The sequence below is a fragment of the Carya illinoinensis genome, chromosome 10 (assembly GCF_018687715.1).
Source record: "Carya illinoinensis cultivar Pawnee chromosome 10, C.illinoinensisPawnee_v1, whole genome shotgun sequence".
In the NCBI taxonomy this organism is placed as follows: Eukaryota; Viridiplantae; Streptophyta; class Magnoliopsida; order Fagales; family Juglandaceae; genus Carya; species Carya illinoinensis.
The window spans coordinates 23186899-23258987 of NC_056761.1; the positions used below are offsets into that span (position 1 = coordinate 23186899).

The window sequence follows — 72089 nt, forward strand, 5'->3', positions numbered from 1 at the left end:
GCCTTATATGTGGAGAAATGCCACACGTGTCGTCAGGTAAAGGCCGAGCATCAGAGACCTGCAGGTGTGCTCCAACCCCTCCCAATTCCTGAGTGGAAATGGGATGATATCACGATGGACTTCGTAGTGGGTTCGCCGAGAACGCCTAGTGGGAAGAATTCTGTTTGGGTGATTGTGGACCGGTTAACGAAGAGTGCTCATTTTCTGCCTGTTAACAACACTGACTCTTTGGGTAAGTTGACTCGTTTGTATGTCAAGGAGATAGTGCGACTACACGGTGTACCGAAGAGTATAGTGTCGGATCGAGACCCGAGGTTTACGTCGCAGTTCTGGAAGAGTTTGCAGGCAGCTTTGGGTACTAAGTTGAAGTTCAGTACTGCTTATCACCCGCAGACAGATGGCCAGTCAGAGCGCACCATCCAGACTCTGGAAGACATGTTGCGAGCTTGTGCCCTGGAATTCCAAGGGAGTTGGGAAAATCATTTGCCGCTCATTGAGTTTGCCTACAATAACAGCTACCATGCGACCATTCAGATGGCTCCCTATGAAGCTCTTTATGGAAGAAAGTGTAGGTCGCCCTTGTGTTGGGATGAAGTTGGGGAGAGTAGGGTAATTGGACCCGAAATAATTCAGGAAATGCAAAGCCAAGTCCGGATCATCAGAGAAAAAATGGCGGCAGCTCAGAGTCGCCAGAAAAGCTACGCTGATACCAGGAGGAGAGAATTGTCATTTGAAATTGGTGATTGGGTTTATCTTAAAGTCTCTCCCATGAGAGGTGTTAAGCGTTTTGGTAAGAAAAGGAAACTAGATCCGAGGTACGTCGGCCCTTTTCAGATTCTGGAGAGGGTAGGGTCCGTCGCCTATAGAGTTGCTTTGCCGGATTATTTTGGGGATGTTCATGATGTCTTCCACGTATCATCCCTGAAGAAGAGCTTTGGGCAGCAAGAGCCACGTTTCGTTGACCCAGCAGGTATTCAGTTGCAACCGGATCTCACTTACGAGGTTGTTCCATCGCAGATTTTGGATTGGAAGGAGCAACAATTGAGGTCCAAGACGATACCGTTGGTTAAAGTGGCTTGGGGAGATCCGTTAGCTCAAGACTTCTCTTGGGAGCGAGCAGCGGACATGAGGGAGCTATATCCATATTTGTTTGAATGATGAAGGTATGTAATTTTAATCTTGGTCTCAGTTGGTTCATGTGCGTTTGTGTGGCTTGGTTTAAGTTGGTGGTGATCTTGCAATTTCGAGGACGAAATTGTTTTTAAGGAGGGGAGGATGTGATGACCCGCTTTTAAGTGTATTTTCGCTGAAATAATTGTTTTTATTTTAATTAATATATCAGATATTTTATTTTATTTTAATTGCGTTTTTAAAGTCGGTTTTTAATTTATTTTAATTTATTTGAGGTTGTGTTTTATTTCTTTTAGTTGTTTTTGTGGTTTTAATCTTTTTGGCGGTTTGTTTCTTTTTCCCGGAGTGAGGACTGGACCTCATTTCTTTTCACATCTTTTTTTCTTTTTCCCTTCTTTTCTTTTTTCTTCTTTTTCTTTTTTCTCTTTCTTTTCTCTCTCCTCTCTCCCGCTCGACCCGGTCACCCCCCCCCCGTGCTCTCTCTCTTCTCTCTCTCTCCCTACGCCGGCGTCACCTTCCCTAAGCCCTACCGCCGCCGTCCGGCCACCGTTCGGCCTCCCACCGGTCCCATTCTCTTCCTCTCCTTCCGGTCTACCTTCCCTCCAAAACCCACCCCCAACCGGCCGGCCATTTGGCCGGAAAAAGCTTCCAAAGGGCGCACGGATTTTGCTCCGATCCGCCGCCGTCGCTCCACCTCCGGCCACCATTTCTTCACCACCTCATCATCGACTCCTTGCCGTCCTAACCCACCTATTTCCGGCCTCCAACGACCACCGGAACAGCTCCTACGAGCTTAGTTTCCGTTTTGGGTAATCCGGCCATTTCCGGCCATTCCGCCGCCACCCACGGCCGTCCGTCACTTCCAATAGCTTCACAACCATCCCTAGACCATTCCCTATCAATTTCGTGACCTAGTTTGTCCCCGTTCAAAAGTGGGTTTTTCGGACCCACGGCCACAGTGAATTTTCACTGTGACGTTGCTGTTTTTCCGCCGTTTGCAACGCCTCGTGTTTTCTAAAATTGCCGTATAGCGCTGTAAGTATTTTCCAAACCCTATTTTCAGATTTTAATATATATTGCTCATTCAATTATTTACTGTTGTTGGTTGTTGATTCCGGACTGAGTCCGAGGAGTTTCGGGGGTCGGATGGATGGAGGACGGAGTTGCTTGTTTATTTGATTTATGATTGTTGGATTATTTTATTGTGCATTGTTATGGCATTACATGGTGCATGCACGTGTGTTGTGGGTTTATGAGAAAAGCCTGTGTTTTGGCGTGAGTGTGTTGCGGGTGCGTGTGTATCACGAGCCCAAGCCGGGATGGGTTATTATCTCGGTGGAGCTCCTCTGGTCACTCGGGAGCGGAATAAACTGAGTGATGTCCCCTGAGTTATCGAAAGCGATAATGGGAGCGGGACTAGGGGGTGCTTGGCTACGAACGCGCCGGGCGCGGAACCGGGCATCGGCCTACTCACCGACTCCGTGGCCCTTCGCTGGCGAGGGCTAGAGGATGCTTGGCTACGCACGCGCGGGGCGCGGAACTGGGCATCGCTCGTTGGGTGTCACATGCGTGGCGGTACTCTGCGGTGTGACACTGGAGCCAGGGTGTGCGGATGACCCCTAGGGGAGGTCATGGTGCATACGGTTAAAAATTGGATAATGGTTTGAGATGTCATATGTGTCTTTTGGCGTGCGTGGAAAACTTGTGTTTTACGGGTTTGTGCATTGGGCATGTTTCATGCATCTTGTTTGAGTTATATGTGTTTTTATCTGGTAGTGTTTGGGTTTTACTTACCTGCGGTACCATTCGTGGTTCCGTAGCTTTTGGTGCAGGAGATGAGGTTGAGGAGGAAGAGGCTGAGCCCGAGGATGCGGCTCCGCCGGGTTGCTGATGTTATCTTTTTATTTGTTTAAAACTGTATTTGTGGTATATTTTAATATTTTGTCTATGTACGTTTTAAACAGCTTGTTTTATGTTAAGAAAAATTCTGGTACTTAGTTATGACTATCTTATCCGCTGCGTGTTTCTCTGTACACTTTTGCTGCCTTGCACACACTCGGCACCCGTCGTTGGGGTGGTGACCCGGGTTGTCACCATCCGGACGTCTCAATTTCCCCCTGTTCGGGCGTGGGGATTTTGGGGGCGTCACAACACCAAATGTGCGTTTGATTACATTATGATAATTAAAATAGTCTTTATATCCCCTAAATGAACGCTAACTATGATGATCACTCATGCGATACATTTCTCTAGGATATTGGGACATAAATCCCAGAGTGCATGGAAATGCCGAATGTACTAGATGATAATAACATGAATACATTTAATCCAAAACATAGGTAATTATCAACCCATTAAATATTTTGTTGGAATTAGGAGAATTCACAATCAAAACGGAAGAATTAGTAGGTTTTATTATATCTATTATTTATCTTAATAGAATTATATCCTATTTATGAAAACCTCATTCAGTGATGATATGGTGCATTGGAGCCACCATGATGGACGCGGTTGTACCAGCTGATGTACGTGAGGCATATCAAAACGGCATGGGTAAATCGACCAAAATGTGTTGTGTATATGTGACTTCGATATAACATTATACAATGTACAATATTGCTATAACGATGAGTCATTGCCTAACTGTAGTATATACATGCATTAAGCTTAAAATTTTAAATTGTTCTTTCAACACATCAAATGTGTGTTTGATTACATTACGAATTGATGAATGACGATGATCAAAATAGTCTTTATATTTCCTACCTATGATGATTACTCATGTGATACGTTTATCTAGGATATGGGGACATAAATTTCAGAGTGCACGGAAATGCCGAATCGACTAGATAATAGTAACATGAACACATTTCATCCAAAATATTAATGGGTTTATGCCCCCATATTCTAGATAAAGGTATCACACGAATGATTGTCATAGTCAGCGTTCATTTAGGAGACATAAGGACTATTTTAATCATCCTCACTCGTCAATTCGTAATGTAATCAAACGCACATTTGGTGTGTTGAAAGAACAATTTAAAATTTTAAGTTGAATGCCTATATATAGTATAGTTAGGCAATGACTCATCATTATAGCAATGTTGTACATTGTAAAACTTCATATCGAAATAACATATACACAACAAATTTTGGATGATTCACCCATGCCGTTTTGATATGCCTCATGTACATCAGTTGGTACAATTGCATCCATCATGGTGCCTCTATCGCACCAAGACATCATTAAATGAGGTTTTCATAAATAGGATATAATTATGCAAATATAAATAATAGATATAGTAAAACTCACTAATTTTTGAAAAATAAATAAATAAATAAATAATAGTCCTGGCACAATTCTTCTCAAAATCTTTAATAAACATGTCAACTTAACTTTTACTATCACACACTACTTCTCTTTGTCAGGCAAAAAGAAAATTGAAATGCAACAAATACAACTCATTGCTTCTATCACACACTGCTTCTCTTTGTAATATATAACAAATACAACAAATCAAGAAATCAAGAGTGTCACACTAACAAATAGTCAAATACAAATACAACAAATACTACAAATCTAGCAGTGCATGAACAAATAACGCTAAAATAGTATACAAATTTATAACAAATCAAGAAATGGGGATGATTTGGATGAACAAATAACTAACAATTTATATACAAATATATCACAAATCAAGAAATGGGGATGAAAGAAAATGCAAGACCGTAACTGAGGGGTAGCGGCTGCTATGATTTCGGAAAGGAGAGGGGATGCAACGGAGGGGCTTGAGAGGGGAGGGAGGACGAGCGATAGAGGGGCTAGGGTCTTGAGTGAGAGGGAGTGAGAAAATGGAAGGGATCAATTCGAGGGGGTTTCAGAAGTATAACTTGTATGTTGAAACGGCACTATTTGAATTGAAAATAACTTTAAACGACGTCGTTTCAACATACTGGTTATTTTTAAAAAAATCTGAATTGAGTGAAAACGGCATCATCTCACGCAACTCAGTTTATATCTTATTTCCCACTGGACCTAAACATCTAATTTTACATTAAATGGCGCCTTTTTTTAATGAGTAAAAATCATATTTTTAATTCTTTTATCTTTTTGGTACATAAATTAATAAAAAATTATTTAAACTAATAAAATTAGAATTAAGTACACTATTTAATGTTGATTATTTAATTAACTCATTAAAAATAATTAATTATAATTATTTTTATGATGTTAATTACTAATTTGTTACTAACTTAGAGAATGTAAATGTATTATGATGGTTAATGCATAATGGGATATATTAAACTTTTTACATTTTGTATTTGATTAATAAATAATTGTCATTGACCATACATGCTTTAATACTTACTTGCAACTTAAGTATTTTACAAAAAAAAATTTCTAATAACTTTAATTAGATCATAAATGTAGATGTTAGTAATTAGTTAATAGTGAATTGGTGATATGTTACCTAATTGATAGTATACATTAGTGCTTTATACTTACTTGCAACTTGGGTATTTTACAAAAAAATTTACCTAATAACTTTAATTAGATCATAGATGTAGATGCTAGTAATTAGTTAATAATGAATTGGTGATAGATTAGTTAATTGATATCATAGATTACATATTTAACAATTTATATTATTAATGGTGATAAGTTAGATGAAAATTATATAATTAATTATACAATTATTAAATGAAATAATATATATAAAATATTTAAAAATATGTATATTTCTATTCAGTCGATCCAATTCGAGGTGGACAAAAACCAACCCCGAGATTAGACTTAAAACCAGAAATATTAGAATGGATGGACCAAGATCGACTAGTCTCAACTTCGGTCTAGATTAGACTGAACTCCTTATACCCTTACTAGCTACATACATACATACATATATATATACACACTAGGAAGTGCACATTGCGCCTAGTTGGAAAAATATATATAGTACTAAATGATAAATGAGAAGGTAAATAAAAAAATTTAAGTAGATTTAAAATATGTCATAAATTTACAAAAGTTATATCAAACATAATAAAAAGTAAACAAAAGATATCGAGTTTATATAGAAGTCACTGTTGTATTTAAGCATATAATTTAATTTTTGAATATTTTATTTCTATCATTATTTATTTATTTATCAAACCTAAGGACCAAAGGAAAATAATTTGTTTTTATCACAAATGATAATTATTTTTCATAAAGTGCGATGATCTATACAGCAAAAAGAAATACAAGAAACTAAAATTTTTCATATAATATAATATAAACTTTAAACTTTACAATTAAAAATAAAAATTTTAAACTAACTATACTACTACATTAAAAATTATAAATCTAACTCATATAGTGTTATTAATTTCAAGATAGTTATCAAACTACTAAAGTTATCGCTTTCCATTAGCCTTTAAACACTGTTACGCCCTGTGTGCGAGGGTTAGCGGTCTTCTTTTGGATCCAGACTCAGCCCATGACTACGGGTTGGGAAACCTTTTTCAATCAAGGAGTAGCACTAGGTGCACTACTTGTACAACTTACCCAGCATTGCAATCTGTCCAGTTCTTTGGTACCATTTTCATTCAATCGTGGCTGTTACGTATTTTCATACATTAAAGCATTCATTCAGTCATTTCTTTCATTCTTTCATTCATCAGTCCATTTATTTATAAACATCATTTAAAAGCACAAGTTTAAACATCGTCTTTCAAGGCACCATTTAAAACATTAATTCATATGGACATTTTAAAACATCAGTTTATAAGAGACATTTTAACACATTTTCTTTGTGTCATTTAAAGCATCGCTTAAAGCCAGAGGCACAAGCCTTGCATTTCATTTTATGAAAATATATACAATACTTACTACGTATAACATCCATTCATATGCATATACTTAATACATTGGGTGCATAAAAAGGGGCTGCCAAGAAAGGTCATAACATACATATACTTGAAAACTTATACTTAGCATTCTTTCATAATACATTGTCTGTGTCATTTCGTAAAGTATCGTAAAGGAAAAATATTTCATTTTCATTTTCATATCTTTAGAAGACTCTAGAAGAGTATGAACATAATACTTACTTGGACTCCACGCCCTACTCATTTCATGTAATCCAGTAATGTATGTGTCAAATGACAATCTACATGTATACAAATAACCTTAACATCATTCTCTATCTATTATATAAGCAGCTAAACTAGAAATAGAACTACACTTCACTTAGAAACATTCTCATTCTATCTCATGCTCTTATTTGCCACTTACTATGCTAAAACCTTCAGGATCCACTTACAGTCACTATGCTAGAAGTACAGACTACATTTCACTTAGACACACTCTCCTTCTATCACATCTTCTATGTCTTCATTATCACATTTCCTTTTTTTGGGACCCACTTGAGTCACATTTTTCAAATTTAGCATTCTACTTTGAGGTCTTATCCTTTAAAGTGAATTTCCATGATTTACCTTAAGGTTAATATACTAAAACGTTCGTCTTACTCTCCTATTAATCACATTTCCATGCATGACTCAGACCGACTAAGTCACGCATCCCAATCATAGACGGTACACCCTTCACTTCCTTCATGCATCCTAGCCCACACTAAATCCGCATTCTCATCCATCTATGCCGCATGACTTTAAGCCAACTCTAAGGCTTAAATATTATGTAACCATACTTAAGACAGATTACTCATTATATATGGTAAATCCGTCAGGTACACGTGTCCCACTAGATGCACATGTACCTTACCCCATTATCACCTAAGATCAACTTATAATTCTTGAATGCCCTCTTGTATAAATAAGCTCCATACTTCAATACCAACTTCTACTCAAATCTGGTCAATAGCAAGACCCATTCACACTACACCTTCGTCTCGTCACGTAACTCAAGACTAACCTCAAGCTACACTGGACACCTATCACTATGATAGGGTCACCTCACAACTACTCCAGCAAACTGCTCAATAGTTCCCGACACTACCCACACGTTCTACACTCCTTAGCTACGCCATCCAAATGTTTGTGACACACCATCCAGTGCATCACGATACCACACGAAGTACACTCCACGTGAACTCCCTTCCATCCACACTATGCCACACATACTATGATGCACACCACACGGTGTATCGCTACATAGCATGGAGTTCATGCCACACGTACTCCCTTCACAACACTATGCCGCACACTATTTCAGCACATACTTCACAGTATAATCCACAACACTTCACTACACAGCCAACTCCACAATCAACTAACTAACATCTAACATAAATAACGAGGAAGAGAGAGGGTTATACCGTTGTCGGGATTAACCCATGTATTTCTTGCTACCCGTCACGATTGAGGTGTCGGAAGCGTCGTACGTGGCTGCTAAACCGTGTATAGTGGCGGTCCACCTTGTATGGTGGTTCTCCACCATGTAAGGTGGCAATTTGGGCTTAGGGTTGGGCTAGGGGTGGTCTTGGAAGGCTCATGGTGGCCTCATGGTGGTTGGGGTGGCGGAGCACGATGGAGCCGTGTGTTTCAAGGGGCTCGCCGTGGCTTGTGGTTGAGGGAAATGGAGAGGGAGAGCTATGAGGTTGCTAGCTGGTCATGGAGGGTTGAGAGAGGTCTAGCAGAGCTGTGGTGGCGTCGAGGTGGTGGTAGGGTGGCTGGAGGGCAATGAATCTAGCCAAATGGGTGGAGAAACCCATGGGAGAGTGAGAGGGTGTGACAGAGGTGGAGGGCACAAGGAGGCTATGGGGAGGTCATGGTGGTCAGGGGGGGCCGTTGGTGGTGGTGTGGTGGCATGGGTGGTCGTGTATGAGGTGATCCGAGGGAGAGGGAGAGAGTTACGGGGAAGAGGAGCCATGGGGGTAGAGCCGATGAGGTGGTGGAGCCGATGGTGGTACTTGGTGAGTTGGTTGGCTGCATACGGGTGAAACCCATTTCGGAATGAGGGAGGGGGAGAGAGAGGGCTACCTTGTGGAGGAGGGTGCTCACAGGCATGAGGGGAAGACGCCGGTGGTGGTAGTGAGGCTGGGCGGCTGGTGATGGCTGAGCTAGAGATGAGAAAAGGTTCGATGGAGGGGATAAATGGAGGTTGTGCTGTGTGTGTGTGTGTGAGAGAGAGAGAGAGAGAGAGAGAGAGAGAGAGAGAGAGAGAGAGAGAAAAGGAAAAGTGAGAGAAAAATGGATAGGGCTTGGGTATTTAATCTAAACTCTTCATCCTAAGGTTCCCAATCTAATTTAACGGTGGGGAATTAAACATAAAGTTAACTAACTTAAAAATAGATATTTAACGATATAAACACATTAATATTAATTTAAACTCAACTTTAGTTTATAAAATAATATTCTTTCACCATTAAATAAATGATGAAGTTTTGCTAATTACTTTAAGAGAATAAAACCATTTAAATAAATTTAGAGTTTTCAACATAATTTAAATCTCATAATATTTTTAAATAACTAAAATCATTTAATTAAAATAATTTTCCATAATTATAATATTTTTTGAGTTCTTCAAATATATTCAAAAATATTATAATTATTTTATTTAAAATCGAGCTTAGTTCAATAATATTGAAAATATCTCATATAAATATTTTCAAGACATTTAAAATATTCAAAGGTTTTAAAACACTAGGCTCGTTTTAGAAATCACTTAATATCTTTAAAAGCATGCCATCAAGGCTTGACATGCATAATGAGACTAGTGACCATAAGAGAGAGAAGCAGCGAGATATTACACGTTTGATGGATTATTTTTTTTTTTTTAAGATCTAGACATGTATTATAGATTTTGTTTGGTTGGACATATATGGGTATGACTTTTTTTTACTAAAGTTGTAGAAATTCAAAATTCTTAATCATTCTGTATGCAGTTTTATTTTATGTGATGCTATGCATATGATCTATTTGATCATATTGTAGAAATTAAGACATCTTATATGCATAAGATGCCAAGATTCAGAGCAGGAAGGAAAATATTCGGATGGAGAAGGCTGTGAGAAGGTTTATTAATAAAAGTAGGGTAAAATAGGAAAACAATAATGGAAAAGAAAAAGATGAGATCTGTAAAGAGATAAGTGAAAAGTGTAAAAATACACTTTAGACTATTGGTGAGAGGTAGATAAAACAAAAACAATGGGAATTTCATGACAAAATAGAGGGCGAAATTGGAAAAAAATTGGATGAAAATTCACTGTTTACCCTTGCATTGGCACTTATTTAATAGATATATATATATATATATATATGAAAGAACTAAAGATTTTATAAAATGAATATACGTTGAAAACATAAAAATAGTAGAGATAATGGTATTAAAAGATAATATTAAAAAATCACAAACTTGAATTGAGAAAAAAATAACAATACAAAGAAAAATAAATAAAAGAATTGAGAAATTATTAAAAATAATGTTGTTCAAAAAATAGATTGATGAGACATTTAAAATTACAAAAAAAAATTAAAAATTATATAAATGAATTTTAAATAAATTATATGAATGTCATATATATTTAAAATTTACAAAAATGCTATCCAAATTTAAGAAAATTATAAATTTACCATTAAAATAATCTAGAATAAAATGAAGTTCAAAATGCAAATTCTGGTTGGAATGGGTTAGAAATGACCGAAATGGACTAGAATGAGCGAGAATTTGGAATAATATAGAATAAGAATGTATAGTGCACTGGATACTACATTGAAATGGAAAATTTAGACCGTTCTGACCAAAACAAAATGAAATTCAAAACTATGGTTCAAACCCCAAATGCCATCATCCAAACCCAAATCCAACAAAAAATGCACCATCCTAAATAAAAAAAAATAAAAATTGATAGATCTATATAAAAAGTCACAAATCCAACAAAGTATCAAACATTGGTTGCAAACAAGAAAGAAAGATGTTTGCACAACTCCCTGGTTCTCTAGCTCATGATCAAAGATCGTAATGGCCATAAACAATGATTTCTAGTTGCAACCAAAGACTCTTGTTGGTCTCTAGTTCATAATCACAAACTCTTTATGACCAAATCTTTAGACCAAATGTCATGGGAGAAGAAGAAGAAGACTACGAAAAAAAGAAGAGATGAAAACGAAGAGGAGAAGATGCTGGAAGAAGGAGAAAAAATGGAAAGGAATGCGATTGAAAAGCTGTGGTGAGGAGAAGATTCAGAAGAGGAAATAAAAAACCAAAAATAGGATTTTACAACTTTATATAGATAGGCAGGTAGTCGGACAAGTGGATATCCAACCCATCCCCCGCCTCACTTTAATGAAAAAAATTTAATCCTTCTTGCCTGACCGAAAAATCAGGCAGGATGCTCGAATGGGCATGCCCAGCCCTAGAACCATATATAAGAAACACATTCCTCCATTTGAGTCAACAATCTATCTATCGGTATATTAGAGTCGTGCTACCCAGAAGCCCCTTTATTTTGCACACCCCGTACACCCCACGTGGACTTGCACTGTTTTATTTATAAAAATAAAATAATAAAAAAATAAAAAAAAAAAAAAGAAAAAGAAAAAAGACCGCACTCTCAAACTTCCTCTTCTCCTATTCACTGTAATTGGCATTTTCCTCACATAACATTTCTTCTTCAAATTTCCTTTGCTCATCTTCACCCACACTGAATATTGGGCATAAAATATCTGGTCGACGACACAGGAAGGTAATTGTAGCCTCTCTCTCCCTCTCTCTCTCTCTTTGTAATCTCTGATGGAGGAAGGAACCCTAGGTTTCTTTGTGCGCAACAAACATAATTTGGATCTAGCCCTTTTCTAAGATTTGGTTCTTCTTCTCAGTGAACACCCATTTCCATAGCAATTTTCCTTGTAGTTTTAGACAAATTTTCGTGTAGCTTTTGGAAGCAAATATTCATCAAATGCACACCAAAGTTTAATTCTATTTTACTAATTGCAAATATCAAGCCTCAAATTGTTAAAAGTACTTGTACACATTTATAGTTGTTGCTTATAGCCTTTGGAAACTATTTCAAATATTGTTGATGCGTAATGAAATTAATGCACTTGCTTTTTATTTAGGCTTATCGTGGGGCTACGTCAACACCATACCAAACTCCATTTGTTGGGACATCATCTTCATTGGCTCCTCCAATCCCCAATGCCCATCAAAGTCCATTTACTCCCCCTCAAAATCCTAAGCCTTCAAGTACCACTGCTCCTTCAACTTGTTACGTACCCATATATATGGGGTTGTCGAGTAAATATAATACGATTTCATTATATTTATTACAAGTTATTTGTCAAAAAAAATATTTAGTACAAGTAAGATTTTTAAGTTCGTTAATAATTTATCATATTAACTTATCAAAATCTAACATTTTGTAGCCCCTAATTATCCAATCATTTGGCTCATGTAGCATGGGTACATAAAGAATTGTAGAAGAATTTGCAGAAAGTGGGCATTGTGAGACTTCGAAATCAATAAATGAGAATGTGACTGGGGAGTTCCCAACAAATAAAGAGGGTAAAAGTTTGCATTCAAGCGAGCATCATATTGAGGAAATTGTGAATTGCACTATCCAAAATGGTTTGTCAAAATGCTTGATTGTTAACTTCTCTAAATGATAGAAGAAGATTTTGAATTGGATGCTGAGAGGGATATTGGATTGCTGGACGCTAGTGCAACCAATGCTTCTATAGTGAAGCTTGTTGACGAACCCAAGTTCGGAATGATTTTCAAGGATGATAGTGCACGAATTGCATATTATAAGCAATATGCAAAGCAAGCGAGATTTGGGATGAAGATACAAAGGACTAAACAAGAGTCATATGGGATAATTAAATACATCACACTTGGTTTTTCAAGGGGTGGAAAGCATATAAGTACTAGCAGTAATGTATTGAAACCACGTCCAACAACAAAGACAAAATGTAAGGCGAAAATAAATGCCCACTTGGTGAATGGTGAGTGGCGTTTGACTACAATAGAACTTATCCACAATCATGGATTGAGCCTATGCAAATCTAGATATTTTTAATACTACTGGAATATAGATTCAGTTGTTAAATGGAAGCTTGATTTCAATGAAAAAGCTAGGATAAAGAACAATAAGAGCTTCAATTCATTGGTTGTTGAAACTTGAGGCTTTGAAAACCTTGACTTCATAGAAAAAAAATTATTGAAACGACATTGACAAGGCAAGACACATTCACCTAGGTAATTGATGCTGAGGCACTCCTATCTTATTTTGAAAGGATGCATGTTATGGATGATGATTTTTACACCACTATGGATTTCGATGATGACTTGAGATTGAGAAATATATTTTGGGCTGATGCACGGAGTAAAGCATCATGTCTATACTTTGAAGATGTCGTAACATTTGATATGACTTATTTGATTAATAGGTACGGGATGCCATTTGCACCATTTTTCAGTGTAAATCATCCCGGTCAATCTGTACTTCTAGGTGCAAGGTTGATATCAAGTGAAGATACACATACATTTGTATGGTTGTTTCGAACGTGGTTGAAGTGTATGAATGGACGAGCACCAATTTCAATCATAACTGATCAAGATTGTGCAGTGAAGAGTGACATTGCAATTGTCTTTCCACACACTAGATATAGACACTGTTTATGGCATATTATGAAGAAACTACCTAAAAAGCTTGGCTCACATTCAATGTACAATTGTGGTCTAAAATCCTCTATCTAGGGTGTCTGTATGATTCTCAAACCTGTGATGACTTTGAAGAGAGTTGGGGAAGGCTACTGGATACATATCAACTTCATGATAATGCATGGTTGAGTGGGTTATATAGTGAGCGTCCATTTTGGATACCAGTTTATTTGAAATATGTGTTCTGGGTTGGGATGAGTACCACTCAGGGAAGCGAAAGCATTAACGCTTTCTTTGATGGGTTCATGCATTTGAGTACCACATTGAAAGAGTTTGTTGATCAAATTGACAATGTTCTCAGGAAAAAAAATGTGTTGAGAATGAGCAATCTGTCGACTTTAACTCATTCAACGCCACAATACCATGTGTTTCACTTTCCACAGTTGATAAGCAGTTTCAAAGTGTGTACACCAATGAGAAGTTTAAGGAGGTACAACGTGAGATACTGGAAATGATCTACTGTAACTGCTCACTTATGAGGAATGAGGGTGCGATTTTAACCTATAAGGTATTTGACACTGTGCAAATTGATGATTTCACAAAAGACGTAAAATTTTGTGTTTATTGCAATAGCAAGGAGTTCAAGTTGAAATGTACTTGTGGGTTGTTTGATACCCGAGGTATTTTATGTAGGTATGTCATTTCCATCTTTAGATTGCATAAGAGTAAAACATCATTACCGTCTATATTTATATATATATATATATTAGATCGATAGAGAAAGGACTTGAAATGCAAGTACACTCTTATCAAGAGTAGTTATGACTACTTGCATGATAATCCTGATACACGGAGGCATGTTCGTCTTATAAGGTAGTTTCACTTGTGAGGTAGTTTCACTTGTATCAAGAAGTGAGGAGTTATGTAATAGATTGGTGGACCATTTAACTATTACCAAAGAAGAATGTTGTGACTTAATGTGTGAACAAAGGACTTCAAAACTAAGAGCTATTACTGATGGTACCGCAGACAAGGGTAAAAAAAGTCCTTAGTCTGAACATGGTAAGAGGTAAAGGGAGACTGCCAACACGATGAAGAGTTTCCACGGTTGAGAAGTCTGTAAAAAATCGTCAATCAAGGAAGAAAATAGATGGAGACTCTAATGATTTAAACAAAAATAAACAAAAGGTTTAATGCTAATCTGAAGACTTTTTACTTTGTTTGTAGTGTAATTTGTTGTAATTTAACACACATATTTAATTTCTATCAGTCCCTCCAGCAAGGGAATCAAATGATATGTTACCAAACCTTCCAACTCAAGTTAGCATAATTTCTACGGTATGTTTTTCTTGTGTTTAAGAAAAAAGATTAGCTAGTATTTCCTTCCTAATTTTTTCTCTCATCTCTGTAAGAAGCATGTACAACACTCACTAGAGACTAATGGAGCTTGGCACGCTCCACTTTAATTTAGAAACTTCCAATTTTAATCCTATTGTCATGATTTGAAGGTATGGCAGTTCAGATTGATGAGGTAATGAATAACATGGGCTATCTGGACTCAAATATGGTGATGAACGAGCAAGTTGGAATAAGCAAGTTGTATTAATGGCAGGACATGGTGAATTAGTTTTTTGGAAATCCTAAAAAGCAACAATTTAATTAATTAATTTATTATTATTATTTATTTATTTATTTATTATTATTATTTTTTTGTATTCATTTCAGGGTGTTTTGGGATTCAAGATTTGTAATAGGGGGTATACCTGTAGTAAAAGTTTGCCCAGGATTTCTAATTTATAAGATGTGCCCATGGTTTTGAACGACAGGACATGGTACAATTCCCACATGTATACTCTGAACTGCACTTCCCTCCAGCTTGCTACGAGTCCTCCCTTCTGGCAGTATCTTACCATTGCTATTCCCTATTTAGGTGCTTTTCTGGGCACCGTTTGGTGGCTTTAGCATAGGCTATGTAGGTTCCACCTGACGCTTCTCTGTTGTTTCCTTTTCTGTTTTTTCTCTGTTTGGTAGCAATAAAATTACAATCACTGTATTGTGCGATGGAAAAATTGCATCAAACTCTAAAACCCATTTTGTCAATCTCGTTTTCTCGTTTAGACTATTCTGTGTACACGAAGATGTTGCAGGTTTGCATAGACGCAAAGGCTAAAAGATGCGGTCATTTGATTCATAACCAACTAATAATAAGTGGGCTTGATCCAAATGTACACTTAAATACAAAACTAATAATATTCTATTCAAAATTTGGCCACATGGACACAGCTCGTAACTTGTTCAATAATGGGTATTATGAAAATGCTTTGATGATGGTTTCGGCAATGCGTGGGGTAGGTGTCAAGGCCAACCAGTTCACCTATGCGAGTGTGTTGAAGGCGTGTACTAGTATGAGGTGTTTGAAGGTGGGGATGCAAGTATACATGGCTGCATACACAAGAGTAGGTTTGTGGACAATTTGTTTGTATAGAGTGCATTGGTTGACTTGCACTCGAAATGTAAGAAATGAGGAAATGAAATATGTATTTAAATAGAAGGTAAAACAACAAAATCATATGTTTAGAATTTTTCTATTATTAATTACACCAAAAGGATGAATAGATATAAAAGACAAACCTGGATTCTAAGAACAAATACTGTGGTTGTTCAAATAATGAATAAATATGAGAATTCGGTAACCGCTACAACAACTAAATTATGAAGAATTTAGACGAGAGTGTCGCCTAATTTTTCTATTTCTAGGTATTTTATATCTCTTAAGTGGATCAACCCAGCTCTTATCTTCCTCAACGGCTTGATTCCAACGCTCTTTAAATACTTTATGTTCCCATGTTGATTGCCTCCTAATCTGCTTAATCCATCATGAATGCAAAAATCTATTAGTTCATTAAATCATTGCATAACAAGAAACGCTGCCTAATGCCATATATTAATATAGCCACTAAAATCTGAACATTAAGTACTTTTTGGGCTTCAAGTTTGAACAGGAGATCTCTCTCTCTCTCTCTAAAAGAGCAAGCAGCCTACTAAAATAAAATTGATGTTTCGATTCAAAACAATGTTTCGATAGTCCAAGTGATGTCAAACACAAATCATCATGGTTCAAATGTGTTAAGTCGAAACCTTATGTTTTATCACTCTCCCGATTCATACTGGCAATTGACAAAGTTGTCTTGTGATAATAGTAATAAAAACAGCTATAAAAGAAGATCTAACAACTGATCCAATCACATTATTTTATGCAAATGGAATCCTAGTCCAGCCTATGCCTCGAATATCTATGAAGTGAATTATTTCTGTTATCCTGCCTGCAAACCCAGATACATCATCTGAGATGCTAGGTAGCAATTTGTGGTCAATAAAATGGATGAAACAAATGAATTCTCAGACTCAAGATAAAAGTAGACAAGAGTTTTGCACTCTCACCTCGGTTCGCATATCAAAAGCTGAAGCACCATGTCTCTGAAAATCAAGAAGGAAGATTAGCACAAAATGGTGAAATTTAAGTCTAAATATATGGCCGGCCCCCAAAATGTCTAGATCTAAGCATAAAGGGAAAATTTGAGGAAATGAGGCTTAGCTCAGTCAACTCTTTTCAAGGCCAGCAACAACAATTCAACAAGCACAATAGATAAATTGACAAATATGACATCCTTTTTACCATCAAACCTATTCAATTATTCTAAACAAATTGATAAGTACAAATTAACAAGTTCAGATGAAAATCATGTCATCACTATACTTTCATTTATTGTTTAAAACCATTAAACAAAATTAGTCTAACATCCAAGTATTAGTAAGCAGTGCATCCAATTAGTCTACCACTTGACCAAGCATAAAAATGCTTGCGTCTTAGATTTACCAGGAAAATAAGTGACAGAACCTATCCAAGTGATCTGACTCAACATACTGTCTCATTAACATCATAATGAGAAATGAGGTTAACTCCCGTGTATTATCGTTTCCACTTTTGGTATCTCTGTGAATACATTGTTATCCTTGTAATGTCTGGTGATAAGTTATTAGGTGGGTGGGTACTATTGACGCTCCACTTTTAGCCTCTTACACTCCAGATTATAAATATGATATTTCATTAATTCAAAGTGGAGTGACGTGCTATTGTTGCTTCACTTTTAACACTTCACATTTTACACATAATATATCAGAAATACAAAGTAGAGCAACAATGGAGCCATTTCTTAACTACTGTTACTCTTCTTAGAGGCGAACTTAACTTGATAGCTCAAAAAATAATTCTTCACCAGATATTAGGAAAACTATAATGTTTCGTGGAGATAATAAAAGGAATCACGGTTCAGGAAAGCCCCATTGGCACTCAACTTTGTATTTAAATATCACATTTCAAAGGCGGAATTAGAGAAGCAAAAAGTGGAGTGTCAATAGTATCATCCACCAAATAACTCGTATTTATTTTTTTGGACTAACCCTTTACCTGCATATGAGACTAAATAGATAGAAATGTGGAGTGAGAAAAAGTTTGTGGAGGCCACAAGTAGACAAGTAATATATTGCAGACCCTGGTGAGAAACTAAATGGATCACAAATTATTGTGTAGAAGTAAAAATAATTTAAATTTTCTCAGGGGAAGAGAGGGAGGAAAGAGTAGCCCAAAGACTGTATCACCACCACTGCGTAAATATGTATACAAGCTCCAACATCCATATTCAAATCTCCCACCAAGGGTAGGTGAAAAGTACCATTTTGAAGAGAGAACACATAAAAAGGTAGAGGCATAATAATGATTAATTCCATTTCCTAAATGTTTACAACCCCTTCATAAAACACAGTAAGGCTACATAAACACTAATGACTAAGATCCACACAATTATGTCTTTCCAGACATTGCAAACTAAAAAAGGGAAGCATTAAATCCAATATCAGCTTAAACGATGAGAAAAAGAAAAGCAAATAACCTTTTTTGTAGGCATTCCCCTTCCACCCAATGTTTGTATGCCTTTATGAACAATGTATTCACTATCAACGACTCCCACATTCCATCTGCGGTCCCCCTGTAAATCACCATTTTATGGATCAAAAACTTCTAATGTTACATGTTGAGCAGTGTCATTTTAATGTACTAGAGAGGGAGAAGGAGAAAGAAGATAAAGCAGGTCCTAAAGCACGTAAGTAAAATAGACTAACACCAATTGTTTGTCACTTCTAATTAAATAGTAAGATAATATATATTTATGAACTTTAAATAATCTTTTTATAGGTAAAATAATTTCAAGCAACCACATGTCAAAAGGAAGACTTAGAAGTTGACAGCTCTTTTGCATCCAAATTCCAGTTCTACCTTGATCTAATGTGGGATCTAAGTAAATCTCTACACTTTAATCATTTGGATGATATTAGAAAAACAACGATATGATTATCAACTCAAACCGGTAATAAAAAGGAAGGGGGGTGACTCTGGTGCTTTCATAAAGCAAGAATGTAACTATATGCACAATTTTATTGTTCAAGCCAACTAGTAGTGAAGAAGCAAGCTCACTAATGAGGAAAACTAGTAGTTAAGAAGACTAAAAGGATAGCATGCATAAGTATGTTGTTGCTTACACCAAGCTCATTATTGAGATAATACTGAGCAATCTCAGTTTATTTATTTATATTTTTTTGTGTGTGGGAGGTTGGAGGGTTGTGAAAAATCTGATTTCAACTTTTCCTATAGTGCTATCATTATCAGGCTTTATAGCAGGTAAATACAAGAAATATAGGAAAGATGGAGATTTAGATAAATAGAAGAAAAGGGATATTTGTTCCTTGAACTAAATATGAAGCAGGTAATCTGAAAAATAGAAATTACTAGTAATGAAACACAGATTAAGACGCCAAATATGCTCTGCTGACTTGTCAACCATTAGTATTAGCTTGCATGACACAGGTAGTTGGTTCATAATTAATAGAGATGAAGAAAATTAGTTGAGAAATTTCTCAACATCAGAAGTCTTAAACTTTGCCAAGAAAATATGTAAGTTAATCTCACCTGTGCACAATAGCCAAGTTTCATATCCATTCCCCATCCATGGACAAGATCATTCTGGACAAAAAGGAAAACAACTTGTGACAAAGTTATTAGAAGTACAGTAAACATACCAGTACTTGCTCTAATAGTGCGACTAAAATACTTTATAAAAGTAAGTACTCCAAAAAGCAAAAACAAAATGAAGAAGATTGAAATAAATACAGATAAAAACCTAAAGCAAAAAAAAGGAAAAAAATAACATTCACCACAACAAAACAAAATGTAAGACAATTGAGTTTCAACCAAAACTGCCAATTAACATGGACAATCTCCAAAAGGATTAGTCAATGTTTCAATTTGAGCTCCTTGAAATTATGCTAAACTTCTCCCATTCATCACCTTCCTATATACAATCCATGGTGTTACAAGAATTCAAATTAATAATGATAAAAAATACTAAAACACAGGATACTTCTAAACCAAATTTAGTTATTGGATTAAACTGTTTATACATGCTGAAGATGCTAGCGGGTTTAGTTGGAAAAACCTCTTGGTTTGTGCAAAAGAGCTGAGATCAGATCTTGTCTAGATCAAGGATGGTGGATTTAACTGTTTGGACTAAGATAGTAGTTTTAACGTAAAGTGAAAGGTGTCATTATTGGTACACAACAAAAATGCTGAAACATGAGCCCGTATATGCTGACTAATTTTTCAAAGATGTTAAGTAATGGTATTTCTACCTAGAACACATGTATATATGCCTACCTGTATAAGATGCCATGTGCAATGCCAAGCAGATCTTGAAAACACTGGAGCCATGCCTTCAACAAATCTACATGTAAATATAGACAATCATAATAGTTCTTCTCCCTCATTAAACAGAACAGAAGATATCCAGCAATTGGTTCAATATTCTTAAAAGAGCCATAAACTTAGTAAGTAGATTGACAACAACACTTCTCTTATTCATCATGCAAATTTTGGCATGTTTGTCAACATTGACAACGTTATATGTAGGAACTGCCAGTGTACAACATAAGCCTTGATACTGCCTTCATCACCTCTAATTTTTCATGCAAAAAAGCAACCATAGATTAGGGGTTTCAAGGCAGATCTGAAAATCTATTCACATAACCAAGATTAGTAAAATCAATCCACCATTCTGTTAATTCTTGGCTCAATTTTACAGAAGTTTATGCTAAGGAAGGAAGATATCACTGATGTCACCAAATGTGATCTATCTTCTCTCTTTTCCCAACCATGGTGGGATTAGTTCTTTTCTCTTGATTTTTACTGTTGGTAATCTGGTTTGTCTATTTAGTTCTGTGTCAAATGAATCAACCATGTGAGGAGGAAAATTTGACAAAGTTTATTTGATGGGATCCTTGAGAAGATGGAACGGTGTTTGTACATATGGAAGTGAATTAATCTACTGAAAAGTGGTAGGACCACTTTGATTAAGACCACACTGTTGAGTTTGCCACATCTTTTTTTGTCACTATTCCCTCTTCTAGTAGGTGTAGCAAATCATTTGGAAAAACTACAAAGGGACTTTCAGTAGGGGCTGTAGGGGAGGAATTCAGATTCCATTTGATCAAATGGTCTAAAGCTCGATCTCTAGTCCTAATGGGAGGTTTGGGGGTTTGTAATTTGATGCAACTCCATCAAGCTGTCTTGGGGAAATGGTTATGGCACTATGCATATTAGAGGGAGAATTTTTGGAGCACAATGGTGGATGTAAAATATGGGAGTTTTTGGGGTGTAATGAGGTTGATGGGCCATATGTTGATCTTGGGAATAAATAAGGAGAGGCTAACAGGAATTTGCTGGTTTTCCTAGATTTGCAGTGGGAAGTGGTTTGAAAGTAAGACTCCTCCATGATATGTGATGTGGGGATTTGTCTCTCAAGGAAACTTTCCCGGCTTTGTTCAGCATTGCTCAACTAAAAGATACCTCAGTAACCAGACCATTTACAGTTTTCTAGCGATGCTCCCAAGTGGGATGTGGATTTCATCAAAGTGGAATACAATTGGGAGGTGGAGATCCTTACCTTGTATTTTAATTCATTGTATTATGTTCAATTGAGAAGGGGTTCTAAGGACAAGCTTATGTGGGGCTCCCTCGAGTCTCAAGGTGTTTGTAATAAAATCATTTTATAATATATTATCTCAATGTGGCACCATTCCATTTCCTTGGAAGAAAATGTGGCAAAACAAGGCACCTACAAGTACTATTATGATGGATTGGTGTTGTATATGTACCCATGTAGGAGAAGCGGAGAAATAAGTGAACGTCTATTTCGGCATTGTGAGGTGGCCACTACTCTTTGAAATGCATCTTTCAGTGTGTTTGGCTTAGATTGCAGCACGGTGGATTTGTTAGATTGTTGGAAATGGAGGCTTAGTTGTCTTCAGAGTGAAGGGTTGTGAAAGATGATCCCAAGTTGTTTGTTGCAGTTCATCTGGTGAGAGAGAAACAATCATAGTTTTGAGGACAAGAAAAAGACTATGGTGGATCTCAAGAACTGTTTTCTTCCAACACTTTATTCCTGGATAGTTACCCATTTTGGTTGTTCTATTTCTAATTTTCGGGATTTTATTACTCTTTTACATTTTCTTCGTAAGTGTTTCTCACCATATGACCTCAGGTAACAAACACCTTTTTTTGTCATTAATCAATGTTAACTTACCAAACAAACTATTCTTGATATCGCCCTTCATTCTTACTTCTTCAGTGATGGAAAAGAGAATCGAAAGAGAACTTACAGTTCCCAAATAAGTATAACACAGAAAAGATAGTATTCAATACCAAGTACACCAGTATGATAACTTACCCAGTGCATGGTGGCCCCTCACTGGAATCAGAACACTTCACACTACCTCTACGTTCATAGACTCTCCTGTATGATATAAATAATTTAATATAAGCTTTGAAGGATCAGAATTAGGGTTGTAAATGAACCAGTCTATTCAGTAACCTGCTCGATACTCGTCCGGTTAAACTTGAATTGAACTCGACTCGTGAAAAAAGAAGCTCAACCGTAAAAACAGATACCCACTTGATTAGTAAATGACACATACCTGACTAAATTCAACTCGACTTGACAAAAGCTCGTTAAGGCCCACCCGTTTATACCCGAATTGACTCGTTAGCTCGACTCGATTAAAGCTCATTCATATATTGATAAATATATACATATATATTAGCTAATAATATAAGTATAGCACTTTTATAATTAAATATATAATATGTAACCTAATTACTTATGTCTATATGTTGAATATGCTTCATAGCTATATTTTATAAGTGGTACAATAATTAGTCAATAAGATTTAATAATTTCATATACTAGTATGTGCGAACCATATATGAAATAGATGTATGCTATCATATTATGTGAATGTATTAATAATTTATGTAGGCATATAATATATTGTTATTATGGATAAATATCATCTAGCTACATATTAATTGCTTATAAATTTTAAAAATCTTATAATTCAATAGAAGTTATACTTGTTAATTGTACAAATTCAATATTAACAAAAAAATAAATAAATAAACTCAACTCGAGCTCGAGTTGGGAGTTTAGCTTATCGAATAGAGCTCAAACAAAGATTAAATAAAAATCTCAAGCCTGGGCAAGCTCGGGCTCAAGCTCAAGCTTGAGTTTTTTGAGTTGAGTCGAGCTTGGCAAGCCAAAAACTGGCTTGGCTTAACTCAATTACAGTCCTAATCAGAATGGAATGTTTCCCATGGACAATTCTCATAATATCACCTCATTTACCTATGAAACTTCTTTTTCCTGGCACGAACAGTAATTCTATGATGTATATCTGTTGAATTTGGGTCCAGAGCTGGCTGAGATATCTCGAGTCCTTCTCTTTTCGCAATATCCAGGTACCTGGAAAAAAAAATCCAAAATTAACATGTTCTTTGTGGAGGGTATATGCGCATCCCAATAAGTAATCGACAAAACCTTATAGATCAAACTAGAAACCATGATTGCACAAATAAACCCCTTCCACGATTCAAATACCAAGCAACATTTTAGACAAAATTACTACCCCAAAACATTGTCCAACGTTGAATTGCTTTAGTAAGAGAAAATACAATGAAACAATAATCAGACAGTGTCCTAACATAATCAGGTACTAATTTTTTTGGTAATATAAATAGATACTAAAATTTTTAATTGAAACAGGATGTAGAATATATCTTTTCTTAATAGGCGAATGTAGAAGATATCTATCATAGTTGACAATAGTATAAGACAGGAACTGGAAGTAAAAAGATCAAAGGAAAGTCTAGACAATCCCTAGCAATTGCTTTAACTATACATCATCAAATATACTACCGTTCAAAAATGCCGAGATACTGTGATAATATGATCCACATTGCCTCAACTCTTCTAATTTTTTAAAAGAAACAGAAGGTTCTACACCACCAAGATACTTTTAACTTTAAGCATTTATATTCAAGTCCACAACTACCAAGATGATCATCTCTATAGTTGACAGCAAAAGATGTCTCACAAGCCTGTTAAGTGTACCTTCCAGGGTTAAAATGCTTGACCCCCAAATCTTCATCCCAAAGAAATATATAATCATAAATGGAGACCACATCAGGATGTAGAAAGCGCTTTGCAAACCACCTGAGAAGAGGGGGAGAAATAAGGAAAAGCCAATACATACAACAAAAAAGGTTAACATGGAATTGAATAACGGCAATAGTAGAATTTGCAATTTGACTACTCCCAGGAACCAATTTCGTATTCATATCCAAATGAAAATCTAAGTCAGTTCGATATCCAGAGTTCAGATATTCTTTAACTATTGAAGCCATGGAATATAGACTATGATTAAAAAATTACAAATAAAAAAAAAAAGAAATCAAAACTTGGTTTCTTAATGCCTTTTCTCTTTCAAAGATGGTCCCAGATGTATAGACTGAGGGTTGCAGCCAACCATACAAAACCTTGTGCCGAAGTCCTGCATTGCTCTCATAACCTAAGACATTCATTGTTTCAAGTCCCACAGATATTATGATTTCAATAATATTTGGCTTGTCGAAACATCTAAAATTAAACACTTTTATCATTGGAGTGGACCTTAAGGATTGCATTTCTAAAGTGCTTTTATCATTGGATTATCATTGTATGAGTGCTCATCTTGGTTTTTCTTTTTCAACTCCAGGATTTCATTACTTTTTTCTCATTTTCTCACTGGCGTTTTTTATCTATACGCCCCTGTAAACTCGGGCAGTGCATTCTTGTCACTGATAAAGTTTACTTTACTTATAAAAATAGGGGAAGTAGATCAAACAGTAGGGCACTCAATTTCAATACAAGACGAACAAGGTCATACAAGAAGAACACCTAATAAGATAAAAGAAAATCATGAATCACAATACACTTATTTAAGAAAATATATAGTAAAAGGTACTCTTCCACAAGAAGATAGCGATCTCAAATAATAACAAATCTAAAGTATATGATAAACTTCCAATCACTGATGCTCAAATCTTACCACTTTGTTTGGTTCTGAGCAACTATGTGTATGGCCTTGTTACTCCAGTCAAGATCCCCCCACCCATCCATATTGCCATCATAATGGAATAGAATAATCGAAAAATTCTCTGGAAGAAACTGAATTAAATGAAATTAGGTAAAGGTTTCACTTGATAGCATTTTAATTATTAAAAAGAATGAAATTGAATTACCTTTTGAACAATAGCATCCACGTTCTGCTTTTGCTTGATACCAACTGGCATTGCGAGCAAGTTATGATTGCTAAAACCATTGACCTGGAATTCAATACTCACATGAAGAATAATTAATTAATTTGTCTGCATCAATACCAAAACTCCCACAACAGAAAGTTTTAGAAGACTGCTAAGATAAATAAAATAACTTTGTATATTTCATCTTGCAGTTTACAATGAGGCTTGCCTCTTTTTATACACGAGTTCTAGTGGAGCAGCACAGGGGTTGCAGGTGCTGCACGTAATGCATGTGCAGGCAACTGAGTGATGCAGCTAGTGGAGCAGGTGCTGCATGTAATGCATGTGCAGGCAACTGAGTGATGCTGCTGCACGTAATGCATGTGCAGGCAACTGAGTGATGCTGCTCTACTCATGTGCAGGCAACTGAGTGATGCAGCTAGTGGAGCAGCACAGGGGTTGCAGGTGCTGCATGTGCAGGTGCTCTATGTGCAGGTGCTGCATGTGCATGGGTCGTTGCTTTAACAGACCCCCTCAAGTCAAGCGGGAGATCTCTTAAGCTCAGACTTGAACAGAGATGGTGAAAACGTGCAGCTGGAAGTGGTTTTGTAAGCACATCGGCTAACTGATCTTTGCCCGAGATGAACGACACCTGCACATGCAGCACCTGCACATACAGCACCTGCACATGCAGCACCTGCAACCCCTGTGCTGCTCCACTAGCTGAAACTGTGTCTGAACAACACGGGCTAGAGAGGTGGAAGCATATGATTTTTCAAGAGAGATCCAAACTTCTCGTGCGGAGAGGCAGCCCACTACCTGAGCTATAACAGATTCAGATAGTGAGGAGATTAATGCAGACATGACCATTTGGTCATGTTGCACCCAGATATCATATTCTGGATTAGGGGAGTCATTGGGCAGTTTGGGTAAGGAAGCTAGATGAGTGCCATCTACAAACTTGAATAATCTTTGGCCTTTTAGATATGGAATGATTTGAACCTTCCACAAAAGGTAGTTTTCGGGAGTAAGCTTGACAGCGATAATGTGGGACAGAATTGGTGAGGAGAGGGAGGGAGAAGGAGAAGGAGAAGGAGAAAGGGGATTAGAATCACTCATGGTGGACGATTAGTCCTGGTATAGCTCTGATACCATGCTAAGATAAATAAAATAACTTTGTATATTTCATCTTGCAATTTACAACGACGAGGCTTGCCTCTTTTTATACACGAGTTCTAGTGGAGCAGCACAGGGGTTGCAGGTGCTGCACGTAATGCATGTGCAGGCAACTGAGTGATGCAGCTAGTGGAGCAGGTGCTGCACGTAATGCATGTGCAGGCAACTGAGTGATGCTGCTCTACTCATGTGCAGGCAACTGAGTGATGCAGCTAGTGGAGCAGCACAGGGGTTGCAGGTGCTGTATGTGCAGGTGCTGCATGTGCATGGGTCGTTGCTTTAACAAAGACCAAGTGAATCAGTATATTAAAAATCATCTAAGAGTTTTACAACAGCCAAAAAAGTAAGTGCCATATTTCAAAGACTTTAAAGATCAGAAACCAATTACTTTAGGATCAGAATCTCTAACATCTGACCGTGAACTACTACTTGACCACAGCGGCCTTAGCTCCAAATCCGACCTAGCTTGCATTATACCACTAGGCAAACCGTCCAACAAATATCTGGATCCCAAATGAGATTCCTATAAGAGAACATCAGAAGCACCTTAGAATGATAACGAAAATATAGAACATGCACACATATTCCGCATGATCATCCAACCCATGCAAGTGCTACTTCATCTTGGAAATTTCAATATTTTCTAAATCAAGGATTAAATGTAATCAACAAGATCTACCAAGAGAGCTACTTAAAGGTTCACTAGTGAACAAAGCAATGAAATGAAGAACTAACCTTGAGAAGTTACATGATAACACTATTATAGTAATTACCTTTATAGTTTCGAAACGAGGCAATTCCTTGTCCATCTGATACAAGACAAATTATCACAGCAATAATAAAAGGTTAGCTCAAGAAATATCTTTAAGTAAAAAGAGCTGGACAAAAATCAAATATAAGTATGCAGCTGTGTAATGCGTTATGGTAACCTACTGACCAAAAGAAGTTATGTATGGCAAAACTAGCAACTGAAGATATCTAGACACAATCATGGATTGTAAATTGGAGATTCTGGGCAAATTCTGAACCCAAATAAATAAGTATTCTTTTCATTAACCAATCAATTACAGGAATGCAATTATGGGAATTCTTGGGGTAGAATGGTATCAAACAAGGTGAATTTGACCGGGAGAAGGCCACCAAGAAGATATTGTGTCTACCAGATTGGTCCTCGTCAAAGATGATAAACAATATCTGAAGAATCGATAGGGTTGTTGTACCTCTGTCTGCTGATACTGATAATTTGTGATTCTGTACACAACCAACAGTGTAACTGCACACACAAGTCCCATAAACAGCATCTGTCTCATCTTGAATCCACATTTTCCCTACACCAGTATCATACAATTAGAAGCTCTAAAAATATCGCTTTAGTATATGGTACAGTTACAGTTTAGTATTAATGTCTTTCTCCCAAACTATTATCAATTATAACTATAAGAATTGTACAAAAAGAAAATGGAAAACATAGAAAGACCTAGCCCATCAAAGAAGGCATTCTGTTTTCTCAATAGCCATCTCCATGATTGTAATGGCTTCATAGCCAACCAAGGCTTCTATTTAGTTCTCATAACAAACTGCAGTCCAAACATATACAGAAGGGACTAGTATCAGAAGTGATTACAATCACGATTCACGCGTTTGTATCAATATGTATTTTTGATAGGTTGAAGCTAAAAATATTATTCCTTGAACTCTAGCTTAAGTTTTATTAGAAGCCACTAAGCGACAAAAAAAAAAAAAAAGGTTTTAGCAGAAGCCACACGTGATCCAGCAAACTCTACCATAACATGAAATCAAGCACTTACGGAATCTTCTTTAAACGCTAACATCTTAGATCATACCAGTGTGAAATGAGTTTGTATGTGTGCGCACGCGCATGCATGAATCTAGAAGAGAGCTCCTCTGTTAATTTGACGACTGAAAAAATCGAAACATACCAGAATCCTCTAAAGGGTAACAGAGGTACGATTCAGATATCAACTACAAAACCCGTAATCCAAAAAGCAAAGCTTCACATTGCATTGATTACTCATCCATACAAACCACCAAAGAAGGTAACGAAAAAAAATCTACTCCAAAACTCTCTTAATAATACAAGCTTGATCCAAAAAAGCCAATCCTTGATCTTCCCGGTCAATGTGGTTCTTCCAAAATACAGGAGAGAGAGTGGAAAAAAGATTTTCTGACCATTTCCATTAGATCTAGTAAGATTTAACTGACACTATCATTGATCCTGATATATTATACAGCAAAACCAAGCTCATAAATAATTTATATATACATGAGAGAGAAACAAAGCCACCCTTGAATTGATACTTGATAGTCCCTTAACACACCCTTTTTTTTAACCAAAAAATAAAATTATTAGTCCGCATGTTCAGAGCTTCAAAAACCGAACCCTGCTCTGATTCTCATTCCGCTCCAAAAAACAAAAGACACGCATTGGAAATGACTACGAAAAAGGAGATAAATGATCACAAACCTTGAAGCTTGAAGCCCCGACAATCATGAGCTAGAATCACTAACAGAGACAGAGAGAGTCGATAGACGATGGAGATTGAGAGAGAAACGTCGCGTTTTCAGGAGGAGGTAGGGGGAGAGGGAAGTGACTTTGCATGTCGTGGTATTCTTATGGATCCGGGACTAGTCACTAGCCGACGTACACGAGTCTAACACGACCCCACGCACGCGAGGGAAAGCCGTGCGTGTCTATATTTATATTCCAGGAAGGAAGATTACTCTTGTTTTCGATCAAAGAATGCTTATCTTTCTCATTTTCACACATCATAATTATCAAATTTATTTTAGTTTTTTTTTTATATAATAAATATATAATGTATAGATAATAAGTAAAATAATTCAATTAGTTTAATAAAAATAAAATAAAATAATAAATAATATAAAATAATATTAAAATATATAAAATATGTGGTATTAGATAATGAGTAGTATCTCTCCAAGTTTGAACTCTTCATCTTTTAAATTAAAAGAAAATTGTGGATATTTAGAGAATGAGATGAGATAAAAAAAAAATTTGCGACTAATAGTGAAATAGTTTGTGAATAGTAATGAAATGATTTGAGTTATGATATTTTATGGAGTTTTGAAAACTGAGCGAGAAAAAGTTAAATAAAAAAATTATAAAGTTAAAATATTATTATAATATAATTTTTGTTTTGATATTTGAAAAATTGAAGTGTTTTTTATGTTTTATTTGAAAGTTTGAAAAAAAATGTAATAATTAGATAATGATTATATAAAAATTTTAAAAATTTAAAATTGAAAAATGTTTGTATTTAAATGATATTTGAAAAAAAAATGAAAAATGCTAGTTAAACCGATAAAAGTGACCGATTGAATTTTTTATTTTTTTATTTTATTTAATGGTTAAGGAAGTTAATATTAGTGAATTGGTATTTTTTATTTTTTAAAAATATTTAAAATTGTATAAAAAATAATTAAATAAAAGCAGAAGAAAAAGAGTACATTTGCACTTTTTGGTTCCCTTCTTGGATTGAATTTTCAGATTCCCTAATACCGTCTTTAAAAAAAATAAGATAAAATAAAATGAGATGAAATGAGAGATGAAATCAACCCTATATCTATTTGAAAATTTTAGAACTTACATCTTTAGGTCTAGTTTCAAGATTATACTCACCCCAAAAATAAAATAAAAGTTCAAAATTCTACTTGTACGGATCTGTTATTCTCCTAAATGATTGCGTAACATTTGATGTCAAGACAGATAAAAAAGTGCAACATGTCATATTATGTATAGTCATTATTTAAAATTTAAACAAAAATGTATCAGCATGCTACGTTAGTATGAAAATTAAAATTTTCCTCTCTCCATCAGGGAAAGAAGTGCTCTTGAAGGCTGTTATACAAGCTGTGCCTACCTACTATATGAGTGTATTCAGATTGCCAAAGAGATTATGTAATGAGATAGCTTCACAAATGGCCAAATTCTGGTGGGGGTTTAAACAAAAGGACACAAGAATTCAATGAAGGAGCTGGAGCAAGATGGGAATGTCAAAATGGGATGGTGGGTTGGGCTTTAGAGAGTTGGAAGCTTTTAACCAAGCTCTCCTTGCAAAGCAGTGTTGGAGGGTGATGATGAACCCTTTATCCATGGTTGCTGTTGTTTTAAAAGATAAATACTTTAAGAATGATAGCATATTGAATTCCTCTTTAGGATTTAAACCTTCTGTCATTTGGAGAAGTTTGTGGAGTTCTCTCAACCTATTGAAGGAAGGGCTGGTTTGGAGGGTTGGTAATGGGAAGAGTATAAGAATCTGGAAAGATAAGTGGTTACCTATGGCTGTCACTTATAGAATTCAATCATCACCTCAAATATTGAATGTTGAAGCAAAGGTGGAGGAGCTAATAAGAGCCGAGAGGAAGGAATGGGATATTGAATTAGTGGAGAGGGTGTTTAATGCACATGAAGCCTCAATAATTTGTAAGTTACCTGTTAGCTTTTCTGGTCTTCCTGATAAACAGATTTGGGCATTTTTGAAAAATGGTATGTACACTGTGAAAAGTGCATATCATTTTGAGGTAAACAGAAAAAGAAGGGAGAAAGGGGAAATATCAAGCAGGTCAAGTGAGGTATGGAAGGGGTTATGGAGATTGAGAATTCCAGGGGTAGTTAAAATCTTTATTTAGAAGGCTATCAACAATTGCCTACCAACTAAGATGAATTTAAAAAAAAGAGCAGTCTTGAAAATAGCTACTTGTCCAGTTTGTAAAAATATGGATGAGTCAGTATGTCATGCTCTATGGAGTTGTAATGGGGCAAGTGATGTTTGGGCGTGTGAAAAGAGCCCAGTGCAGAAATGGCAAAGCAGTGAAAGAGATTTCTTTGACTTATGGTCTGACTGGTTCTCTAAATTGCCTCTAGATCAGTTAGAAGTAATGGCTGTGGTATTGAGGGGAATCTGGTTAAGAAGAAATGGCTTGGTTTTTGAAAATAGATTCGAAGCACCTAATGCAATCTTCAGCAAAGCTGTGGAATGTTTGTCTGAGTATCAATTGGCACAGGTTAAGCAAGGTCAAGCAAAGGATACTGGTGGAGTTCAGAGCAATAACTGTCAATATTGGAAGGCACCAATGGGTGATGATGTGAAAGTAAATTGGGATGCAGCCTTCAAGACTAGTGAAAACAGAGGTGGGATTGGGGTAGTTGCTAGAGACAGCTATGGAGAGGTATTAGTTTCTCTGTGTTATCCCAGAAAACATGTTGCAGATCCTTTTATAGCAGAAGTTTTTGCTCTATGGAGGGCCATGAAGTTGTGTGAAGAGTTACAATTCCTGAAGGTGCAACTAGAAGGTGATGCATTATCTGTTGTTAAAGCTGTTAACAGTTTAGAAGAGAATTGGGAATGGCATGGTCAAATGATTGAGGATCTAAAAGCTGTTCTGCACAATAGAGGGAGCTGGAAAGTAGTATATGTAAAGAGATCTTGTAATGGTGTTGCTCATAGTCTTGCAAAGTTAGCTCTAAATGAAAGTGAAGAGTTAGTATGGATGAAAGATCATCCTAGGGAAATTCTGGAAAGTGTTGTTTTTGATAAACATTGTAATTTGGTCAATACATGAATACAAATTGCAGGTTTCCTTTAAAAAAAATATGAAAATTAAAATAAATAAAAAATTAAAAGATAAAATAAAGTCATAAATTTAAAAAAATCAACAAAATAAGTAACCATAAAATTATTGCAACGAGTGATCCATATTAGGAATGAAACATGGGTAATTTATTAAGCCTAAAATAAGTTTAATGAGTCGTATTGGAATAGCCCATGAGCTATTAAGATTTGTGAAGTTTGATTTTATAAGTTATATTGGATAAGCTGCGAGTTATTGTTTATTGGGATTTAGTTAAGCCCAAAGGCCTAACATTTTATTTTAAAGTTGTTCAGGTTAGTTGAAAATTTTAGAGGAAATTAAGAAGCCCATTTCTTAGAAATCCAACTAAAATTTCTGAATTTTTGGCTTATGAAATGAACTCAAACCCATTATAACTCTAAGGCCCCCATTTGAATGTTAAGTTGAGTTGAGATGAATTAAATTTTTTATGAATAGTAATAATTTGAGATGGTGAAGTGAGTTTATTGGGACCCTCTAAAGATGTGTTTAGAAGTTAAAATGAATTTAGATATATTTATGGAAAGTTGAAAAAAGTTGTAGGTCCTATGTGTAAAAAGGAGTTGAGTTTAGAGATTTAGGAATTGTGTTTTTGGACGGTGGACTCGGTTTAAAACTACACTGAACTTCCAAGTTTCAAACAAGCCCTAAGTCATGTACATCTCTACCTTCCACTAGGATTCACTTCTCAATAGAGTTCTCTCTCAATAGGGATTTCAATTATAGAACCCTTCTATTAAAATCTTCAAACTTGATTCCCTTCTATATATACCCGCGTAACCCCATGCACATGCTATTATCTTCCCCGTGAACCTAGGGTTGCCGAACCAAATCGTCACGCACAAAGCATTAGCCGCAATAGTGGATTGCCTCCTTCCTCAACCACAACTGCTAGTGTCCATAACCCAAACTCTCTCGCGTCGCCTCCCCTTCACAGCCAACCAAATCTACCCAAGCCTACATGCACAACCAATGCACCAACCCTTGGAGACCCGTGCTATGTCGCTAACAAAAGCCAGACCAGCCATGGGAAGGTAGCTTGTGTCTCTTTCCTCAACCACCGTGCAAAGCCAAGCAAGCAACTGACACCACTGCTTGGCTATCGAGCACCCATACCCCTATTTTTTATACAAAAAGAAAGAGCACCTCTATAGCATGCCAAACCAAGAGCCATGGCCCATGCTCTGCAATAACCCCTCCATGCCACCACCCCCACCAACTGTATGTGACACTCCCAATCTCCGCTTGGGATGGAACGGAGGCTTAGAGTGTCAAGACATGCAATACAAGGTTATATACCATCGTTCATGACAGTTAATATGCAATGCATCTTATGAGTGCAACTAACATCATATAATATTCATAGCAAATTAAGGGTGACAGAATAAAACTTATGCTGGAATAACTAAAAAAATCCAAATTCATTGATAACCATCATAAGTTCAAGCCAAATAGTAGCATAATCTTAGTACAGCTAATCATCATAAAAACAGGGAAGTTAGTGCACGACCTTGCACACAGAGTAAAGTGTGTTGGCCAGCCAAATAAGTCAGATTAGTTAGTTCATTCAGATAAAGCAGTCATGCATAGCATAAGCATCAGTATGATCAGTTATGATTTTAAGTTTTTAGCATGAAATGTTTTATGAAAAAGATATTACGTTAAGTATGTCTACATTATGATGAGTTTCCTACTAAGTTATAGACTCATTATATTTAAACTACCCCAGGTCAAAAGATTTATGAAGGTAGAGTTGCAGGATGAGACTTGGTCCAAGGAGGCTTGGTAGTGGCATAGATCATGTACACAGATGTTAAGTTATGATTTTTTTATGAAACAGACTTTTAGAAATTTTCATAAATGCTTTCGCACCCTCTCATTTATGATTTCAGTATTTTAAAACAAAACGACTCTATTTATTATAAAGAATCTACATTCTTTCAAGCTAAAATTGGCAGCATGCCCTCTTTCATATGGAAAAGTATCATTGCTACTAGATCTTTACTAGAAGAAGGCACAATTTGGAGAATAAGGAATGGAAAAGATGTTCAAATCTAGAAAGACAAGTGGCTTTCACAACCATCCCCATTTAGGATCCATAGTGCAGTAAAGGTGTTAGAAGGAAATGCAAAAGTGCAAGAACTCATTGATCGTGATACTAAGCAATGGATATCGCCTCTAATTTATAAAATCTTTTTAGAGAGGAAGCTGATATTATCAAAAAAAAAAAAAATTCTCTAAGCTACATTAATAGCCCTGACAAACTGATTTGGAAAAGATCTGCAGATGGTAAATTCACAATAAGAAGTGCTTACCATTTTCATAAAGAATTGGAAGAACAATCAAAGGGTCAGCCATCAAGTAGTGTTTATAGTAGACATGTGTGGTTTGACATATGGAAGTTGAATATTTTCCCAACAAACAAAATTTTCTTGTGGAGAGCTTGCTGAGAAGGACTCCCTACCAATATGAACCTGTCTAAGAAGGAGGTTGTGGAAAATCCTAATTGTCCTATTTGCATAGAAGGGGAATTATAGCTCATGCTTTATGGAGTTGTCTTGCAGCACAAGATATTTGGGACCAATATTCTAAAAAGATCCAAAAAAGCTCTTTATCTACTAAGACCTTTCTGGAATTGATAGAAGACATGTGGACTAATTAAAAAAAAAAAAAAAAAAAAAAGAAGAAGAAGAAGAAGAAGAGGTGATGGAGGAATTACAGGTGCTCGTATAGGAGTCTAGTCAGATCCAAAAGTCCTTATTCAACTAGGCGTACCCCTACAACCCACACTTCACACTTACTTTCCAACATCTCCTATCACCGAGCTCTAAAGTTTGACTTTCAACTATGAAAATAAATAGGCGAGGCTTATCATTGTGTTAAAGTGCCTTTCAAGGAAATGTTGTGGTTTCCAAAAGAATTTGGTAGAGAAAAAATACTTTTGTCTTTCAAAAAGAGTTCAAGCATCCTAATGCAATGGTGAAATAGTCACCATAAGATTTGCAAGAGATGAAGGCCTTACAATCCATGAAAGTTAGGCAGTTAAGCATTACCAGCTCTGTAGAACAAAGATGGACCCCTCCTCCTATGAACACTTTCAAGATTAATTGGGATGTTGTTGTTGATAAAACTCGTTGTAAAATTGGAATTCGAATCATAATTCGAGATGAGAATAGATTAGTAGCTGCAACTATGAGAATGAATTGATCCTTATTTCTTGATCCTCTATTGGTAGAAGCTACTGACATCTCGAAGCTACCAAATTTGGTTTAAATCTAGGCCTTAGTCACATCATATTCGAGGGTGGCTCACTGCATATTGTTAAAGACACAACAAAGGAAGAGGAATCCCGGTCTACAGTAGGTAGGGGTGTAACCAGTTCAAATTGATTCGGTTTTGGATAAAATTTGGGACTGAACCGGTTTTGCATTTTCAAGAATCGATTCCATACTAGTTACTTTCCTAAACAAGTTTTGGTCCTGTTTCCTAGCTTTAATATACTATATACGATATTATATAATAATATATAATATACTATAATTATAGTATATTATAGTATATAATCTATAGTGTTAATATATTGTAATATGTTATAATATATATTATAATTGTATTATAGACTATAGTGATATATTATAATATATAATATAGTGATATAGTATAGTATAATATATAGAGATACAGTATTAGTATAATTATTAATATATATTATATAATATTAATATAACTATTAATACAATAAACTATGGTCAGTGGCGGAACCAAGAACTTTTATGAGGAGGGGCCAACTTTTCTATTGTGTGACACATTTATATAAAATAAAAAAACTAAAATAAAAAAACTAAAAATCATAAAATATAACTATATATAAAATTAGATCTCAATAATTTGTTACATATACATAAAAATAAAATTCTAAAAAACACAACTTAATATTTGTTTCAAATTTTTGATGATAATGTTTCATGAAATAATATTAATCTATTATTATTTTTAAAATGAAATATTTAGAATTTATTTTCTTCTTAGAAACTATCAAGTGATCTTTTAAAATGTCATCTTTAATTCTAGTTTGTAAGCCAATTTATCAAGTTTCATGCAAAATTTAGATATTTTCGTGTCACATTAAGCATATAATGTCATAATTGAGACCTTAAATAATTTTTTTTTTTACTTAATGAAGTCTAGAGGATAAAATCTCTTAAATATTTTTCATGTAAATTATCAACGTTAAATGATTTTTCTTGTAATTTCACTTTGGATTTCATCTTAAAAAGTTTAATATTGTATAAAAAAAAAAATAACTTGGAGATCCATATTAATAATTTTATTATTTTTACTAAATTTAGTTTTAATTTAATTTTGGTGAGGCTACATCCTTGAAAATAAATAATACATCGAAATTATAGAACTATAGGAAAAAAAAATTGAAGAAAGACATTTCTAAATATATAGATATTTTAGAAAATTTTAAAGAATATATGGGAAGTGTAAATTTTTTTGGGGGGCCATTTGCTATATTTATAAAATTATAAATAAAATATAAGGTATATTTTGAATTTTTTAAAAACTTTGGGGGGCCATGGCTCCCCTTAGACATAAGGTAGGTCCACCACTAATTATAGTGATATAAGATTTTAAAATTTAATATTATATTAATTAGTAATTTATCATATAATACAAAACTATTTTATATATAATTATATATTTATTATATATAAAAATTATGTACAATATAAAAAATTTAAATATATATATATATATATGAACCTGTCTATCCAGTTTTAGAAAAAGAAAAATTAAAACAAAATCGATTTTGATTAGTTTTAAGAAAAATAAAATTAGTATCGGACCAAACCAAACTATATACTGGACTAAACTCACCGGTTTGGTCCAGTCTAATTTATCAGTTCACTATTTTTTTTACACCTGTAACAGCCAGAATAATTGTTAATGACATCAAGAAGCAAATTCAAAACTATGCAAGATGGTCAATCCATCATGTAAGACGAGCCACTAACAAAGTAGCTCATGCTTTAGGTCAAAATGCTTTACTTATCAAGTTATCTCAGATGTAATTGTGGACATGGAGGATCCTCCTTCATATATACAGTCATTGATCTAATATGCTTTGATGAAAAATACAAGTTTCCTTCAAAAAAAAAAAAAGGAAGGAAGAAGAAGAAGAAGAAAGTTGAACAATATTTCTTCTTTCTTGTAAAAGTAAGAATAAAATAATATAAGAATTAAGTGATAGTAAAGTCAGAGACAAATAATAGGAAATCAATAATCATTACAAGATTTGTTATAAACTATCTTGAATTGTATGACCACATTTAGCTAGCCGTCAAATGCATAGTGCTAGTGCATAGTGCTAGTCGTCAAATGCATAGTGCTAGTCGTTAAAAGCATAGTCTCTTTTGTACTCCTATATATATCGCCGTATCTTTTAAGGAATTCATAAGTTTGATATACAGATCAATAAGAAAATCTCCTCTCTCACTCTCTCTCAATCTTTTGAAACTCTTTCCTTTTCATCGAGTTCATAACACGTTATCAGCACGAATTGCCTTATTTTTCTTCCTAGCCTCTACCCAATCTTTTCTCTTCCTCTCTCTCAGACAGCGTCCAAAATCTTCGACGGCCGAACCGTTCGTTCTTAGATCTCTTCCTTTCTCTCAGATTTGAGAATCATCGTTTGCCAGTTCTCTTCCTCTCTCTCAGATAGACATTTAGGACGGAGTCACTGAGCTCAACTACAAGAGCTCTGATCGAGTCACGAAGGACAACGAGAAGAGCATCAAGAAGATAGAAACAGAGAGATGCGGTGAGCGTGGATCAAACACGCAACCTTCAGATCTTCAGTCTGACGCTCTCCCAACCTTTAGACCTTCAGATCTTCATTGAACCCGTGCTCGTATTTGTTGGCTGAGAAGATCGTTCCTCGTCGAGTCAAAGAAGCTCTGGTACCTCGCTGGCCTAGCCATCTTCACCTACATATGCCAGTACTCACTTGGTGCCGTAACCCAAGTCTTCGCTGGCCACGTCGGAACTTTAGCAATCGCAGCTGTCTCCATTGAAAACTCTGTTATTGCTGGTTTCTCCTTCGGCATCATGCTTGGAATGGGGAGCACGCTCGAAACGCTACGAGGGCAAGCTTACGGAGCTGGACAGCTTGATATACTGGGGATCTACACGCAACGGTCGTGGGTGATTCTAGTGACCACAAGTGAGTATGAGACCGGAGAGCTTAGAGGCCGGGGTCGAGCCGAGCACCAGCTTCTGCATTATCTGAAGTTGTGCAGTGGCTGAGACCAGAAGACGCAGAGAGAGAGAGAGAGAGAGAGAGAGAGAGAGAGAGAGAGAGAGGGACAGGACCCCTTGTTAATTATTGGTTGTGGCGTGGCACATCTCCAAAACGTTGGGCCACAACGAAACCACGGTAGATGATATCTTGCAGATCTTCTCCAATTTCGACGGTGTCCCTGATCACGAAAATCTACTGCACTTTTTCCAAACCTCACTGAAATGCCCTTGATGGAATTTTAAACTTCTCTACTACCGACTCACCCTGAGTGAGTCTGTTGACCACCGAGGGACGATTCTCCAAACCGACATTACTTGTCGAAAAAGCAAAGTCAATGAAGTATGTAGCACATGGGCGGGCCAGTGTTGATTATCGCATAATTGGAGCATGTGATTCTTGTAATAAAAAATTCAAGTTGGTGGGAAAGCGTTTGATTTTTGTAAAAAGAAAGATAGATGAAGAGGACAAGTGGGTCCCATGGGAGTGGCAAGTTGTTGTTCCAGATTGATGCAAGTTGTCCAACTACTTTTATTATTCCAAGAAGACATTATTTTGCATAAAATATAGGAAGTTTTCTTGCATGACCACAGACTGTGGGTCCGGGAGTAAAAGAATGGAGAAACTTGAAAAGAGGACAGCAATAATGGGCTGCTTATCATCCTCCAGTCAAAAATGGCTGTCCACTACTTCTAATTATTTGGCCTAATTTTTAACGTAGACAGTATATATTACCAAAATCTAATTGCAAGAAAAGTCTTTCTTTTCTTTTTCTTTTTGGTACAGGTTTCCTTTTGAGACGTGATGATGATGATGATGATGGTAAATTAGTTTTTCTTCTCATCAGTAGCTTTTCTACTCATATGATGTTGGACATCAAGTAAGTTTTTCAATATATTATTTGAAATCTCTAAGATACAAGTTTTATTTATTCTTTTATACTTGTTATAAATTATTGATGATATGATTTATCTGAGAATAGAAATGGAGCATCCCTGAAGGATGGCCCTAAATCAATAATAGCTTTTGAGTATCTCATAATTTAAATGATTGATACTTGTACCAAAAAGCTCATTATGATTTATGCACCTGAAGTTGCATAATTGAAATTGTGGAAAAAATATATATTTGAATGAACATCTCGAATGTGCTCCTGAAGTAGCAATATCGAATATGCTCCTGAAGTAGCAATATGAAATGCAAACGTTCACAATATATTCTAAATTTGTATCAGGTCTTTCAGTGACCGAGCAAAATAATGAGTTTTTGATAAGAAATCATTAATCACGTCCTACTAGTTCTACATCATTCCCTGAAGTGAATGATAATAGATTTTTATCATTTTATTCCCTGAAGTGAAAAGAATGATGCGTTTTATTCAAAGAAATTAAGAGATTGGACGTGATAATGAATATCTTTTCAAGCCAGAAGCTCGTATTAGAAAAGCTATAAGCTTTCTCTTTGAGATGATATTATACAAATTATTGAATCAAATATTATGATGCATCAAAAAGTGATATGATTCAAAATATTTGTATCTTTTCATGGTTATCTTGATCATCCAAAATGAATTACGATAAGTCGAATGATTTTCATATGGACGTCCATAAAAGAACCAAAAAATTCTTTTACTATAAAGTCTTACCACTAGAAGTGGAAAGAAAAATTTGCCAGAAGTAAATAAGATGAAATTATTCGACGATATCTTGATTATTATATGTGAACCAAAAGTTCAGATGATAATTAAATTTTGGATGCAATAAGATAAAAATGTCTCATATTCTAGCTGCTAAAATTCCAGCGAGGATTGAAGTCCCTGTAGGACAATTAAGAAATTCAGCAGTCTAAAGACATGTTTAAAGGCATGTGAGACGTATTGATATAAAAGATAGAGCATCTCAAAAGAGAAAGGCACAAATAATTTTGTGCTCCTGAAGAGGTCATACCCACAAAAAAAGCAATAAAGTCCATCCAAATTCTCTGTATAAAATTCTCCTATATAAACTCTTGAAGAGTGCCTCCTGAAGAGGTTTTTCATGAAAATGTCTTCCCTTGAAGAGGGACAGGTACCTGAAAATAACGAGATCTCGACACATTTTATGAATATTAGAGAAATTATGGATAGAAATAAAATCATTGTCGACAACGTATTTCCATATGAGATGGCAATTGACATTACCAGAAGTAATAATGAAAGTGAATCAAGAACCGTCGAAGAATACGACGTAAAATATTAGCCAAATTTGAAAGAAACAATTCCTGCAGAATTGATTCACTAGTAAAATATTATGCATCGGGACTTATAGTCCAAACACTTAAAGAGGTGATGCTTGTTAAATGTCAGTGGGTATTTATAGAAAGGAAATAAAAATGTGATATATAAATCACGAGTCAATTTCTCAATTCCTGAAGAATTGATATCACTAGTTAAATGTGATAAATATGGACCTGAAGTCCAAACACCTAAAGAGGTGATTTTTGTTAAATATCAGTGGATATTTATATACATGATATAAAAAGCCTGAAATTTTTAATATGAAAATGTGATATAGAAATCACAAATTAGTTTATTGAAGAAACAATATTGATACGCTTTTAAAGTGGTTGAAATCATATTGAGATTTTTATTAGATTGAAAGTTACCGAGAGTTTGGATATGCATGATTAACTGCATATGGATCATTGGATCATTATATATATATATATATATGAAAATCCCTGAAGGATAGAAAATGCTTGAAATTTCTAATATGAATACATATAGAAATATGTATTCTATCAAGTTTCAAAGATCCTTATATGATCTAAAGCAATCCAAACGCAAATGGAAATAAGCTATCATTGCAGTTTATATATATGATTTAAATGTCATTGAGACTCCAGAAGAGCTCATGAAAACTGCACATATTTGAAATATAAATCTGAAACCATTGCGGCTTCAAGGGGAAGATGGATGATATTATTAGTTCTGAAATACCATCTTTTAAATACAATTAGTATTTCAGATTCATATTATGGGTTTGATATGAAGTGTGCATTATTAAAGAAGAAATAAAAGGGAGTACACAGAACATCTACCAAAAGACAGAAACACAAATATAAATATTTGTGAAATATTATTTTATTATCTTGAAGAAAAAATTACAGAAATTTGAGTTACTTTGCCTCATTCTTCAAACGCTCTTGTTCTTCAAGAATCTGCATGGCATCCTTATCTAAAGGGGTGGGCAATCGAAAAGAAGATTTAAGCAAGGATTTTAAATTCTTATTCTCTTGCTTTATTGCTCCTATCTTCATATTGGACTCCAGAAGAAGTCGCTGAAGGATAGCAATATTCTCGTGGAGTTTGTCAACTCCACAAGTTCTAGATTGCAGTCGCTGAGAAAATGCGACAATAGATGATGAGTATCGGGTACCGAGACTCACAAGCTCATAAATAGCTTCATTATCTGACTTATGAGTCAGATCATTATATTGCATGATAGCACCTGTGGTAGAAGCAGGAACAGCTGATGAACGAGGTGCAGAATACCTCATATATTGACCCTGAGAAGATTGCTGAGCCATTGCAGAAAGAGATTGCAGGATAAGAATGCAGAAAAATATTGTAGAGTAAAAATGCAGTATGATTACAGAAAAGTGAAGAAGATGAGATGCGAATAAAGATGAGCTGAATATCTCTTTTATAGAGAAAATTATGATTCAGCATCTCTCGTGAAGCAAGAGAAAATAAACGAAATATAGTTTCATAGCTCTGCAGCGCCTGACAGCACGCCTGACAACACGCCTGACACCTACAGAAGAGTTGAAAATCCGCGGTGCTTGTCTAATCTAAAAAGCTGGCCACCGTTTTTATTGAAAAATGAGGTTAGCGGTTTAATGTTGATGAATTCTCCACTAACTATGTTATTTACAAGAACTCCAGAAGAGTACAACTCCAGAAGAGTAGTGATGAGCAGAAAGATCCAGTTGTGATTATTTTTTGATCAAATCCACAGTTAGTTGGATGTACAGATGCAGATTATCTTTCAGATCCCCACAAGAAGATCATTGCAATTCATGAGAAGAAAGTTAAAATTGATGTCAAGCATTACCAACTGCAACATTTGAGAAGATTATGCAGAACATTAGAATGCAGAGGTTTGAAGACCTGTTATCATACACTTTTCAGGGGAAGTAATGTCTTGAAGACTTGTGCTGATTGTACTTTTTTTCCTTCGCTAAGGTTTTATCCCACTGGGTTTTCCTTTGCAAGGTTTTAATGAGGCAATCCTAAAGCACTCGACGGTACACATGAATACTGTACTCTTTTTCCTTCGTCATTGGTTTTTTCCCACAGGGTTTTTCCTTGGCAAGGTTTTAACGAGGCATATTCTTTAAATATGGTCATCCAAAGGGAAAGTGTTATAAACTATCTTGAATTGTATGACCACATTTAGCTAGCCGTCAAATGCATAGTGCTAGTCGTCAAATACATAGTGCTAGTGCATAGTACTAGTCGTCAAATGCATAGTCTCTTTTGTACTCCTATATATATCGCCGTATCCTTTAAGGAATTCATAAGTTTGATATACAGATCAATAAGAAAATCTCCTCTCTCACTCTCTCTCAATCTCTTGAAACTCTTTCCTTTTCATCGAGTTCATAACAAGATTAAATTAGTAGTCATAATTAGTAATAGGGATTGTTATCATTATAAGTGACAATGACATTATAGAAAGACCGATGTAATGAGTCCAATTACGACTAATTCGAGATGGTCAGTCTCAAGAAGTTGAGAGAGAGAGAGAGAGAGAGAGAGAGGGAAGAAAGTTGTTTGACTGAATTCGGAGTTGAGGAATCTTCCCTCCAACTGGAGTTTATGTACTTTGTATATTGTCTTACAAAACGGCAGCGTATTGCCAATTACATTGAATTAATGAAACGACTGCGTCTCACAAAGCGACAGCGTATTGATTACTAACATCTTATTATACTGCACGACATCATTCATTCACCAGCTTGTAACTAACAAAACTGCCACTTCTTGCTCGAGCCTTCTTCACTTCTTCTGCACGACCCTTCACCCAATCCACCAGACAGTCCCCTCAACCTCCTTTCCAGAACCATGACAACCGAGCACTGAACATCCACACAAAAAAACTGGTCTTCACCTCCTTGTCCCAGACCAATACAAGATTCTTCATTGTCATAAAGAACTGAATTAACGTTAATAATAACTACAGCAGTGAAGAAAACATATTTTTATATATACTTCATTGAATTCATTACAAATGCAGTATACATATGAATTATAAACTGGCAAATCATTACATACAATTGAACCAAAGAGAGAATTGATATTTTCCACATAAAAGAATAAAAATTTGGGGATTATGTTGCCAGAAGACCAAGTTTGGAATAATTGCTGCAGTCTTCTTGCTCTTACACTGGCATTGAAAGATGTTGCTTCCAAATCTAGCGCTCTTTACTGACAAAAGCCGGGGACAATGACAAAGGCCCAGAGATTGAAACAAAATTGCTCGATATGATAGCCTATAACTCAATGTAAGAAATGTACTGTTTGCTAAGTGGTCCCCTCCAAAGGATGTCAGTTTAGCTGCCCTTTCTCGCCTAAAGAAATTTGTTGGCTTGGCAGCATTGGTCATGATTCTTGAAGAACTAGATTCAATTCCCGAGCAGATTTTGCCAGCAATCCGCCCTTCCTGCATTAAAAACCAAGAGAGAGATTCTTGATACATCAATTACTAAATCTGCATCGAAAGTCAATCAGACTGCACACAAGAAAGGGCATTCTACTTGTCAAAATTAAGCAAAATGATGTCACAAGACTCACAAATGACCATTGAAGGTTCAGCATGCCACAATGAATCTGGCAAAAGAAGAAAAAACACTAGTAGACACGCATGCAACAGAGCCAAGGATTTGTGGTTTGGCCGCACGTGTGGACACACCCACAACCTAGGGAGAGGTCTTCATGAATGTCATATTGATGAAGGCCAAGGGATTAGCTCTTGGTCTCCAAATATTAATGTACTTGAAATTGCTAAACTTTTCTTCCTCCAAGATAAAGCTCAGTACTTGGGTTTCAGCCATTCAGGGATCGGATGATTCAAATGGCCAGGTTTATTAAACCCCTCCAATTCAAATACCTACAATCTTTGCTACTTTTCTTGTCAACAATGCAACCTATTTTTCCGCTCCCTTACCTTTGGTTTTGGGGGGATACTATTGCATAAGACATTCAAAAGAAAACATTCTAAACCCTATGGAAACCCTACGTAGAATGTGATATTTCAAGACCGTGAGAAGACAATAATGTTAAAAGTCACCGTATTCAGTACCCTTTATGTTTGAATAGCTACTCATAACGGCTCCCAACTCCCTAATTTTCTAGATGTCAAAGACTTATGTTCTTTTTGTTATCTTTTTGTATGCTTCCTGTGTACTATAGTTGCGCCCCTCTGTGCTTTTAATAAAAGTGCATTACTTATACACACACACACACACATACATAAACATTCCAAGCCTATATGGAAACTTTGCATACACTCTATTCCAATTGAATACTTCTAGTGTGAAACTCAAGATCACATGCTTACCTTACAAGCAACGGGAGAATTTTCTGGATCTTTTGCAGCTGGATAAAACACTGGTTGCAGCAGGAAAGCCTGCGCATAAATTTCAGATGAAGTAAGTTCATTGCACCAAATAAATCTCACTCAACCATACCCACCCAAGAAAGTAAAATCAAAATTTGCATATTATTGCGAAAAAATGAAACCTTTGCTCTGCCTGAAGATCAACACCAACAGTGGGAGGCGCTGAAACGGTTGAGTATATCACTGGGCCGAACACTGCTACAAGCTTCAATAGCATCTCCAATGACACATTTGCATGCCTGTAACAGTGATATGATTATTGGAGGATTTTATTCAGTAGATTGGATTCTTATTCTGTAGATTTGGTTTATTGGGATGTTGATATTTTATTGAGACTCTATGGAATTGTTTAGTTATTTCATTTGAACCTTGTCGATTTATTAGACCAAGTGGAATCTGGTATTTTGGAACTTTGCTGATGTTAGTTTTATGGATGTATATTTTTTTTTAAAGAGCTTTGGCGCGTTGTAGAATGTTTTCATTATGATCCTTGGAGTATATATATTGTATTGTTGGGAGATGATTTAGGTAACAGGAACCAACTCCCTAGACCTCTGGGTATGGGGCATTATAGAAGTACATGGTTAAATCAAAATATACCAGAAAGACCATGACCAAAAAAGATCAAGAATTGTAGGTATCAATTTCTATGCTAACATGATCAATCAAATGGCACTATATACATCACACACAACAAGTGGCACCATGATATGATAAATGATCTTCAATATCATCTACATACTTACGAATATTTTGTTTACATAATTTTTAGGTATTGAACTGATTTTTATAACACTTTTTTTTTTTTTTTTTTTTACAAAAGTGTGCTTTAAGCATGCTTTTACCAATGACCCTGCCATGGTGAGATTCCACGTCATCAAAAAATCCCAGCACAAATATCTTCCAGCCCAAGCATTATGAATTTTCCAATCATCTCATGCATTAAAAAATTACCTTTCTACCTTGCTATCAAGCAAACCCAAAAGCACAGGAAGCAAGCAAGAAAACAGATCTAAGGTAATAATCTCCATTTTCTCCATAAGAACACTGGCCACATCTGCTTGCACCTGCACCAGCATCAAATGAATATTTAGTCAACAAAATATGTTTAAAAAAAAAAGAAGCACTCGTTACTAGTTGGAACCGTTAGGAAAAAATATTAACAATTATAAGCAGCAGAAGTCTTCTAATAGATACCCACAGAATGATCTGGCAGCTTCCTTAGCGCACCAATGGCACCTTTGATATCATTCCGCTCCCAAAAATGTCGCACCACCTGTGAGCTCCCATTATGAATGATATACATTACTTCCAGTGTAAAACAACTTTAGAAAGGGATCTACATGTAATATGTTCCTTGAACAACATTTGGTAAAGCGTTTTTTTTCTTTTTATCTTTTCCCAATCTTTGAACCAGCAAGAAGTTTTTCAATAATTAAATAATATGCATTTTACATATTGCCAATTAGATTCACTAATGTACCATTCAAAATCGCAAACATCCATGGCAAGTCAATATTTTTGGCTTCCAAAGGTTATCTTTATAAGATGAATTTGTCCATGTCAGGTAGCAATGTAAACTTGGTAATGACTAACAAAAATTTCATGGAAAAACTTAATTATTCCCTTTGATCAACCACGGTTACCTGTAATTTTGTTAAGCGTGAGCGAAGTGTACTCAGGAATACTTCATGAGTTTGCATGAGATCATCGGTAACATCCCTATCATTTGTGGAAGTCCAGTCCCTTCCAGAAGTTTTAGGTACTCCTTTCTGTTAGTTAAAAAAAGAAACATGAAACAATATTTGAACAACTTTAACTAACCAGGAGTTACAATGTGTATCACTATTGAGTTATTTGGGCAAACAGTAAATACAACATTATGTTTCCAGAGCAAAAAAATTAGGCAAACAGGAACAGATTTCTATAAAACTAATAAAATTAATTATTTTTATTGGCACCGGATGTTAGGGACATAGTACCGACTGATCCTGGGAGTGCACAAGCCCTCAGCAAGGATTTTCCTGCAGGTACACCTCGGGTAATTCAAGGAGGAATTTCCCCAGTCCAACGGCCCCAAGAGTATGAATGCAAAGTTTCAAACCTAGCACGTCCAATTTATACAGCTCGCCCCATGACCACTACGCAACCCCTTGGGGTTAAATATATTAGTTATTCTACTAAAAGAGCTACTAAATTTATTTCTCAATGCTATGTAGAAGGTTTAAAGAAATGGCAATCATCTGATGATCACACCATCTTGGATTTGTAACTGGGAAGTTTACCAATGAATCATTATTACTGAGCAACAATGCAAACAATCATGGTTATAGTTTAACAGCAAAGTCCTAGCTTTGACAATGTCCAATGACTTGTTAATACACACTTCTGAAATTACTAACTCAAAAGTTTTACTCATAGGAACTAAAGTTCGACTTCTCAAGCACCATATTAATTAAGATGTAAAATATTGAAATCAGAATCTGCAAAAGCAGTAGATATGCCACTATAGATATTGCCAGTAGTCTAGAAAAGTTGTTCTTTTACATCTGAATTTTTTTTACCAGCATCGTGGGAGTCGTATCCATTTCAGGTATCACACACGACACTGTAGATGCTTGCTCTTCATTGCTATTGACACTCTCTCTTCTTTCAAACCTCTCAACCAGTGAGCGAGTCCTTCCTTGTACAACTGCAACTGCCAAATGTAATTTTTTAAAGAATCAAGATCTATCCCTCCTGTATATTCTATAAAAATACAGAGTTGGGAGAATGGTGAACCTCCATTGACAATTTTAACAGGGCTTAGCCCTTTGTTGCAACTGAGGGATTCGTCACCTGAAACATAATAAGAAAGCTATTTATTCCAAGATACAGACTATAAATCTATTTTACAGATCAAAACAGATTGTTACTAGTGGCCACTTCTGATAGAGGCTTAAATAACCATGACTCAGCTACCCCATTATGAGGTAAAAGGAAAGGTATTTCATACTTGCAAGCATTTCAACTAGAATTGTACAGCCACTGCTGGCAGGACCAAAGGGTTGCTGTCCCTTTTTTTATAAAATTTAAAAAAGATTTATCATTGTTTATTTTTGTTTGTGAAATGTTTATTAACCTTTTATTAATGGAATTCTGACGAGATGATCAATTTGATCAATTGTAATATCACAAGGAGTAAAAGGTATAATTGAAAAGCACAGTAAGAAACTTGACTTTAAGGCAAAACACATGAACCAATTTAATATTTAACCCCAAAAAATAGTCTGTTCGGTTAATGAAACTTTCAGAATGTTTTTGAAAAGTTCTGAGATTTTTATTGGGTTTTGTGAAGGTAGATAAGAAATTTTGAATAAATATTCTTTGAAGTATGTTTTGTATTCGGATTTGTGAAAGTGTCTGGGTAGTGTTGAAAGGCTGTTTGAATAATTTGTTTAGGATATTAATTGATTTGCTTTTTTTGTTTTTGACTTTCACTGGAATCCAAGTAAATGATTGGATGAAAAGTTAAAAAGTTCAAACAGAAAATGTTTCATTTGACCAGATTACAACAGAAATAGAAAATGCTTTTGAGATTGAAAGATGTTTGGGTCGAAGTTGCAATTTTTTTTTGAAAATTTTTGGAAAGTTTAGAAATCAAACAAGGCCCAAGTGTCTGGAATTAGGTTTGTGATGATAAAACTATAGAAGAACAAATTAAGTAGAAACCAATGCATCTACCAGAAGGTAAATAGTTGCAACTGTCACAAGCTGGTCTCAGGATATGCATAAATGACCATTTTTTTTTTATCAGAAATAAGATAAGTGAGATGATTGTATTGAAGGTGTTGTAAGACTTCGACTATGGTTAACTCAATGCAGTCTGACAAAGTAGAGTGGTACAAGACTTTGGCTGAGTGACCTGAGATTGTAAGGTTAAGGCTTTGCTTTAAAGTGCAAATGGAGATCAACAGGCAACCAAGACACACTCATTGGACAATTAGAGGGTAGAAAGAAATAGGTGAATCAAGGGAAAAAGACGAAACCCCACAAGCAATCAAACAAACTAGTCACAACCCATCGTAAACACATAGCACTATAGTATACGAACTTACAGCTTTCCTGACTACAGGGCTTCTGTGGTGATAAAATTCTTTCAAGATTCTCAGTAACACCTTTGATATGAGAATGTTCTTCCTCACATGATTTTCTACATCCATCTTCTGATGCAAGTTTGGATTGGAATTTTGAATTTATTGCACTATCTAAATTGCTCGACACATTGCTCAAATTTCCAGATTCAACAGTTTCTGGCAGCCTCTCAACCTCAACTTTGCTATTTGATGTCCTCCGAGCATGAGCTGGTTTGAGCAACATACCACGCTTTGTCCTTGAAAAGGTTATCATTTCTTTTCCAGAATTGACGGCATCTCTTCTGCCAGCACTGTCCGTAGCTACAGTGCTAGGCACAATGCATTTCTTATCAAGTGCTTTTTCATTAGATCTTGCATTCAAGCCTGCGACAGGACTTTCCTTCTGAGTTGGCGTACAACTAATTTCCTTTGGGGTTACCACTTTTGGAGAATTGAAGGACTCAACTCTTGGTGAGGTAACAAGCTTCCCACCAGCAGCTTTACAAGTAAGAGAAAACAGCACATTAGAGAAAATAGGATGAAAATGAAGGGAAAATAAAAGCAAAATATCTATATGATCATAAGAGTTTATGAGTTAGTGCTTGTGTCAAATTAGACTCCAATGACAGCCTGTCTGCCACATACCACACACTCCATGTGCTAGGCCTCCACATTGGATTGGGCAGAACCAAATCCTATCTATCTTCATAATCAGAAACCTGAACATCTTGGAATTACACAACCCCAGACTTAATTTGGGATCAGAAAACCAGCAAAACTTTCAACAAATTGAGTACAAGCTAGAATATGCCTTTATGCGCATTTGCTACAAGGCAGCCCCAACCCACTCTTAACATGGGCTGGACTATGTTGGTATCCAGGTCTAGGGTAAGTAACAAGCTGCAAAAGGCGGCAAATTTGTCGCTACTTTCTGGATTTGAACCTTGGTCAACCTACCTATTCATTTAGAGACCATTATGACATGAGGTGCAACTATAACAAGGATAAAGGTTTTTGTTATGTAACTATATATACCATTACTTCAAAAAATGGAAGGGCGACAATAATACGATTTATGGTTTTTTACTGCACAAGTATAATTTCCATTGCTTCAAAATACATATGCTTAAGCCTTTTTGTGGGCACTGGACACTAAATTCTTTCAAAATCACCGCCCTTACTCTTGCTTTCACACCGTACTGTGCTAACTATGCTTGGGTAGACCAGGCCACAACCAATCTTAATCCATCTCGACAAATACGCTCAGCCACTATATAGTGCTAAGCATCTAGAAATCTGTGGAATTGTAAGAGAAAAATCATTGTATATTTCCTCCAACTAAAAATATGAAGGAAGCTCAATTTTGAGAGGAGGCAAGCCAAGCCAATCTCCAATATCTGCCATAAAAGTGATACCAAACACTGAAAAGAATAATTTCATGTGAGGTCATAATAAGATAGAAATTTAATTTGATGAGTTTTCTTCTTTTTTATTGTTTTATTTTTCTTTATAAATACTTTAATTTGGGGTAAGTAGAAACCAAACCAAAATTAATAAGCCAGCCAAGCATTGTGATGAAAACTAAAGTCCATATCTGTAAGATGCTGGACAAGTCCAAAGGTCCCACATGCTTGGATCCAGACTATGTTTATAATAGGTGCAAAAATACAAATGAACAAAAAATATATTAAAAAAAATTGATGATTTAGAGAATCAACAGCTGTTTCAAAACTATAAAAACTGTTATTGATATTCTAAAAAAAGAATCAGAAAGCAGAAATAACAACTTACAATCCACATATATGTTCTTTATCTCTTTCGTTTCACAATCAGGAGACATGCACCGCAAACCTGAAGTTGATCGGATACCACTTCCTAAATCCTCAGAAGAATGACTTCCTGGGAAATTAAGGTTAATTTTCTTTTCCATAGAGTCATTTTGGTCAGGTATAGAATTAGCTGCATATGGCCCAATACGCTGTCACAGAGAATATAATTTTTAAATTGACCTCAAGATCCACAGAACAAGAAATAATAAGGAACAAGTTACTAGAAAAGATAACGGCGGATACCGATATATCTGCTGCCCAAACTCCAACAGAATTTCGATGGTATGAGCAAGCCAGAAGTTTTCCATCATGAATGCATAGGTCACCAAGCGTTGACCATCCCATATCAACAGCATCATGACATATTACAGGTTCCCATGAGTAAACCTACAATTCATAAGCATGGATATATGATGTTTATGTACCATCCTGGCACAATCTCACAAAATTTTGGGGTGTGCACAATCCAAACCTTCAAACTATCCTCCACCCCAGAAAATAGAGTTCTCCCATCAGGATGAAAAGCAATTGCGCGTACTCCTGTAGCCTGGAAAGGAGTAACTTATCTTCTTAGGAAAGTAGGATTAAATCCTCCTCTATTATTATTAAGGGAATATGAAGTTCTCTCAAGCCAAACCAAAGAATGAGAAAAGTTGACATAATGAATGGAAAAAAATGGAGGCCTGGTACATGTCTTTGAGTTTCCAGACGAAGACTGAACTTCTACAGTACTTAAATTTATAAAGCAGCTTTCAGATCAGAGAACACCACACTATCTTTGTTTTATTGGTAGATCAGAGAACGCCACACTATATACCTCAGGTCTGGCAGAACCAATCAGTTCAAAGGTTTCCAGATCCCAAAATTTAACAGTTCTGTCTGCTGAACCTGGAAAACAATTTGTGTGTTACAACACATTACTAATGACTACATAAACAGTTAATGAGAATTTGCTGATTTCTAGAGGAAATAAATCGGATATATGTTACATATAACTTCAATCCAACCCCCAAAAATAAGAAAAACAGAAAAAGAAACCACCATAAAGAAAAGAGAAAAGAAAATAAATTGTAATCATGAAATCCCTTAAAGACACTAATGGCTAATACAAAAATGCTGGATACAATTTTCACCCCCTTAGAGGCTCATGGACCATTTTGAGAACTCCTCGACCAGGCAGAGCCATTTTTCTCTAACAGACAGTCATAAGTCTGAAACCAAGTTTTGGGTCAGATGCTCACCCGTGGCTAAGAGAAACTCAAGTGGGTGAAAATCTATCGATCGAATATGTCCTTCATGGAACTTAAAATCATGCAAGAGCTTTCCAGCTGTTAGATCCCACACCTGTTCAGCAGTGAGTGGAAGTTGCTGATTATAAACGTTTATACAAAAACTTGCTGCAAGCTGCACACTAGTGGTGTGATCAATTAGTACCTTTACAATATTATCAAATCCACCAGAAACTACCCATCGACCATCGGGAGTGAATTTGATTGTACTAATGCCTTGAGTATGACCCTTGTATGTGTGGATGCATCCTTTCCTTCTAATATCCCAGATCTTTAGATTGGCATCCATGGAACCAGATGCAAAGAACTCTCCGAATGGATGAAATTCAACAGCAGTGCAGTTGGAACTGTGTCCAGTAAGAGTTCGAACCACTACACTTCAATAATAATAACAAAAAGATCAGAAGTTTAATCACAAATTAATCTTACAATTCATGCAGCAATCCAAAGTGGCAAATTCCATAGATTCTAACCCAAACTAGTAAATTGGAACCACAAATAGCACCCCAAGATTATCAGGTAAAGCCCACTGAGTAGGTAATAATATCTATCATCTATATAAGGCTTGTATCAACTTCATTTGTCAACTTCCTTTTTTTCCTGCCAAAATAATTTTTATTAAAGAAACAACAGCTTATATAATCTGTTATTTTTTATTGGAACCGGGTGTCCAAGAAAAAAGTCCCAACTAATAAACTGTTATTTGTAATATAGAGAGCAACGTAATAGTTCTTTCAATCAAAGAATTCGATTAATCAAGCAATAAGAAACCAATCAAGGAAGTGACTTACTCTTTACTTCCTCCAAATCCCAGAGTTTTATCACACCATTAGAAGCTCCAGCAAGCACCAAAACTTCTGACGAATCAAAAGCAACCGATTCAACTGGACTTGTATGGCCACACAGGCTCTGCACATGTAAAACAACACTCATTGAAATGTTCCAGCAAATGTATGGCCCTCATCAAACTAGGTTAAAAACAATTACAAAAGGGTAGTTCGAAACTCAGTCAAAAGGGGGTGATTTCAACATATTAATCCATGCACGTTGTTTCAAAATTAGGGAGGCCGGAGGCAGGTATGTACAAGGCATGTGCCTTTATCACCCTGCTTGCCAATTATTTAGATGACTTAACTTGAAAAAAAAACAATGTCCTTAATAATGTGCAATAAGGAATGAGGAACGAAAAAACACAAACACAGACAACACAAAGAAAGTTATAATGCATCCAAATAAAGGAATAAACATATTATCATGTAGTTTCTAATCGACTGTTTAAGGGATAGAACTTCAACTCATTTATTTTGTTGATCACACTGTACAAGACTATATGTTGGAAACATGTGTTCGAGCAAATTTGGACGAAGAATTGATGTGGGTTTTGTGTGTATCAATTATACTGATATATATTTCTCTTTTATACAAATATTTCCCATTGTACAAGCAAAGATCTCCTGTATATCCAATCTTTTGATTAGATATTATCACATTCTAATTTGTATGGTTTTTCATTACTTTGAACCAGTGGGCATCAAAGGAGACTCTCATACACTATTCCTAATTTAACTAGGCAAGTAGGCTTTCTGGTGAACCAAACTGAACCATTTGGTTTTATAATAATCAAAACCTGACCAACCGGTTCATCAAGGAAACTGAATGTATCTGGCTTTTTGGTCTGGTTTGATATTTCGCTCATTTCTTTCCCAAACTTTTTTACATTATATAAATTAGATTCCTTAATCTCATTGTGTGTAATAACGTTGATGTCACGATGCTCTCCAAGATATTAAATTGTTAATGAGTTAAGGAGCATAAAAAAATGGAAGTTAATTTATACTTAAATAATTTACTAATGTGCATGAATGAATCATCTAATTAATAAGTGCTATGTAATACGTACTAGTTACTGCATATTAAGATATGCAAGTGCAACAACTAATTGGTAGGTGATAGTTTTGATAAATACAATGTAGTATGCACTAATTTACTAACCACTATACAATATATATATATATATATGTTATACTTATATATGTAACTTAATTGTTAAATAGAAAAATACTCTTAACCAATTTCATCTCATCTAATCTCATCATTATAACTTTTACAAATTCTCATATAAAATACAATAAACAATTCAACTTTTTCAAATCCCAAAACTATAATAATATTAAAAAATAATATTCTAACAATATTTTATTCAACTTTCATCGTATTAATATTCATGCATGAGTAAGCTTATATCAAGTATAAATAATAAGATTACAATTTCAAGCTATAATTATTATCTTTACAATATGCATAATCTATATAGTATATAAAATTTAAAAATAAATAAATAAAAAGTTCTAAAAACTATACATTATATTAATTCGGTTCATTTTGGTTTGGTCCACAAACACTGCAAACCGGAACTGAACCAAACTAGTAAAAACACCGAATCTACAAACCACCAACCGACCCAAACATGGAACCAGAGCAGTTTTCCGGGTATTCTTACAACCCTAGGCAAGTTCAAGACTAATGCAGCAGAATAAGATTTGAACTCTAACCATTACGGAATTGGGTTTCCCAATCGCGCAAAGATTAACTTTGTGGTCATCCCCGCCAGTGATAAAATGACGGCACGCCTTCTTCCCAATATTCACGCAGTTCACACTCGCTGAATGAGCCACAAGTTCCTCTATTATTTCATTCAGTCAAGAAATCACACGGCCCAATATACAAACCACATCACTTTTTTCCTTTTTTATGTTTTATTGATAGAACTAAAAAAAAAAAAGAAGTTAAATATTAAAAATACAGGTTATAACATTTTCTACAGTCTAACGCTCCTAGTTGCTGAAGATATTGATTAAAGAAAAAAAGTACTGAAAAATATTCAAGCTTGGCCGAGAATTCAAAACCCCATTTAACAGCAAAGCGTGCAGTATGTTTAACTAAGTTCAGTTCAATTGAAAACCATATTTCAACTCTCTCAGCAACCAAACAAAGCCTAAAGAAATCCTTTAACTAAACAAAAGTAAAAAGAAGAAACCAAAAATGGAATGCCGGTTAAACCATATTTTTTCCCAAGAAAAATAACAAAAGTACAGTTGATACTTCTTATAAAAAAATGTATTTTCAACTAAAAATTTCCAAAAGAAGCTCAAATACTAACAGCAATAAACCGTAAAACTAGAAACAAACAGCCCAAATCCTGAATTTATTGAAGCCGTACAAGCGGATAAAAGCAAGAATAGTGGGGGAAAAATAAAACTCAAAAAGGATACGTAGCTTATAACCACGCTTGACCATTTTTCCCGGAAGCAAGCTTGAGTAATCCGAGTCCGAAGCTACAAAAAGGATATCGAGAAATGAAAAATTAATTCGCAGTGACGGAGGAAACTGCTTCACTTCTGGGAAATCCTCGCCGGAAGAAAAAGATCGTCCTGGGGCCGAGGAACTGAACTCCGTCCCGAAGAAAAAAAATATTGTACAGAGAGATTTATAGAAGATTCAACAATTCCAACTCTCTTTTCTTTTGCTTTTTCTTCTCCTTTTTTTCTCTTGAATTTATTTGCTTTTCTGAGACGCGTCGGATAGAGAGAGAGAGAGGGCTGCTTTGCTTGAATTCTGACCATGATTGAGCCAGTCTATGCTCTTTTTCCTAAAAGACCAAGTTGCCCCTCCATTTCTCCTGGTTCTGAAAAACCCAAATTACGCGCCGAATTCCGAATCCGTTTGGATTTTTTTTGGGCAATGAATAAAAAAATAAAAAATAGTATTTACAATAGTAGAATAGAATATGTAAGTGCTCCTTAATTTTTTTTAAAAAATATACAAATATTAAATTTAGATAAAAAAATTAATTAATTTTTTTAATAATAAATTTTAATTTTTTTCGAAAGAATAATATTTCACGTAAATACTTCATAATTATTATATTATCTTTTTCGATATATTTAAAAAAGAAGAGTTTCAAACTCCAGACTTCTAATTTACAGATTGGAGATAATGTCAATCAGGTCACGTGTCTTTAACGACTATATGTATTATTATGATGAATAAAAGTAACATTATTTTAAATTTTTTTATCCACTTTAATAAAAATTAAATAAAAAAAACGTATCTCAAAATTTGTTTAAGAATTTTCGAAGATTTCGATAATTATATTTAAAAAAATCATATGAGGAATGGTTTGTATAAATGAAAGAAACAAAATGGTTATACATCAATAAACAAGAGTAATAAATGAGAATCTACGCGCCTCGTTACATTACAAGATTTGAGTGGGACGTTACCTATGTAGTATGCGTAAATTTTTATAAATATTTATTAATAAATTTCTGTTCTTGAAAATGACATTTGTTAAATACGAATTTTTGTTAAGAGGCATTCCCTAAATAATAATTTTTTTTTTTTCATTTGAGAAGTGTTGCCGTTTTAAAAAATATATATAAAAATAAATTTATTATAAAAATATTTTTATAATTTGACATATCATATCAAAATATATTAATTTATAAACTTAATTTTATAACATATCTTCATAGCTAAAACATTTTTCTAATTATTTATATATATATACGAGTTCAAGTAAGTCATATTTGATTAAATATTCCTTAATATATATATATATACACACATATTTGACGAATGAGGAGTTGTTTTGCAATGTTTTGACTATCCAAAACTGATAAATGCTTACGTAATAATTAATATTTTTTTGTATTTTTTTTTTTCAATTTCCATTTTGTATTAATATTGGTTATTTTCTATTTATAGTTTTAATTTATTGGTCATATATTTAGATAAGCTTTTAAATAAATGTAGATGAGTTCAGTAGAACGCAAACACCCCCTTCTAGCATGAAAAATTCTTCTTATTATTTTCACACTTCACACACTCTTATAGTTAATAATATAAGAGTCGTACTTTCAGTTTATTTTTTTAAATTTTTTTTTATTTATTTTTTTCATATCTTTAAATATTTTTAAAAAATTTACAATATCAGTAAAAAAAATTATTTTTTAATCATTAAATTAAAAAGAAAAAAAAAGATTATCTGAATCCTCGGTAGGATTAAATTTTATCGTAATGTAAAGGAGTCCTGCCCGATACTTGGTACCAAAACTATAATCATTCCGAATGTGCCTTCCTGTATACTGATTACTGTCTACGTATTCCTTTAAGATACATATACGGCAAAATTGTACTTTACATATTACATTTTCATTTTTTTTAAATTTGTATATAAAATTATTATAAGTTATTAATTTAATATCTAAATTATTATTGCTTTCAATTCATATCATCCATGTAGTTGATGATGTTTTTTAATAATAGATTATACTTTTTTTTAAAACGATTATATAGTATTTATATATAATATTTATACATTATAAAATTATATATAATATTATTTTTTAAAATTAAGACTATAATCGAGCCAATCCTAAGATCCTCAAAAAACCCAAACTCAATTTCATCTTATTTTTGTCCAGGCTTGGCTTGGTGAGCTCGATCTCCCAACTCGAGATGTTTATTTATTTTTTAATAAAAATCAAATAATTAAAAAAAATTAGAGAAATTGTGAAAAAAATCTAAAATGTAATAGAATTTTTACAACTAATAAATAGATCATTTGTTGGATTAGAAAATTGCGAATATTCATAAATAACTAATTTGTAACTAGTTTCTAGTTATCCATAATAATCAAATATTATATGTCTACATAAATTACTAATAAGATATACATAATATAATAGTATATATGACCATTTAATATATGACTCCAACATACTAGTATATAAAATTATTATATTCTACCAACTAATTGTTGTACAAATTATACAATAGTTACTATAATTTAATGACTTATGTATTTAAGTAAATAATATATAACCATGGAGTATATTTATTATTTAATATATAGGTATAAGTGACTAAACATAAGTAATTAGGATTTTTGGAACTAGACCAAACCGATTCATATTTTTTTATATATATATAATTAATTTTTAATATTATATATATAATTCTTATATATAATACATGTAATTATATATAAAATAATGTTATATTAAACATAAGCATTTGTTTGATCATATGTTATTTGTGATATCCCCTTTTTACGTGTATTTTTACTAAATAAGTATTTTAATTCAATTAAAATATTGGTTCTTTTATTTTAAATTATCATTTTTTAATTAGATTTACTTAGTTGTGAAATTTATTTTGTAGAGCTTTCTTAATATTAATTATCGTTTTGAATTTAAATTGTTGTGTAATTTATTTTAGTTTGTTTTTTAATTTAAAATTATGTTGTTAGTATTTACTAGTTATTTATTATATTTTAGCTTGATGTGGTGTTTAAATTATTTTATTCGTTTTATAGCTTTTAAAGTTGTTTTCGTCAGATCAGTTTCTGGACTCCAGATGTAAGGATTGGACCTCATTTCTTTTCTCCATCTTTTCTTTTTCTCTTTTTCTTTTTCTCCTTTTTTTTTTTTTTCTTTCTTTTTCTTCTTTTTCTCCTCCGGTTTTCAACAGCCCATAACCGCCATTCGCCGGCGCCATAGCCTGCACCACCCACCCAGTTTTCTTCCCCTCCGGCCAATGATCATCTCCACCAAATTTCACCTCCATCTGAGCCACCGTTAGCAGCCACGAGCTCCTCCAACCCGCAACATTTTTGAGCTCCAGCGCCGCCGTCGTTCCACCTCCGGCTACCATCTCTTCATATAATCATCACCGACCTCTTGTCGTCCTAAACCTCCTATTTCCAGCTTCGATCCGTTACCCGAGTAGCCCCACGAGCTCATCTTTGTTTTAGCCATTTTTCACTTCCACTGCCGTTTTCTCCGCCACCTATGACCAATTTTCTCTTCCACTAGTTTCATAAATACTTTTAGGCCATTCCCTATCAATCTCAAGTCTTGGTTTATCCTCATTCAAAAGTGGGTATTTTACAACCCACAGCCACAGTGTATTTTACATTGTTACATTATTTTTTCTCCGTCGTTTGCAGCCTCTTGATCCTTCGAAAATTATTATATAGCGTTGTAACTATTTTCCAAACTCTATTTTAGATTTAAATATATTATTGCTTGTACAATAAATTCATTGATTGGTTGGTTGTTCCGAACTGAGTCCGAGGAGTCGGAGGTTAGATGGATTGAGGACGGAGTTGTTCGGTTATTGTTGATGTTGAGATTTGTTGGATAAATTATGTCTTGAGATGTGCATTGCATGGTGCATTCATGTGCATGTATTAAATTGAGAAAAACTGATTTTATCAGTGTAAATGGATTTTCGAATGCGTGTGTATCAAGACCCCAAGCCGAGATAGGGCATTATCTCGGTGGAGCTACTTTGGTCACTCGAGAGCGTAATATATTTAGTGACGTCCCCTGAGTTGTCGCTAGGCAACAACGGGAGCGGGCGGGATGATAACGCTCTCGTACCGATTCCGTGGCCCCTCTGCTTGCGGGGGCTAGAAAATGCTTGGTTACATACGCGCGGAGCGCGAAACTGAGCATCGCTCGTTACGAAGTCACATGCATGGTCGTTACCCGTAGTGTGACGAAAGGAGTCAAGATGTGCGGATGACCCATAGGGGAGCTCATGGTGCATTCAGATTAATTGAATATTGTTTTGAAATTGGATTTTGGGTCAAATGAGACTTTTGGCGTGAGTTGAAAAGTAAAATGTTTTTGGGCCTAAATGAGACTTTTGGCGTGCGTGCAAAAATGTGAATTTGTGGGACATGTGCATTTGGCATTCTTTCATACATATTGTTGAGTTTAATATATTTTTATCTTGTGGCGTTTATATTATTACTTACCTGTGGCACCATTTTGGTACCGTAGACTTTGATGCAGATGTTGAGGAGGAGGAGGAGGAGGCTAAGCCCGAGGAGGCGGCTCCGCCAGAATGTTGATTTAGAGTTGTTTATGTCAAAAACTATATCTACTAGTTTTATGTCTCGTATGTTAGTTTTGACACAATATTTGAGACTTATAATATTTTATTATGTGTGATTTAAACGAGTTTGTATTTAAGCAAAAATTTTGGTACTTAGTTATAAGACTTTTATTATCCGCTGTGTGATTTTTTTGTACACTTGTTGCATATGCACACACTTAGCACTTGGCGATGGGATATATGACCGGTATTATCATCATCCCAACGTCTCGATTTCCACGTATCTGTACGTGGAAGTTGGGCGCGTCACATTATTAATATAAAATATATAAATTAATTACATTTTTAGGCCTAATAAATTCTTAACATAATCCTTTTGAATGCTTTTCATAAATACATAATACAATACTAATATATATTAGTATAGTAATTACATTTTTGCTTTAATTAATTGGTATATTGATTTATATTAATATTAATATTATATTAAATCACTATAACTTATAATAATATAGTTATATTAAAACTAAAAATTTGAGACCAAACCGAATCAGAATTGGTAAAACTGAAAGTATTGATCGGTTTAGGAAAGTAATCATATGACCAAGCTTTATATATATATGTAGATATATATATATGTATGTATGTATATATATGTATGTATGTATGTATGTATATGTATGTATGTATGTATGTATGTATGTATGTATGTATGAGCCTTTGTTAACAGCCTCTTTTTATGAATCCTATTATGATGAAGAATATTACATGATTTTGAACTACATGAATGATGATGTGACTAAATACCATATAGTATGACTATTTTATTTAAAGAATGAAATGTAAGACAATGTTAAAGAAAATAAAAGAAAATGGAATGGTATAACTGCATATGTTTGATATGGTAATTGAATGGGTCATATGAGAATGATGATAGTACCATGAGGTTGGGACATATGGCAACGTTGGAATGCATCATTGGCAATGCACCTAGTGATGACCTACTCCTGAGATTCGACTCTTATTTGCTAGCTACGGGAAGAACTATCGAGTGCAATAGTTGCTAACCCCTAATGCACGGGAGTTAAGAGTGTGTAGTGACCATTAAATGATGGAGTGAAGATAATAAATGATTAATGTTTTGAGGTTAAGGAATGAATGTTTCTCTTTAATGTTCTAAGGTAAATGTTTTATGTATACTTAAAGGTAAGATTTCTCAAATAATGTTAACTGAAAGTCTATATTTATATTATGTTTTTTGTATGATGTTGTTTTTAATGAGTATTCGACTCTATTAATTGTTTTTATGTTTTCCAGCCCAAGTGAGGAAGGTTATGAGGACGTTGCCGGCGAGAATTTTGTTTAGAAGAATGACATTGATAACAAGGCTTGAGACACTAAGAAAGGATTTGATTTTATCTTTACAATTCAATTTTCTTTTCTTTTTTTTTCTTTTTTTTTTTTTTTTGTGATGTGTAGCACGTGACAAGTTATTTTCTTCTAATAAGTGATATTGAATAAGTGTTTATATTTTAGAGATTTATTTCTTATAAAGCACTACAAAATCTTTATAAATGTATAGAATCTTTTATACTTTGTGCAAAAAATTAATCTTTTAAGGTTCGCAACATCTACATTCCTCTAGCTTTATAAGCCTTAAAGGAATTGGGTGTTGCAAAGAATGGGCATGAGGGCAGAGGAATGGGTTGAGGCCTGTCAAAATGATATGGCAACTTTTTCTTGGAACCAGGTGCGCCCAAACCTAAATTGGTTGGAGGGGATTGAAGAATTGGTTGGCAAAGCAAGGAAATAGGGACAAAAAGAAGAAATTGGGGATCAAATAACCTAGAACCGTTGGAGAATGAATGGACAAAAGGGAAGATGAATGGACTGGTCAAGAATGATGAATACATGAGTCTGTTAATATGAAAGGTGCATGAGACATTTTCCTTGAAACTAGGTGCACCCAAACCTAAATTGGTTGGAAGGGATTGAAGAATTGGTGGGCAAATAAAGGAAATAGAGACAAAAAGAAGAAATGAGAGCGTTCTTCAATCCAAACGGCCTCTTAATCTTGCTTTGCAATTAAAGTTCTTTTACTTATGTTCAATTTTCTTTTTCTTATCATTGTTTTCTTTTAAGCAATATTAGTTGATCAACTCTCTACTCAAACGATTTTGAAGCCTTTTCCTACCATACTTTAAAGGTCATCTTCTGATATCATGTTATTATTCTTATCTACCTTACTGGGCAATTGACGTGTATTGAACGTTAAGGGTCTCCACTAATTAAGTTTTGGCATCTTTCTCCAACAAGAATGGATTTTTTTTTTTTTTTGTAGTACATGCAATTCTATATATGAGGAATATATTGAATTAAAAGTAAGTTTTATAAATTCTTATTGAATAAATAAGTTTTTTAAAATAAATTTTCCTATTTTTTTTTTTTAAGAAATCAGTTATTTAAAATATTTTTCTAATTTTTTAATAAATAATTTATTTAAAATATTTTTTTTCCTAATTTTTGAATAGAGGGAATCAAATACGTGCCTTTGAATATTACTAATTGGCCATCAAGTGGGGATGATAGGTGGTGGACAAAGGATTTGGAGCAACTGTACCGTTGGTCCCCTACAGTAATTAAGGAGCATCATTGTTTATGACAATCAAAAATTGATACAACTTTGTATGCTACTTGAGCCGGTCCGAGTTTATAAAAAGACTCATCATTCTCTCTAGAAACTACCACCTAATCAAAACTTGCAAAGAATGAGGCCTCCTCCCTCCTCCATCATTCATCCCTCCTCCATCTTATCTCTAGTTTTCTTCTTTCATTTTCTGTTTTTGGTTGTTTTTTCAGGGGTAAGTATGGTAGAAGTTGATCTATTGCTCTCTGGCATTCAGTGATTACCACGCGCCCTGCCGCATGTTTCCCTAGACACCAATCCTTTAGACAGGCAAAAAATTTTACTGAATGGAGCTGCACGTGAGCCACAGGCGCAATCCTAAGTGGGCATGTGAAATCTACGCGTCACTACTAAGGATGCTTTTATGCCATCACGTGGCTTTTATGGGTCCATGTATTGAGAAGTCTCACACAGTTTAGAAATAAACTCATCCTGGATTTTATAAGGAGTTACCATACTCCTCATATTAAGTATTTTAATAGGAGAAATGGGTGTTTCTATATAGTATTAGAGCCAAGCTAACCTATATCCGATTATGAGCTCCTGCGACATACCCACGATGCCAGTACCAGAAAAACTAGCCCACACATGAAGAAGCTTATTGAGAAGTCTCACACAACTTGAAACAAATTCATTATGGGCTTTATAAGGAATTACCCTACTTCTCATATTAGGCATTTTAATGGGAGAAATTGGTATTTTTATACCAGGGTCATTGGTTACTTTAGACTTGACTAACTGCCATACTCTCAATGTGGATCTCACACGTCATTACAGTTACTTTTTTTGTAATTTTTTTCTTCCAATTTTGAAAATACAGATCTATATCTTTCCAAGATATAATTTATTTTTTCATGTATCTTTAATTTCTGTTATGTCTTTTATTTTAGAAAATAAAAAACAAAACAAAAAAAAAATGCATCATCTCTAGAACTTTTGTCTATAGAGTGTGTCACTTGGACTTTTATCCATGGAGTTTGTCCTCTACTCCACCTTAGACAGAGTATGGAGTTTGTTAACTCTATCTTAGACATAATTATGCTATCTCTCAAACAGTGATTTGTAGAGGTTTAGAGCATAGGTAGACCATGTCAGTTATAGTTTTGTACTGAAGAGCAATTAATGTTATAATTGACTTATAATATATGTTTCTGGTCAAAATTGTAATGTCCATTATTAATGAATGCAATATGTGTTATATATATATATATATAAAGTAACTTTGTAGGGACTTCTCAAATTGTTATGACTGGTCTTTGATTTCCGTGAAGTCTATAAATTGATTAATATGCTATTTATTAATTTAGGCGCGGTTTAAATAGTAAAATCCTCCTAATTTATCTAATCTTATCTTATTTCATCTCTAAATATCATAATTTCAAACACTTTTCAATTGCAAATCATCATTTTTTTCATCTAATCAATACGTAAGTATTACAACTTTTCAAACCTTCTAGATAAATTATAAAAAATAATTTAACTTTTTTAAATCTCAAAATAAAAACAATATTAAAAAATTATGTTTAATATTTTAATTTTATAATATTTTTATTCAACTTTTTTTCTCATATTTTCAATAAAAAATCCTATATACTACACTACCATCTCACATTCATTCTACTATGTAAGATGCAGCACATTTATCATTATTGCATAATCATTTATTCGATGATTCTTTATCATCTAATGATGATAACTATGTCACATAATACGTAATGTGATAAAAATAGAATAGAAATATAGAGTATAGCATTACTTAATATTGTGGTGACTATAAAAGATAAATGGTTATCTTAAAGTCCTAATTATTATAATTATTAGTCTAATTAATGGTCTCAAAATCCTAGAAAAAAATTAATTATCATAAATGCATTTGAAGAATGTGATGACAATATATAAGATATCTTTTTCATTTAAACATGAATTGTTGTTCTACCTAATTAGAGCATTCCCCCTTCACTATATTTCTTAGCTTTCAATTGTTCTCTTTCATAACTTCTAAATAACGTTTAGAATCACCCTCCTTTCTCTTTCATACTCTAGAATTATACACGTATATAACTATTTTTCATCTTTTTATATAGAGCATAATTCTCGTACATCGCACATATCTAACAATAACAACGATAAGAATAATAAAAAAAACGATTATTATGCATAAAAAAAAATTATTAAATATTCTTGAAATATGACAAATATGGTACCCTCATCCTATCATAACATGCCATGTAATTAACATTGCTTATACAAGCATAATTTTAATTGACATAATATTTTATAATAAAACGAGAATATCGCGTATTTTAAAAATATTTAATAATTACTTATAAGAGAAGAACATTGGTGCAAGTCAAGTGGGTAGAGCCTTTCACTATTGTGGGGTTGTATTGTGAAGGCAAGAGGAATGTCAATGCGGTACTAGTGCACATGTACAGAAAAGAAACAAGAGATTTGCCATATGAGTCCTAATATACGGATGTTTGTTTTACATTTATAGTGAGATCAAATGACAATGTCTAGAAAAGGATGTTCGATCCTTATCTGAAGTTGTAGACAAAAGCCATCGATCGCTTTTCCACATGGTCCATCTGCCAAACGGGCATTCGACCATCAATATATATATATATATGGCGTTGAATGCTAGAACATGGCTGTTCATTTCAAGCCACTATTGGCGGCTGATTTTTATTTTTATCAGTAATTAGCGGCTGAAAAACAACTGGAATTGCATACGTTGGATTTCTTGTCTGAAAAACAGAATGTACGTAGATTAGTTCGTGAATTAAAATGTCTTCTCTCATGGACCCCACAAAAGAAAAAAACAAATAGAATATATATATATATATATATATATATATATATAATAGACAAACATGCAAATGCACTAACGATAACTTTGAACGATACGTTTAGAAAGACAGAATCTCGACCAAGACCTCGCTTTGGATTGGAGCCCAGCTCGTCAGGAGGGTGGAAAGTTGATTATTTTTAATTTTATCGGGCTTTTAAGAATGTTTTTGTTTTTTTTTTAAACAAATTCTTTGTTATTTTAACTTTCCACGTATAGTTTTTGATTAATTAACACGTGGATATTGGACCACGCCGCAATTATCTGAATTAGACTAGTGAGAGATGGATGAAAATAAGAATTAAAAATTTAAAATACAAGTTTCTTAAAACATATATAAGAATTAAAAAAATACTAGTATGTTTTATGAGTTTATTTTTTTATTTTAATTATTTATGTATTTAATTTTTTAAAATTTTTTTTCTTTACTTAATAGTTAAGAAAGTGACTTTTAGTGTATTGATATATATATTTTAATTTTTTAAAAATATTTTAAAATGTTAAAAAAATATAAAAAATAAAAATAAAAATTTGTACTAGTGAGCACGCCACTAGTACCACCCATAATAATTAAAGAGAACTGCTACAGATATAAAGAAATTATATAAATATAAATCCATAAACTGACATGGTTTTACGTGATGCGTTAGATCTATTTTATATTAAAAGTAATTTTATAATTTGACGTACTATATCAAGTCACACCAATTTATAGATTTAATTTTGTATAATTCTTTTGTAGCTAAAATAACAAGTGAACAAAGTGAAAATATAAGAAACTTATTTTAAAAAGGGTAAACAATAAGGACTATCTGGACAATTAACAAGTTTTTTCAAGCACTATTTTTTAAGTTTGTTTTTATTTTTATTTTTTATTTTTCGTAAAGCGTCTTCTAGATTTCCTCAAGATCTAACATAATTTCAGGGATAACAGAGACTCTCTCTCTCTCTCTCTCTCTCATATTTTTATTTTTTATTTTTAACAGAAAGAAAAGAAAGAATGTGGATAAAAACAGTCAAAAGTATTGTTATTGTTCTCACTTTACAACTCTTTTTTCTTTTTTTTTTTTTTTCTCTTCCTAATCCTCACATTACAAAACTTGTAGGGAACTTAGAGACAGATTTATTATATCTTCAAGCAAAAGCAATGTTTGACTGCTTAAGAAAAGAATAAAAAGAGAAACATATGAGTGTCTGGAAGATATCCAACATCGCGTGATGGCCTGGAAACATGTCTCTTTTTGTGAGTAGAACATCAGCAATTGCGGTTTTGATAAAAGCTCAAAGGGTTTTAACAATCCTAATGGAGCCTGCAAATTTAAGCTCACATGAATCTCAGATGTAGCCCTGCAAAGTAAACCTCTACAAGATAGGGTCCTTTAAACTCACTCGGGTAAACTCCGGTTCCGTACACCACACTTTCAAAAATTTTCTTCTACGAAACTGATTAAATCGTTAACTTTTCAGTAGGGATTATAGTCTCAAATGATTATTTGTACCCATGAGGTATTAAACCTTGGACCTTAAGGAGAGTGATACCCTAAGACCAAGGTTTTCACCACTTGGACCAATCCCTTGAGTTGTGTGTGTACACTATGTATCAACATTGGTGAAACCGTGAAAGTACTAGGTGGTTCATTTAAAAGTAAACACTATCTAGAGCCTACACCCGAAATGCAAAGCATAAGCATGAGCTTGGTCAAAATGAAACACTACTAAACTTGCGGATACTAGGACAAAAAAGGTTAAAAATGTAAGATAACAATGTATTGGACAATCAAGCGATCAACTATTTTAAGAGTTCTCTTGTACTTTACAAAATATACACAGCTATGGATAGCCAAAACCAAAATAAAATGCATAGTTGAATATAGCTAAAATGTAAGTTACAACTATTTTAAAATTCACTTTCATTAAAAATAATCTCATTTTTACATAACTACCTCCATATGACATAGAGTTGTAAAGTAATTATAAGTCTATATTTTTCATATAATTATCATCATCATTAAGAAGAGGACCATTACCATTGTTACCATCTTCTAATAATCGTTAAAGCCAATATTTTACATATAAACATTAAAAGAAAAAAAGAAAATACTTTAACTACAAATTAATTACACAAAAATAAACTCACAAATTGATATGACTTGATATGATTAAAAAACATAAAAAAAATATTTTTTTTGGACATTATGTTCATTAGAGAAATGCAGAAACAACATTTTTATATAAATAAAGTTAGCTATGTGCGTACATGAAGAAAAACAAAAGAAAACATGGATCACTAACATTTTTATTAGTGTTTTCCACCCCCAAAACCACTTATCTTAGTAAAAAAGAGAGAGAAAAAATCCATGTATGTACATACGGGTCCTAAATTAGGGTTTATAATTGTTATTATTGTTATTATTTTAGTAAGTGCTTTATCAGATCAATTTTTTTTTTTTTTTTTTTATGGAAATATACTTCACTGCATTTATTCATAATCGAAGTTACAACTGTGACTTATCAATACAGGAGAACCAGACTATAAGTCAACTAACGCAACTGTTCAGGAGCTTCCCCATCAACAAATTTTTTTGTGACGGACATTATCTAAACTTCTATACCTTCTCTCCTGACAAACATCATAAGAGAAAGCACTCTGTCAAAACAGAATTAAAACAACATTTCTTCCAAAAAAGAGAGGTACACCCACGCTCCATCCTTCCAAGGAGGAGGAACACAACTACACTTTCTCCTCCCAAGGAGGAAGAGTACTAAACCCTACCTTCCTCCAAAAGAGGAGTAGGACAAAACACCCACCTTCCTCCAGAAGAGGAGTGGGACACTAGCCAATTTTTATTATTTATAAAAACTAAAACAGACTAAAAATTACATATACAAAAAACTGATAATGGGCTGTAGAGCCAATGGGCCCAGCCTAAGCCAAAACCCAGCTTGTGTGCACTTGGGGGCCCAACCCATTAGGGTTGCATCGCTTCCTTCTACCGCCGCCGCCACCCACTTTCCCTGTTATCCTTCTGCACATGAGCCGGCCACTTCACCACGATGCATGGGCAGCACCATGGAGCCCAGGTGAATGCACAGCAACCATGGATAGGTAGCCCATAAAAGCACCTGCCGAAACAGAGCAGCAAGCTCCATCGCCATCTCCCTCTTTCATGGACGCCGTCTCGCCCCGGCCAAGAACCACCATCCTTGGCTTAGACCCATAACCCACAGCTCGTACCAAAACCAGAGCAGCCCCGCCTCGCCTCGAACCACTTCTCCACCTCAAACCACAGCTCGTAACAAAACTAGAGCCGCCTTGCAGTTTGCCTTCCTTCCTCGCCGTTTACCATCCACCCACTATGCCGAAAGTCCACCGAAAGATCCCCGAGGCAGGACATCCATAGATCCAAAAACTTCCTTACCCTCAGGCCAATCCACAAACGCCCGTGCCAAACAGAGCATCACCGGAGACCTCAGGACAATCCATGAACGCCCGTACCAAAATAGAGCACCAAAACAGAGCATCAAACTCCGTCTCTGTCTGCCTCTCCCACAAACATCGTCTCACACCACCTCTCTCCCACCGTCTCCTCTTCCTTTTTTCTGCAGAAGCGGCCCAGACGAGTACCCGGCACCCTTTATTTGCAAAACCGACACAAACACACTAGACTAAACTAGAAAAGCAGGAAAGCAAAATAAAAACAAAACAAAGAAACTGGAAAATAAAGAGAGGGGAGGGAGGGAGGAGCCGAGGCTCCCACCTCCCTCTGAGAAGGATTTACTGTTTTGCTTTCTAGAGAGAGGCGAGCGCCTCTCTCTAGCGGTGGAAGAGAATTACAAGCTTTTTATTAGATCAATTTTAAAATAGTGATTTTATTTTATTAGGTTTCTTCCACTGTCTTCATCCCGTATATCCCTCTATTTGATTTCCCAAGTTTAAATAGTTTCCTAATTAGAAACCAATTCACACATAAAAAACCCTCACACACACACACACACTCTTGCTCCCCAAGATTTTCTTTCATCAAACCAGTAGCACCCTTGTAGCCAAGTCCATTCTCACAAGTCCTCACGTTGAAAACAAAAGCCACGTAGCCTTTCTCACAGCAAACCAAGACTCTTTCGCCGGAAACCACCACTGTAGAGGACGTCAGAGCACCACCCAAACTGTCCAGAAATCACCAACTAGGCACCTCCTTACACCCTGTGCTATTTTCAAGGGAGCCTCCAATTGCATCGCCACGACTCCTAGTCAACCACCTAGACCCATCGTCGCAGTTGGTTCTCCTTCTCTCTTGGTCACAAGCTACAATGTGAGATTGTAGAAGAAGCGCTAAGAAGTAAGTAGTATAATCATATATTTATGTGTGCGGTAAATAAGGTCTGGCTTGCCTCCTGTGCAAAAAGAACAGGAAATCTCCTGTTAAAGAATTAACGGCCATGATTGGCTACCAACAAGCAATCCTAATCATCCAAATTCTTTCCTATTTTCTTTTCTCTCAGTGTGTACTTTCACTCATTTCAGTCAAATCAAAATCTTCCATTTTGTCACTTAATAACTTTCATATATGAAGTACCCAACATATTTCATCCCCCTCTAACTTAAAAAATGATATTTAAGATTTTAATTTTGGAACGTGCAAATCTTGCATTTTCTTTGAAAAAAAGAAGAAGATAAATTTGAGATTTATTTAAAAGATTATATTTTTAATTTTAAAACTCGTTTTTAACAAAAAAAAATATGTGAAATTTATACATTCTAAAATATACTTCGCATTACTCATATAAAAGTTTTGTGAAAATTTTCTTAAAAATAAGTTTAAAGATACCAATGAGAATGCACTTGCATTTGTTAGGTTATTTATTACATGCTGGTATATTATATATAATTTATTATAAATATTATAAAATCAAAAGATATAAATATATTTGATACAAGCTATTATATCCACGTCTGGCTTGCCTCCTGTATATTTAATGAATAAATATGTTTGATGAATATTTAATGAATAAATATGCAAGCCAAACCCTTATATTTAATGAATAAATATGTTTAATGAATAAATATTTAGAGGGGATGAAATGTGTTGGACATGTGAGAGATGAAAGTTATTAGGTGGTTGGTTACTAACAAACAATCATGACCATTAATTCTTTAATATGAGATTGTAATGTTCTTTTGGCACATGATACAAGCCAAACCCCAATAAATATTATGAGTTTGCATGAAAATGTGAAGTTTACCTATGCTACGCAATGAGCCAATTCAAAGTTAGCCCCTTTTCACGAACCTCGATGAATTACAAAGATATGCTTGTGAATAAGACTATGGATGCTATGCTGATATGGATTGTTGTTGGATGGATGAGATGTTGTGAAAATCATAGGTATGCCATGTAATGTTTAGATCATGTATACCATGCCTATGCTATGTTATGTTGTGTATGACTCATGTTAATATATCATGTTTAATGTTATGCTATGCACAAAAGTATGTGCCATGCCAGGTAAATTCACGAAGTCCAACATGTTCTCACGCATTATAAAAGTTAGTAAACACATGAATGACAAGCAAACTTTAAGATTGATCTTATGTTATGGGTGGACGTGCAAGCCATGGACTCAAGCGTGGTGTTATGATACGTTAGACGATGCCACGGACTCAAGCATGGTTTACCATATGCTATGTAATAACACAGACTCAAGCTTGTTTCATTACATATTATGATACGTTAGATGGTGCCACGGATTCAGGCGTGGTTTAACCATATGCTTATTTAACCATATGCTATGTGATAAGATAGACCCAATCGTGTTTTACTACATGTTATGATATGTTAGACGGTACCACGAACTCAAGCGTGGTTTAACCATATGCTATGTGATAACACAAACCCAAGCATGTTTCATTATATGTTATGATACGTTAGACGGTGCCACAGATGCAAGCTTGGTTTAACCATATGCTATGTGATAACACTGACCCAAGCATCTTTTACTACATGTAACGATATGTTAGATGGTGCCACAGATCCAAACATGGTTTTCCCTATGTTATGATATGTTTTATACGGTCAACGACAATTGGACTAATGCACACATGTTATGATGGCCGCTAAGTAAATGAAAAACAAGATGAATAAGTTATGTATGAATGATAGGAAAT

General features: G+C 34.7%; 2 protein-coding genes across 7 annotated transcripts; both read right to left on the bottom strand.

The window, feature by feature from the left end:
* Nucleotides 1–16247: 16247 nt before the first annotated feature.
* Nucleotides 16248–29297, bottom strand: LOC122278894. Of its 2 annotated transcripts, XM_043089103.1 has the most exons (15): nucleotides 29119–29287; nucleotides 28111–28210; nucleotides 27854–27961; nucleotides 27407–27442; nucleotides 27022–27156; nucleotides 25458–25541; nucleotides 25265–25383; nucleotides 24289–24390; nucleotides 23524–23640; nucleotides 22570–22635; nucleotides 20502–20568; nucleotides 19758–19811; nucleotides 18685–18780; nucleotides 17177–17212; nucleotides 16248–16598 (listed from the first exon to the last, which is right to left on the bottom strand). In XM_043089103.1, the coding sequence occupies exons 3-15, from the start codon at nucleotides 27941–27943 to the stop codon at nucleotides 16446–16448; spliced, it is 1155 nt and encodes a 384-aa protein (XP_042945037.1). In that variant the 5' UTR covers nucleotides 27944–27961; nucleotides 28111–28210; nucleotides 29119–29287; the 3' UTR covers nucleotides 16248–16445. The 2 variants fall into 2 exon arrangements, with proteins under 2 accessions (XP_042945037.1, XP_042945036.1); XM_043089102.1 differs by lacking the exon at nucleotides 28111–28210 and having other exon boundaries at nucleotides 29119–29297.
* A 14520-nt stretch (nucleotides 29298–43817) lies between these two features.
* Nucleotides 43818–56114, bottom strand: LOC122279167 (katanin p80 WD40 repeat-containing subunit B1 homolog KTN80.1). 5 transcript variants are annotated; one of them, XM_043089555.1, is made up of 18 exons: nucleotides 55757–56112; nucleotides 55037–55167; nucleotides 53276–53393; nucleotides 52630–52856; nucleotides 52437–52539; nucleotides 52013–52083; nucleotides 51668–51742; nucleotides 51439–51582; nucleotides 51158–51344; nucleotides 49349–49864; nucleotides 48033–48089; nucleotides 47816–47949; nucleotides 46898–47023; nucleotides 46453–46527; nucleotides 46206–46318; nucleotides 45374–45490; nucleotides 45192–45260; nucleotides 43818–44294 (listed from the first exon to the last, which is right to left on the bottom strand). In XM_043089555.1, exons 1-18 carry the CDS (start codon nucleotides 55779–55781, stop codon nucleotides 44234–44236), a joined length of 2349 nt encoding a protein of 782 aa, XP_042945489.1. In that variant the 5' UTR covers nucleotides 55782–56112; the 3' UTR covers nucleotides 43818–44233. The 5 variants fall into 5 exon arrangements, 2 of the variants coding, with proteins under 2 accessions (XP_042945489.1, XP_042945490.1); XM_043089556.1 differs by lacking the exon at nucleotides 55757–56112 and having other exon boundaries at nucleotides 52630–52861; nucleotides 55037–55055; XR_006229504.1 differs by lacking the exon at nucleotides 43818–44294 and having other exon boundaries at nucleotides 45227–45260; nucleotides 46449–46527; nucleotides 55757–56114.
* Between the last annotated feature and the right edge of the window lie 15975 nt (nucleotides 56115–72089).

Bases quoted from the DNA above. Each gene is read 5' to 3' on its own strand.
- LOC122278894 (XM_043089102.1), bottom strand. From the start codon at position 29,145: ATGATTGTCGGGGCTTCAAGCTTCAAG. The intron at 27,962-29,118 runs GTTTGTGATCAT...ATACTGGTGTAG, and splicing joins TCGGGGCTTCAAGCTTCAAG to GGAAAATGTGGATTCAAGAT. The intron at 18,781-19,757 runs GTGAGATTAACT...GGTGATTTACAG, and splicing joins AACTTGGCTATTGTGCACAG to GGGGACCGCAGATGGAATGT.
- LOC122279167 (XM_043089555.1), bottom strand. From the start codon at position 55,781: ATGGTCAAGCGTGGTTATAAGCTAC. The intron at 52,540-52,629 runs GTACTAATTGAT...ACTGCTGAACAG, and splicing joins GATTTGATAATATTGTAAAG to GTGTGGGATCTAACAGCTGG. The intron at 51,345-51,438 runs GTATCCGCCGTT...TCTCTGTGACAG, and splicing joins TTTGGGCAGCAGATATATCG to CGTATTGGGCCATATGCAGC.